We start from the raw sequence: 72,089 nt of genomic DNA, 5'->3' as shown, positions 1-72,089 counted from the left end.
GCCGATTCACCCAGAGGAAGAAATGTATGTATTGCGAATCAAGAAATAAATATTTATACTTTTGAAGTTAATCGGAAGTCTTGACTCTTTCCTTCGATTAATATTTATTTCTTGATTTCTAAAGTATTGTTCCATTCCATTTTTTTGACTAGTATTAAAAATAACAGTTGTAATAATTCATCTGGTTTGCTAATTAACCCCGTATTTCACCAGTTCTTTATCTGTTATTGCAGGAATTTCATTGAAGAGAAGATGGGCACACAGTATGTTGAAGGACGCCAAGTGGACTTTGCCAAATCTTATGAAGAATCTGGTCCTGGTACTCCAGTATTTTTTATCTTGTCTCCTGGAGTGGATCCCCTCAAAGATGTAGAGGCATTGGGCAAAAAATTAGGTTTCTCAAATGACAACAAGAACTTCCACAATATATCTCTGGGTCAAGGACAAGAAATCATAGCTGAAGAAGCTATGGACATATCAGCTCAAGAAGGACACTGGGTAATCCTACAAGTAAGTTAGGGTGTCTTACAGCCTTTTCAGTTAGCAAACCCACACAACATGAATATAGATATGTGTATGTTTGTGTGTATGTATGTGTGTATATATCTTTATATATAAAAGAGAAGTTGTGTGTCTGTCTCCTACGATTTAGATTCCTAACTACTCCCACATTTTGCGGTGCAGTATCTTATAGTCGTGATTCATATCGAGCCCTTCTGGGTATTAGCGCACGTCTACGATGAGTCTACGATTTAAAAAAAAATTTACCATCATTTTTTTCCATTTTAATGCATTTTTTCGCTATTATATAAGGGAAGTAACTCTCTAAAAATGTCTACGATGAGTCAAAGATTTAAAAAAAATTTACCATCATTTTTTTCCATTTTAATGCATTTTTTCGCTATTATATAAGGGAAGTAACTCTCTAAAAATGTCTACGATGAGTCAAAGATTTAAAAAAAATTTACCATCATTTGTTTTCCATTTTTAATGCATTTTTTTGTTATTTTTTTGGCTATAACTCTCTAAAAATGCTTATATAGTTATTTCCCTTACAAACCCGAGCAATGCTTGGTGATACTGCTAGTATATATATAAATTAGGAAAAACCCACCTTTTATCAATTCAATAATAAAAAATTAAATTATACCATTTAGAAAAATTACATATTATAGAAAGATTAAATATAAGATAAAACATATAACAATGATTAAGTAATGTGCAAAATAAATATATACGTTTTATTTATTATTTTGCACATTACTTAATCATTGTTATATGTTTTATCTTATATTTAATCTTTCTATAATATGTAATTTTTCTAAATGGTATAATTTAATTTTTTATTATTGAATTGATAAAAGGTGGGTTTTTTTCTAATTAATATATATATATATTATATTTTGTGAAATTTGATTTAGTATTTCTATATTGAATTTTTCCCTGTAAGTTTGTAATAATATTCCCTCATATTATTATTATTATTATTATTATATATATATATATATATATATACATACATATATACAGTAATCCCTCGCTATATCATAGTTCACCTATCATGCACTCAGTACATTATGGATTTTTCTGGCTAATATATGTAAATTTATATTGGGACTCCTCAGTATATTGCAGGTTTCTGCGGCCGATAGGTATTTATATTTTTTTAGATTTTAATTATTTCTGTGGGAGGTTATTTTAGAATATAACACCTGCGATAGTCGAGGGATTACTGTATGTATATATATATATGCATATATATATATATATACTAGCAGTATCGCCCGGCGTTGCTCAGGTTTGTAAGGGAAATAACTATAAAGCATATTTAGAGAGTTATAGCCAAAAAATAGCAAAAAAATGGAAAAAAAATTATGGTAAATTTTTTTTGACAGTTAAAAAAGGTGGAGTTGCGTCCCCTAGACGGTCTGTGGTTTGGGTTTCTGAAATTCGACCCCATGTCGAATTTATCGATCTTTTTCAGAACTGGGGGAACTTTTCAAAATTTTCGCTGCGTTAGTTTTGAATTATGACATTGGGCTATGTGTGTGTCAAGTTTCATCAGAATCGGTTGAAAGCCGTGGTCAGGGTGAGGGTACGAGAAAACAGACACACAGAAAACGCACAGACAAACTGCCGTTTATATAGAGAGAGATATATTCAAAATGTGACTGCGTGTGTACCATTGTCGATTTTTTTTCCTCTGTCTTCCCTTCTCTGGATCTTTCCTTCTCCTATGTTTCCAACGAAGAGCTCTGCTCGAAATGTTAAACCCTCCTTCTTCCCTTCCTTCTTGAGCATCCAATAATACTATACTTGTTCCACGTCCTCGCGTTGTTGTGTTTTCTCTTTTTTTTTCATGTTTGGATTAACTTTATATATATATACAAACGGTAGTGCATCAGCATGGCCGCAGCTCTGAGCTGAAACTAGAGAACAAAAAAAATGTATGTATGTATAAGTACATACAAAACTACACTTGTGCATCCATATACCCTCTTTTTTTCACAAACAAGAGAAAGAGTTCTCAATTTATATGGTAAAAGATATTTATCTGTACGAATTATGTGGTTCATTCAGTTACTACTTAGAGTTCTCTGCTTGGTTTACTCATGTCAGTTATTATTACCTGAGAACATTGTAAACCTGAGAAGAAACCAAAGTGAATCACCATCTTTGTACACACACATGCATACACACACACAACACCACACCACACCACACACACGCGCGCACACACACACACACACACACACACACACACATTCATTTGTTGAAAATTTCACTATGCCCCAGCTTCAGCATTTTTTATTATGGATTTTTTTCCTTATATTTCTTTACTACTATCTTAATTTGGTATGGAACTATAAATTTTTTTGATCATTGCATATTTTAACACCTCTTTGGTTTTATATTTTGGATGGAAGGATTTTAGTAGCTTTTGTTATTATCTCTTTAATGTAGGCAGGACTCACAATAACGATGTAAATGTTTCTACCAGGAATATGGCACAAATAACTGCAAGGCACAAGTATAGCTGTGTAGTTAAAAAGTTTGCTTCCTAACCAATTGGTTTTTGGATTCAGTCCTATTACGAGGAACCTTGGGCAAGTGTCTTCCATAGTCCTGAAACAAGCAAAAGCCTTGCAATAAAAGAATCCCATTGTGTATATATGTGGTGGTGGTGGTGGTGGTGGTGTGGGGGTCCTATCTTGACATCACATGTTAATTGTAAATGAGTGTTATTGTTATATAAGCAATGTCATTCTTTTTCAGTCTTTCATGAAAACCTGTCTGTTCACAGGGAAATATAACTTCATTTAGAATGAAGTCAATGATGGGGACAGGATGGGCATCCAGCCATAGAAAATAGGATTCAACAAATTCCATCTGACCCATGCAAGCATAGAAAAGTGGATGTTAAAACAATGAACCATAATGATGAATATGTCATTCGTGTAATTTGGAAATGCTCCAACATCACGCACAACCTGTTCCTATAATTTTGTACTTTGTATCCAGTGAGAAAAAGACAAACAATACAGTCTTTCATTCTTTTATGGTTTATTGGTTTCTATAATTTGACTTTTGCTGTGCTGAGACAATGCCTTCCAAAGTATAGTTAATTACATTGACCCAAGTACTTAGATTACCTGTTTCATATTTCAGAATTATGAAAGACAAAGAGCATCTAGCAGAATTTGAACTCAGAATATAAAGGGATAAACCCAATTACTGCAAGATATTTTGTCTGATTCTGCCATCTAGTGGTTTCTCATTTTATTTACTCTTTTCAGGCACAATATGTAAATTTGGTTTACATTTTATTGATCACTATTTATCAAATGGTCCTATTTACCAGAGTTACAACCTTTTAGAGAGTTGTCTCTCTTTTTCAGACTTAAATACCATAAGGTGTTTATATCAATTTCCACCAGTACACACATCTATTTCACAGTCTATCTATCCATCTATCAGTCTATCTGTCTATCTATCTATCTATCTATCTATCTATCTATCTATCTATCTATCTATCTATCTATCTATCATCTATCTATCTATCTATCTATATACACGATCCCTATTGATCGTTTTTTCTTTTTTTTTCCTTTCCCTTTTTTCTTTTTGTTTCTTTCCTTTTTTTCCCTTTTACGATCCCTTTTGATCGAAAACCTACCCCACTTTTTTTTCTCTCCCTAAAAAGAAAAGCTCTACTTTGTAATCTATCCCATCTATGTGCAGCCCTGTGTGGCTAATAAAGAAACATATCTATCTATCTATCTATCTATCTATCTATCTATCTATCTATCTATCTATCTATCTATCTATATATATATATATATATATATATATCTATCTATCTGTTTGTCTGTCTGTCTGTCTGTCTATCTATCTATCTATCCACCTATCTATCTATCTACACACACATATAATAATAAGAGTAAATAATTTCTTCGATGGTTTTTCAAAAAACCAAGAATTATTTACTGGTAGATTTCGGTATGTAAATATAACCATTAGCGGCAGGAACTTCTGTGAAGTTCAGTATATATTGTATATAAATAGAAGGGGCAGACAACAGGTTGCTTAGCCGCATACCGAAAAATTAGAAATAGAAATAAACAGTCCCCCACTTGTAGAAAATAGAAATAAACAGTCTCGGACTGCTATTTCTAATTTTTTCGGTATGCAGCTAAGCAACCTGTTGCCTGCCCCTTCTATTTATCTACACACACACATATCTATTTCACTATCTATCTGTCTCTCTCTCTCTCTCTCTCTCTCTCTCTTTCTCTCCATCCATCCATCCATCCATCTATCCATCCACTTATTATTTCACAATTTATCAGTCTCTCTGTCTGTCTATCTACAATCATACACACACACTTGAATGACTTCTACTCAATCCCTACCAATTTATTTCCACTCATAAAGCATTAGTTTACTCAAGGCTGAGATAGAAGACACTTTCTCATTGCAAATTGGAATCAAATACAGAACCATGTGGTTGCAATGTGAAGTTTTTAACCACAGACCTAAGCATGTCTCCATTATATGTCAACATATTTTAGTACAATAATTTTGTCTTCATGAATATATTTTTCTTAGAATGTGCATCTTGTTGCAAAATGGCTGGCCAACTTAGAGAAGAAGTTAGAAGAATATAGTGTAGAAAGCCATGAATCTTACAGAGTTTTCGTCAGTGCCGAACCTGCTGCTTCTGCTTCTTCCCACATCATACCTCAGGGTATTCTTGAGTCAGCCATCAAAATTACGAACGAACCTCCTACTGGTATGCAAGCTAATTTGCATAAAGCATTAGACAATTTTGATCAGGTAAAGTATTATTTTGAAATGAGATTTTGAAATGAATTATTGTTTTCAGTGATTTGAAAGTAATTACTAGTATTAAGTAAGAGATTTTTCTTATCTCTTGAGCTCTTGGACAAATAAGACCTATTTCTTTACTACCCACAAGGGGCTAAACACAGAGAGGACAAACAAGGACAGGCAAACGGATTAAGTTGATTATATCGACCCCAGTGCATAACTGGTACTTATTTAATCAACCCCAAAAGGATGAAAGGCAAAGTCGACCTCGGCGGAATTTGAACTCAGAATATAGCGGCAGACAAAATACTGCTAAGCATTTCGCCCGGCGTGCTAACGATTCTGCCAGCTCGCCGCCTAAATAAGACCAGTTACTCAGTGAGATCACAGGGTAAAAAGTAAGAGGGTAAAGATCCCCTTTGGTCATGAATGACCATGGGATTGCACCTAGAAAGTTCTCCTCAAAGGTACAAATTGAGGCATGGTTGTTTATGGAAGACCAGCAGTCGCCCATGCATACCAGCCTCCCCTCTTTGCACCACTGTTGTTACCCAAAGGAAAATCAAAGGCCAATACAGTTTAGCACCAGTGATATTACAACTCATTTCTACAGCTGAGTGAACTGGAGCAACGTGAAATAAAGTGCATTGGTCAAGAACACAACACACTACCTGGTCTGAGAATTGAACTCACTACCTCGTGATTGCGAGCCTGATATTCTAACCACTTAGTTATGTGCCTTCACTGAGATAACAGCGTTCCCCCTAAATGAGATACTGATCCAATACTGGGTTCGAGGCTAGCAATTTTGAAGGGAGGAGACAAGTCAGTTACATCAGTCCCAGTACTTGAATGGCACTTTATTTTATGAACCCTAAGGGGACACAGGGCAAAGTTGATCTTGGCAGTATTTGAAATCTGAACAGAAGGAGCTGGAAAAAATGCTGCTAAGAATTTTATCCTACATGCTAAAAATTCTGCCAGCTCAGCTCCTTCATATATAAGAGATGTTGACTATATATTCTTTCGATAAATTTAAGCTTGTGTGTGTGGTATATGCGGGAGATTTGAAATAAGGACACCTACCTTCTCTTCGTCAGCACAGACCTCTCCAGCGGTAATGCACCCTTCTACTTGGCCCAATCCAAATGTTAAGAATAGCAGCTGCTTTTCCCCTACCTTGACAAAGCACTCACACATCCAGCTCTGTCGGCTACCCCGATCGAAAAAGGCCCAATGCTCCCCTGCCTGCACGCGTGTCACTCCTCCCCTTCCTCTTCCGGTCAGCTCCCCAGCTGCTGATGTCATCCCACAGTGTGTGAAGCCAGAAAGCCGTGATAAGCTGAAAAAAATATCTACTACAAAATAAAAAGGAAGGAAGAAAAGGAAAAAGTGAAAAGACAAAGAACAGCTAAATGTTTCTGTTGTTAAATCTTCTTGTAACCCCTATTAATTGGAACATCTTATTTATGGTTGGTAGATTCTTCCCTTGGACTTAATAAAATCAATTATGTGGCATGTTTGGCAGATTTGGGGAAAGACTGGTACACTTCTGCATTATGTATACTTTGGTGTTTCTCTGTTGTCACCCATTTAGAGTAAAAACATTGCCATAGCACACTATTATAATTTTCATCACCTCCCTTAAGAAATCCTGCATTGGTGCACATTCTCTTGTCAATGGTGCCTGCCTTTCACAACTCTGATCACTCATTCTCCTCTACATCTGCTCTGACCTTCTCTTGAATGGTATGATACTTCTGTGAGATGACGTCAGCAGCCGGGGAGCTGACTGGAACTTGGTGCTGACCGGAAAAGGAAGGGGCAGGAATGACACGCGTGCAGGCAGGGGAGCATTGGGCCTTTTTAATCGGGGTAGCCGACAGAGCTGGATGTGTGAGCGCTTTGTCAAGGTAGGAGAAAAGCAGCTGCTATTTCTAGCGTTCGGGTCAGGCCACGTGGAAGGGTGCATTACCGCTGGAGAGGTCTTCATCAATGAAGAGAAGGTAGGTGTCCTTATTTCAAATCTCCTGCATACACCACAACTTCTCTTTTCCCTGGGCCTTGCCAACATGTGTATTTGGAAAAAAAAACAAAAGCAAGGACAAAAACCTTAGCCTGCTCTGCCAATTGTCAAGATGCTCACCAGCTTCTTTTGAATTAGGTGTGATTCATCCACTTGCTCTGCTTTCTCTGCCTTCCATTTCCTCTCTGTTCTCACATTGAAGCCAGCAGGAGTCCATATAAAGTAAGCCCTCTCTTACTCATGTTACTTAAAATTCTTCAGTGAGAAGATGTTACTGGTCCCATACTGGAGCTGCAAGATGTTACTGGTCCCATACAGTGCTACACCGTTTAGACTGCATGAAATCCCAACCACTTTTACAGAAAGCCACTGATCTTCCACTTAAGGGACTCTGTTTTTGGTAATGTAATCCAGTAGATCAGTAAATGTAATAGGACTCGGGGTACAATAGAATGCTGGTAAATTCAGTCCTTGAATCTGCCAAGCCATCATGATTTGTCAACCTTGAGGAACCAGATTTCAATTTGTATTATATTTATGTATCATGTGATATTTGTATGTTATATCTCTATGTGATATTTGTATGTTATATCTCTATGTGATATTTGTACATGATAGGCAATATTTGTGTTATATGTTATATTTATATTTTACATTTACATGTTATATTTGTATTTCTTATTTGTATGTGATATTTGATTATAACATGATTAGAATGTTGGAGGAAAGAATCACAGAACAAGCTCTTCAAGAAGAGACCAAGGGGTAGGCCAAGAATGAGATGATTGATAATATCCATAGTCTCAGTTGGTCATCATCATCATCATCATCATTTAGCATCCGCTTTCCATGCTAGCATGGTTTGGACAGTTCGACCAGGGTCTGGGAAGCCAGGAGGCTGCACCAGGCTCCGGTCTTATCTGGCAATGTTTCTACAGCTGGATGCCCTTCCTAACGCCAACAACTCCGTGAGTGTAGTGGGTACTTTTTACGTCCCACCGGCACAGGTGCCAGACGAGGCTGGCAAACGGCCACGATTGGATGGTACTTTTTATGTGCCACCGGCACGAGGCCAGTCGGGGCAGCGCTGGCAACGGCCACGTTTGGATGGTTCTCGTACGTACCACCGGCACTGGTATCACAGCTGCAATTTCCATTGATGTTGATTGATTTCGATTTTCACTTGCCTCAACAGGTCTTCACAAGTAGAGTTTTGTGTCCCAAGAAGGAAAGGTATGCATAAGTGGACCAGCTACATCCCAGGTAGAGGCCACGGGTTATGGTGTCACTTGTCCTGCCGGGTCTTCTCACACACAGCATACTTCCAAAGGTCTCGGTCTCTAGTCATTTCCTCAGTGAGACCTAAAGTTCGAAAATTGCTTGAAAATTCAACTGGAAGGTGTAATGATGGTTGCTTCTGATAGGATCCTATGGAGGACATGCTTGTGGACTTTATCCCTATCACCTTTCCAGGAATAGTGAGCAGAATAAAAAGGATGATGACTATTAGTGTGTTAATTTATACCTGTTATATTTCAGTATAGCATTTACCTGTTACTATTTGCCTATTATTTTCTTATGTATTTGTTTCTGATTTCTTTATTATCCATCTGTTTAAAGGACACTTTGGAAAAGTGTGCCCGAGAAGTAGAGTTTAAGAGCATCTTATTTGCTCTCTGCTATTTCCATGCCGTTGTTCAAGAACGGAGAAAGTTTGGACCTCAGGGCTGGAACCGAATTTACCCTTTTAATGTTGGTGATCTGACAATCAGTGTTAATGTGCTGTACAACTACTTGGAAGCCAACAGCAAAGTCCCCTGGGAGGATTTACGCTATCTTTTTGGAGAAATCATGTATGGAGGGCACATCACAGATGACTGGGACAGACGACTTTGTATAACTTATCTTGAAGTGTACATGCATCCAGACATGGTGAGTTGTTGCCTTTTACTACTACCACCATCACTATCTTCCTTGGCATTACTTCCCACTTTACTAACATCCTCTTTCCAAAAAATAATACTTCCTCTTCCTCCTCCTCCTCCTCATCATCATCATCACCACCACCACCACCACCACCACACCACCACAACCAGCAGCAGCTGTCCATTAGTGTCCATTTGTCCATGCTGACATGGGTTGGATGGTTTAACCAGGGCTGGTAAGTTGAGGGGCTCCACCAGACACCAGTCTGATCTGGCATGGTTTCTACAGCTGGATACCCTACCTAATGCCAACCACTCTGAGAGTGTGATGGGTGCTTTTACGTACCATTGGCACAGGTACCAGCTGCAATACACCAGTATCTGCCTCAATTATGATTTCACTTGCTTGATGGATCTTCCTTTTCAAGTGCAGTATATTGCCAAAGGTCTCGGTCATTTGTTATTATAATAAATAAATACTACACTCTCATCATCATCACTATTGCCATTATTAGCATTTCCAGTACTACTATTGGGTTGTCCAGAAAGTTCATGCCAATTTTTAAAGCAAAGAAAAAGGTCAATAAATACTTATCATTACATTTTTAATCAACCAAATAAGAACCATTTTGTTGCACAATGCGTCACCATCTTTCCTTTAACTTGAAAATACCCTCTTCCCAGAATTGAGGTGGTTTCATGGCAAAGAATTCATCAAGGTATCTTTTTACGTCATCCAAGGAATTGAAATTTTTACCATTAAGACTATTCTGCAGAGACCTGAATAAGTGGAAATCTGAAGGAGCCATATCTGGTGAATATGGATTGTTGGGTAAGACATCCCAGCCAAGCTGCAGCAATTTTTGCCTGGTTCCCAAAGCATCAAATGCCGAAAATGAACTTTCTTATCTTCCATTTTAAAGGGTTACAGAATTAACACAGGTTATAGGAACATAAACCTTCTTCCACGAAAAGATAGCTTAAACTGTGATCTAAATGGAGGTGTAGTCAAATCCTATTTTATGGACTCAACCATGTTCTAAAATAAGTCAAAAGGTAAGCTACTATAAATCGCCACAAACTTTCCGGACAACCCAATCATCATCATCATCATCATCATTGTTCGACCGTGGTCGAGACTTTCATAGTCTTTTCAAATGGCTAATAATGTGTGCGCGCGCCACTACTACACACATTGGAAAGCATTGTACAACCAAGTACTAAAGAAGATCTTTCCTCCTCCATGAAACAAAGCTGTTCCCGCTGGACGTCAACCCAGTATTTCTAAGCTACGGACCCAGTGATTTATTGTAAGGTTATCTCCCTAGATAGATTGCCTTCACTACCCCATAGTAACACAAAAAATAAAACAAAATGCAACACTTTAATTCAGTTCCCACATGAATACTACGCTTTGTTTATCATTTGCATCCACTAACTTTTTTATTCTATATTACATTACAGCTTGATACAGAGCTCTATTTGGCTCCTGGATTCCCAATTCCACCAAATATTGACTACAAGGGCTATCACACATATATTGATGAGATGATGCCGCTAGAAAGTCCCTATTTATATGGTTTACATCCGAATGCAGAAATTGAATTCCTCACAAGTACATCAGAGCATCTTTTCCGCACAGTATTTGAAATGCAGCCCCGGGATGCAGGGAGCGATTCAGAAGCTGGTGTTAGCCGAGAAGAAAAAGTAAGCATCCAATTCTTTTATATTTATGTTTTTGTGTGTGTGTGTGTGTGTGTGTGTGTGGTGTGTGTGTGTGTGTATGTGTGTGTGTGTGTGTATGTGTGTGTGTGTGCATGTGTGTGTGTGTGCGTGCGTGTGTGTGTGCGTGTGTGTGTATGTGTGTGTGTGTGTGCATGTGTGTGTGTGCGTGTGTGTGTGTATGTGTGTGTGCATGTGTGTGTGTGTGTGTGTGTGCATGTGTGTGTGCATGTGTGTGTGTGCGTGTGTGTGTATGTGTGTGTGTGCATGTGTGTGTGTGTGTTGTGTGTGTGTATGTGTGTGTGTGCATGTGTGTGTGTGTGTGCATGTGTGTGTGTGTGTGTGTGTGCGTGTGTGTGTGTGTGTGCATGTGTGTGACTGTGTGTGTGTGTGTGTGTGTGAGTGCATAAATGCTGCATGCACACATATATATATGTCTGTGTGTATGTCTGAATGTGTTTGTATGTGCCTGGATGCAAGCACATGTAAAATAAAACGATATGTATATCCATGAAAAGTGTCCTTCATGTGGCAGTAATTTGTTTAACTGAAAGGAAGTCCTAATCAAGTTGATTTAGGATTGGAGACATTCCAGCTATGACCTTCATCTTTGTTTTCATTCACAGTCTATCTTGGACTACATCGTATGTGTCCTCCCACTTTTAAAATAGTAGGGTGTAGTTTGAAAGAGATTTAGCTGTTATTTCTAGCAAGACAAGTGATCCCATAGAAGCTCCGTTATTGATTGATAGAAGAGAGAGAAAAATGGTTCTAAAATGGTTATGCCACCTCAGGCACCTATTTAGATGCACTTCAGAGTTTTAAAAATATAATTCAATGTTTTAAAAAATAAAATAAAGTACAGTCTTGAGTCCTAGGGTTCACTGAGCTGGTTACCCAGTTCCGATGGTGCATAAGTGACCAAGATTGCAACATTCCCCCTGAACAGGATGATAATCCATCACAGGGTTACTCATTTACAGCTGAGTGGATTAAAGTGACGTGGTTTGGGGAGCTAAAACCACAATCTTGCAATTGTATGTGCAACACCCCTTAACTGCTTGGCTATGCACCTTCATATGGTTTTAGAAACCTCAAATTATACTAGATGTATTAAGAATAGATATCTCTTTTACTCTTTTATTTGCTTCAGTCATTTTACTGCGGCCATACTGGAGCACCGCCTTTAGTCGAGCAAATCGACTCCACGACTTATTCTTTGTAAGCCTAGTACTTATTCTATCGGTCTCTTTTGCCGAACCGCTAAGTGACGGGGACATAAACACACCAGCATCGGTTGTCAAGCGATGTTGGGGGATAGACACACAAACACACACACACATATATATATATATATATATACATATATACGACAGGCTTCTTTCAGTTTCCGTCTACCAAATCCACTCACAAGGCATTGGTCGGCCCGGGGCTATAGCAGAAGACACTTGCCCAAGATGTCACGCAGTGGGACTGAACCCGGAACCATGTGGTTGGTTAGCAAGCTACTTACCACACAGCCACTCCTGTGCCTATATATATATAATTAATTATTTATTTCGATATTTACATGTGTAGATTGTGTTGTTCTAAGTATATTTAAATGTATAACTGCACACATGCACACACATGCATACATGCATGCATGCACACACACAAATACATACCAAAGTATAGACAACACTCTGTTGCCAGGTGATATTTTTTTAAAAAGATCTTAATATCTTCCTGTTTATCTTTATGTAGGTAAAGTCAATTTTGGATGAAATTATTGAAAAATTACCAGAAGAATTTATCATGGCAGAAATAATGGCTAAAGTTCCCTTAGAAGAAAGAACTCCCTATGTAGTCGTAGCATTCCAAGAATGCGAACGAATGAACTTGTTAACATCGGAAATTAGAAGGACCCTAAAAGAACTTGATTTAGGTTTAAAGGTAAAATCATTGTTAATATTTTTTAAAACACACCATGCATACAGTTAATCATCATCATCATCATCATCATCGTTTAACGTCTGGTTTCCAGATGGTTTTGACTGAGGGCTGGCAACCAGATGGCTGTACTAGGCACCAGTCTTGATCTGGCAGAGTTTCTACAGCTGGATGCCCTTCCTAACGCCAACCACTCCAAGAGTGTAGTGGGTGCTTTTTACGTGCCACCATCACTGGGGCCAGTCAGGCAGTACTGGCAATGACCTCGCTTGAATCTTTTTACACGTGCTACCAACACAGGTGCCAGTGAAGCGACATGGGTAACGATCACGCTCAAATGGTGCCCTTTTACGTGCCATGGGTACGGAAGCCAGTTGGCTGCTCTGGCAACGATCACAATGATCACGCTCGGATGGTGTTCTTGGCACCCTACTAGCACAGGCATAAGTGCCAGTAAGGCGACGCTGGTAACGATCATACTCGAATAGCCGCTCTGTCAACGATCACACTCGTATGGTGCTCTTTACACCCCGCTAGCACGGATGCCAGTCATCGAAATGATTTTGATTTTGCTCCTTATAAATTAATTACATAACTTAGGATAAAAATTTAATTTGTTCATTAATTTGTTCACCACTTACCTTGTTTCTTTTTCAGGGTGAATTGACAATCACCTCAGACATGGAAGAACTAAGCAACTCTCTTTTTATGGATCAAGTGCCAGGCAACTGGGCAAAAAGGGCATACCCTTCTCTGTACAACCTCACCACATGGTATGCAGATCTTTTGCAACGTGTGAAGGAACTAGAGAGTTGGGTAACAGACTTTCAGCTACCAGCAGCTGTTTGGCTGGCTGGCTTCTTTAACCCACAGTCCTTTCTTACAGCTATCATGCAGCAAATGGCACGTAAAAGTGAATGGCCACTAGACAAGATGTGTCTTCAGTGTGATGTGACCAAGAAAATGCGAGACGACATGGCAGGACCACCTCGAGAAGGAGCTTACATTCATGGGCTCTTTATGGAAGGTGCTCGGTGGGACATGCAGAGTGGGATGATTGCCGAGTCACGGCTAAAAGATCTCACTCCAGTAATGCCTGTGATATTCATTAAAGCCATCCCAGTTGACCGACAGGATACTAAAACTGTTTATCAGTGTCCTGTCTATAAGACCAAACAGCGAGGCCCGACATTTGTATGGACATTTAATTTGAAATCAAAAGAGAAATCGAGCAAGTGGGTTCTTGGTGGAGTAGCTCTGTTGCTGCAGGTTTAAATTAAATGAGCTTGTATTAATGCCCGCCTTGCCTCATAAAAACTAAAACAACTAATATTTTTTATTTGAAGTGTTATATCCCTGGAAATATAATGAAACATTGGAAACAAAAACATACATTATCTAGTATTGCTGTGTTGATTAATGATTACCAGAACCTTGCTACAAAAGTATTTACTTATTTCTCTTTCTTTAGTGGTATTCATTAGGAATCGTGTTGCTCTATATATTCAAAGAATATCCACGTTGCTAAATGTTCAACACTAAATGCATACCAGTTAAAAGACTGAACTTTCACTCTACAGTTAATATCACATTGTGTTTGTTAATCTTCTTTTTTATATTATGTATTAAAAGAAAAATGAAAAAAATTATCTTTTGTAGATTTTTTTCTTATTATGAACTAGCAGTATCGCCCGGCGTTGCTCGGGTTTGTAAGGGAAATAACTATATAAGCATTTTTAGAGAGTTACTTCCTTTATATAGTAGCAAAAAAATGCATTAAAAATGGGAAAAAAATGATGGTAAATTTTTTTTTAAATCATAGACGTGCGCTAATACCCAGAAGGGCTCGATATGAATCACGACTATAAGATAGCTGCTTTTGGTTACACTGCACCGCAAAATGTGGGAGTAGTTAGGAATCTAAATCGTAGGAGACAGACAGCACACAAGCTCACTTTTATATATAAAGATAAATCACAATAGCACATCTAGGAGAGGGATGAGGATGGCACAGTCTGCCCAGAGTGACACTTTTATGGGGGACATTTTGGGGGTTTACTATATAAGCCTGTATAGGCTTGAGGGCCTGGAGGGGGTGGGGGCAGGAAACTGAAGGGCTACTTTGGATGGCATACACTCGATCTATGCCATTGAGGAATCACTTCTATTTAATGTTCACTTCTAATATTCTTCCAATGAAATGACTTCAATTTTAGATTCTTTAAGGGGGTTAAAGTACTACATTTGAATTCTGACAAAATTCCTCATCCACAAGATAGGATAGGGCCAGTAGGCAGGAAACTTAAGAATGTTATATATCAGACAGTATCAAAGAGCGGAATTTGTGAAGATGTGGGGAGGGCGTCATATTAATGGGCAACATAGATTTGGCTGAAAATCACACTAGTGGTAACCGAGGAAAAAGCATCTTACAAATGTTGGAGGAGGTGGTTGTTTAACCCTTTCGTTACCGTATTTCTGTTGAGATGCTCTGTGTTTCTTTCAATTAATTTTAAATATAACAAAGAATTTAGTAAAATAACTTAGTCATCATTAAGCTAGTGTTAGGAACATAAATTGTGACTAAGGTTTGGTGGAAAATTTTAATTTAAAACTTATGAAAACAAGACATTTGCACTACAGAGCCAGAGTTGGTGAGTCTTCACATGGCTGCTGTTGTGTTGTTGCTAGAACTGGCTGTGTCTTGTGTGGTCAATGGTTAGACCTTAAGAGGTCTGGAACCGAAAGACATCGAGATGAGTTGATAAGAGAAGCTGAGTTTTTATAAGGAGTTGTAGGCTCAAAACTGGGTTGAGAACAGGTTGTCACACGTGACCTTATTCAGGGGCTTTGGTTGGTTATATGCTATGTATTGGTGCGATAGAGTAAGAGACAAATTACGCCAATACCAACCGAGCAGAGTAGTGGACACAACAGGGTCCAAAATGCAGCCAAAGGCTAGCTGTTCCGTGCGAAGCGAGGTGACGAGAATGGCTCCTTAGTACATCACACAGTCGATATATATATATAGAAAAAATTTGCCAATGTCCTGCGCCGTGAAGATGAAAGACTTGAGGTATTTTGTGTTGCAAGACAGTGTGTGAGAAAGAATCGTGACGTGGTAGGAGAGAAATGTGTTTGCAAGGATGACGGCTCACTTGCGCTAAATGAGGATGCAAAGAGAGAGGTTTGGAGACGCCACTATGAAAGGTTGCTGAATGAGGAAAATGAATGGGATAAAGAGAGTCTGCCGAATGTTGACCCAACAGAGGGACCAGCAATCCGAGTTGACAGTTCCTTAGTAGATAAGGCAATTACAAGCATGAAAACAGGGAAAGCCCCAGGCCCATCAGGAATTACTGCAGAGATGCTCAAAATATCTGGTAGTGCTGGCTATAGCCTAGTCACCCATATAGTTAACCAGGTGATACACGAAGGAGTCATTCCCAATAACTGGTGTAGCAGCATAATAGTCAACTGCTACAAAGGTAAAGGTGACGCCCTAGATACAAATAACTACAGGGGTATCAAGCTGCTAGATCAGGTAATGAAGGTTACGGAGAGGGTTATAGCCCAACAAATTAGAGAGAGAGTTAGCTTAGATGAGATGCAGTTTGGGTTCGTGCCAGGGAAAAGTACTACTGATGCTATTTTCCTGGTAAGACAGATGCAGGAGAGATACCTAGCCAAAGACAAGCCCCTATACCTGGCTTTTGTCGATATGGAGAAAGCCTTCGACAGGGTCCCCCGATCCCTTATCTGGTGGTCAATGAGGAAACTAGGGATAGATGAATGGTTAGTGAGAGCTGTACAAGCCATGTACAGAGACGCTGCTAGTAAGGTGAGGGTTGGCACCGAGTACAGTGATAAATTCAGGGTAGAGGTTGGGGTCCACCAAGGTTCAGTCCTCAGCCCCCTCCTATTTATCATAGTCCTCCAGGCAATAACGGAGGAATTCAAGACTGGATGCCCCTGGGAGCTCCTCTATGCTGATGACCTTGCTCTAATTACTGAGTCTCTATCAGAACTGGAGGAGAAGTTTCAGGTGTGGAAGCAAGGTTTAGAATCGAAGGGCCTTAGAATCAACCTAGCCAAAACCAAAGTCCTAATAAGTAGGAAGGTAGACCAATCACAAACGCCTTCAGGTAGATGACCTTGCTTGATCTGTAGAAAAGGCGTAGGTAGAAACTCTATAAGATGCACCAAATGTAAGCTATGGACACATAAGAGATGTAGTAATGTCAAAGGAAGACTAACTAGGAAAATAGTTTTTATCTGTGGCAGATGCTCAGGAGCAATAAACTCTGAAAATATGCAGAGACCAAGTTCTATCACGTTTCAGGGAGAAAAACTAGAAGTAGTTGATAGCTTCCGCTACCTAGGTGACCAAGTCAGTAGCGGGGGCGATTGTGCTGAAAGTGTAACTGCTAGAGTAAGAATAGCCTGGGCAAAGTTTAGAGAGCTCTTACCCCTGCTGGTGACAAAAGGCCTCTCGCTCAAAGTAAAAGGCAGACTGTATGATGCATGTGTATGTACAGCCATGCTACATGGTAGTGAAACTTGGGCTGTGACTGCTGAGGATTTACGTAAGCTCGCAAGAAATGAAGCTAGTATGCTCCGTTGGATGTGTAATGTCAGTGTTCATAGTCGACAGAGTGTAAGTACCTTGAGAGAAAAGTTGGACCTAAGAGGCATCAGATGTTGTGTGCAAGAGAGACGATTGCGCTGGTATGGTCATGTGGCGAGAATGGATGAAGATAGGTGTGTGAAAAAGTGCCACACCCTGGCAGTTGAGGGGACCTGTGGAAGAGGTAGACCCAGGAAAACCTGGGTCGAGGTGGTGAAGCACGGCCTTCGAACTCTAGGTCTCACCAAGGAAATGACCAGAGACTGAGACCTATGGAAGTATGCTGTGCATCAGAAGACCCGGCAAGACCAGTGAGAACAATCAAAATCAAATCATATATCAGAAAGCAGGGGTTAAGTGACCCATCCGTTCGTGTCCGCTGCCAGCCTCGTCTGGCACCCGTGTTGGTGATACGTAAAAGCACCATTCGCTCGTGGCCGTTTGCCAGCTCTGTCTGGCCCCCGTGTCGATGGCACGTAAAAGCACCATCCCTTCGTGTTCGTTGCCAGCCTCGCCTGGCCCCGTGCCGGTGACACGTAAAAGCACCGTCCGTTCGTGGCCGTTTGCCAGCTCTGTCTGGCACCTGTGCAGGTGGCACGTAAAAAACACCCACTACACTCGCGGAGTGGTTGGCGTTAGGAAGGGCATCCAGCCGTAGAAACACTGCCAGATCTGACTGGGCCTGACGAAGCCTTCCAGCTTCACAGACCCCAGTTGAACCGTCCAACCCATGCTAGCATGGAAAGCGGACGCTAAATGATGATGATGATGATGATATATAATAGAGAGGAGAGGAATTTCACTTGAGTGTATGCTACAGATATATACCAGATAAGATCAAAGGGTGAAATTTTTTAAGGTATAGAGAGGATGTCATACTAACAGGCGACAGATTTAGTTGAAAATCATACTAGTGATAACTGAGGAAAAAGTATCTTTAGAAATATTGAAAGAGGTGATTGTTCATTACTGTTTCCATGATCTTTTAAGATGTTGGAAATGAAGGCATTAGTTAGTAGGTTCAGAGAAGCTGTCTTTAGAAGTTTGGGCTTACTGTTTCTGTAGATTGGAATTCTGTAAGGTCAGAGAAGTTGCTCTGTAGAATTTTGGACATACTGATTTCTCAGTTTGAAGACAATATGCATGAACTCTGGTATGTATTACTTGAGGGTAACTGGGGTTACACAGGATCAGTTGCCTTATGGGTTGGTGCAATAGGTTGGTATATAACAATTTCTGAACTAGTATTTGTTCTGTTTCTTTTCTTTTAGGTATGCCAGAGTAAAAGGCATTGCTTCTGCTTTCACTCATCATCTTTAGAGCATATGGGTCTGTGTGTATATGCTTTATTTTTACGTATGTTACTTTGGAATGTTATATTTCTTCTTAACGTTCTGAAGGAAGTGTAATAAATAAAATAGCATGTGAAAGGCCCTGCCTAAATCACCATACCTCTAGGTGAGCTGATGTCATATGAGTTTGTTCTGATATCCCAGTTGTAGGCAGTCAGAATTTGCAGTCGGATCAGAATTATTTGTAGAAATGCCTGCTTTCCTAATAATGTCGTGTACAGATTTTCCTTGGTAATTATAACAGTCACTACTACTAAGTTTGTTAAAAAAAGGGCTCTGCATTTACACTAGAATATTTGTTCTCTATAGTTTTCTTGTTAGTGAATTTATTGAAATTAAATAATGAAGCCACTTTGTCTTCTAAAATACCTACTATTTTAAACCTTTATCTTATTTCATTCAATCAACCACTTTTTATACTATGAAATCGACTAAAAATCCTCCTCCTCGTCATCAACATCATCATCATCATCACCATCCTCCTCCTCCACCTCTTTTCATCATCATCATCATCATCATTATCATCATCACCAGCACCATGCTCATCGCAAAATCATTTGCTCCATAATTTCCAGCGAACCTTACAGTCGCAGCCACCACATCAATAATATGCCTTAGAAAATCTTTAGAGATTTTCTTCAATCTCTGCTTTCTTTCAAAATTTCCTACTTGGAAAAAAAAAAAAAAAAAATCTATTTTACTATTTTCAAAATAAGAAACAAGGTCAAAACTGCTCATAACCGACAATTAATAGGTACTAGTACCCAATTAATATTGATTGAGAGAGAGAGAGAGAAATAATAAAAAAGGAAAGAAAACAGAAATTGAAAGTAGAGTTGAAATAATTACGGAAGAAGTAAAAATCAGATAAAAATAAATAAAAGAAAAATAAGCGAAATAAACACAAAAATAAGAAACAAAAAGGTGAGAGAGAAAGAAAAGGAAAAGAGAGAAAGAAAGAATAATGAGATTCTTTGTTAAATTAATGTTCTTAGCAACAGGAGCATAGTCTAACGACAGTCGAAACAATTTACGGCACATTCCTGTGTTGACAACGTGGATAAACTTGTAGAGAAGTCAGCTTGCAACCACGTAGTATCCACTTGTAAGATTAATTAGACAGTCTACATAAAGTTCAGTGCTGGTTCCAGCCTTGTATGTTGTATGATATTTTTATAATTATAATATAAAGGACTTTCGTAACGTCTTGGACCAAAAATGATCAAAGCTGTCATTCTTATAGGAGGACCGATGAAAGGTAAGAAAGAATATCTCAAGTAATTTATCATCACTCATCAGGGACGGTTCGAATACTTATGTTTTCTAGGTGCAAAAGCTTATTTATTAGCTTATTTTATTAACTATCATGTACGAGATAGTGAAGATGCCGACGACCGCTCGGTTCAAAGTCTCTCTTGACCAGAAATGGCCTGAACTCATTGCATGAACACCACCACCCTGTACATAATTCCATGTCCCCCTACATGGCCTTGCTTTTTGCTTTTTGAGTCAAATAATTAACTTAACACACACACACACACACACACACACATATATATATATATATATATATATATATATATATATATATATATATATATATATATATATAAATGGCCTGAACTCTTTGCATGAATGAATACCACCCTGTACATAACTCCATGTCCCCCTACATGGCCTTGCTTTTTGAGTCAAATAATTAACTTAACATATATATATATATATAAAGGGAAAATAAGTTCAAGCCTAACAGAGTATATTACCTACCCCACAGAAACCCTTAAAAGAAATACAAAGAAAAGGATCGGTTCAAAGTCTCTCTTGACCAGAAATGGCCTGAACTCTTTGCATGAACACACCATCCTGTACATAACTCCATGTCCCCCCCTATATGTCCTTGTTTTTTTTTGCTTTTTGAGTCAATTAATTAACTTAACTATGTCATGGATATTTGTAAATGTTTATAGCCATCACCTTCCTTAGTCGTTCGTCGAAGACGTAAGATTAAGCTGAAAAGTAATTTCTAAAAATTAAAATGAATACATCGTGTAATTGATTGTATATCGTTTTTAATTTATTTAATTAATAATAGGAGAACATGTTGAATAAATAGAAATAGTGTTGAAGTATTGTAGTTAGTTATACGCCCTAAATACTAAACCTTCCTTTCTTGATATAATTTTTATGGAGTCACACCCACTCCTTGAAAAAATGTTCTTTCATTAATTGTCTAAAAGATTGGGTTGCTTTTCTTTTTTTGTATTTCATCTAAAATTTGGCTTCTTCGAGTTTATACTTTAGTATTATTATTCAGTCCCAAGTCACAGTCTATTGAGCAGACCTGTGATTAAAGGCTAAAGGCGTTCCACCCGTACCCATCCTTTACAAATGATTTATATGTTCTTTAAAAAAAATAGACGTTTTCTTGATTTATTATTCCAACGCTCTTCCATCAAAGTATTATAATCATATCCTAAGTGTAAATCATATTCAGCTAATTTGTAAATAAATGAAATTAGCTTCTGTTTCGTTGACATACGGAATGTATTAACATACCGGACAAAATGCATAGCACCATTTCTTCCGGCTTTACGTTGAGTTCACATTCCATCGATGTCCACTTCGCCTTTAATCCTTTCAGAATTTCAAACTTTTTGTTTATATTAAGAATTATTATTATTATTTTGCGATACTATAGTCGTGTTTTAACTTTAGTTGAAGGAAGAAAATTTCAAGAGAGAATTAATTGTTATTGTCGGGCACTGTTGTTCAAGCTAATTCAAACACCCAGTCTTCAGCAAAGCGACAGTACTAAATCACCATTTGCTGTTGTTAAACGTCTCAGAACCAATGTTATTGTATCTTCTCAAACTATCTATTAAAGAAGGCACAAACATATATCTGAAATGTCCCAGAACTCTTCTACACTATTTCTGTTCATCCCACATTTCCCCAAGTACAATAGGCGTAACTGTAGTTATGTTGTACATACATACATTGCCATATTTTTCTATCGAAATAGCATGTTTCATGTGAAATGTCAACACTGGATCACCTTTCCAGTTATTTACAAAGTAACGAAGTATTTATATATATAAAAAAAAAAAAATTGTTCTACTATTATGTTTCCTCCTTTAGCTCTATAATTTATTGAAGATATTCGTAACTTTACGGAGATGTACTTGCATAGCAAGTGATTTGATCTGAGATCGTGTGCTGAAACGAAAACAAAAGCCATTCGATTCACTTCAACATTTTAAAGTTTAATTTGTCAAAATATTTTCGTCGCTTTAAGACCGCGACCTGTTCACTGACAAAAATTAAACTTAAATGTTGAAGTAAATCGAATGGCTTTTGTGTGTTTCTTAAATGGCTTCCACGCTGCAATTGTATTCGTAACTTTGCATATCTCATTGTGCTTTAACGAGTTGTGTGCAGAAATTATTTTGGCCGCTTCACCCGACCCTGCCGGATTTTCGAGGTGGGGCGTGGTAGTTTTTTAGTGGGGTGTCAGACTTGGGAGGATAAGTAGCAAGTCAAAACTCTCAGTAAAGTTTTAAGATTTCTTTTGAATATCTTCCTACGTTTTCAGTTCAAATACCGCCGAATTCGACTGCTTTTTTATCCTTTCGGGGGTCGATAAAATAAGTACCCGTCGAGCACTGAGGTTGATGTAATTGGTACTTCCCCACTTCCTTCAAAATTATTTCGTTTTTGCGCATTATACTTCGCCACTTGTCACCGACGGTGACGTGTCTGTCTATCCAGGTGTTGCGTAGTAAATGATCTTTTTTAAAGACTGTAAACTTATGTTTTGCATTCTTCTTACACATCCACGTATAGATATGCACCGCCAGGCGATACATATATATATATACAATAATATGTTACATTACTCGATAGTCAAGATAAAACTATAGAGTAATGTAACATATTATTGTATAGATAAATTTCCTCTATTTACATAATATTGAGGTCTCTTTCTTTTGTTATCTTACCGTTTTACCAATATATATATATATATATATATTATATTATATTAGAGACAAAACCACTATTATGCAAATCAAAGAAAGAAAGACTTAAGCCAATACATAAAATAATTTATATAAATTAAAATTTAACAATTATAAATAACCACTACGATCGTTTGGTGTCAGCACATCTTTGAGATTATATAGATTATTTATATTTTAAAAATATTGATTATATTTTAGGTTTTGAAACCACCTGAAGAATGTCTCAAAGATGTGCTGACATGAAACGATCGTAGTGGTTATTTATAATTGTTAAATTTTAATTTATATAAATTATTTTATGTATTGGCTTAAGTCTTTCTTTGTTTGATTTGCATAATAGTGGTTTTGTCTCTAATATAATATAATATAATATTTTACTATAAATTGGATTCAATCCTAAATCTGATTTTTCCCTGTAAATTAGGATTTATTCCCTAATGTTTATTATTATATATATATATATATATATATATATATATATATATCTGTGTGAGTGTATATAGCGAAATGTTGAAACGGTGAAAGTAAGAGAAAGAATAAGAAAGAAAAAATGTACAATTGCACGTATCTTATCCTGACAAGTATATCTTACTGCATTTTCAATCCATCGTCAATTTTACTCCGCAGTACGCCACCAAGTTTCAAAATAGGTGCTTAAAAATCTCTCCCTCCCATCCCCTCTTGCACTGTTATATTTAATTGTGTTGTATATATTTATAATTAATCAATATAATTAATCAGTAAAATAATTAATCACTTAATATAGCAGGAGGCTATCTTTCGTTTCGAAACTTCGCCTAACAGGATAAGTTACGCTCCATATGTAAGTATTGTATAGACCAGTGGTTTTCAACCAGGGTTCCGCTAGTTCAGTCCAAGGGTTCCGCAAGAAGTTACAAAACTGCTAAAATCGGCAGTAATTTTTAAGTCTCCTGTGCAGATATGTGTGCATAAGACTATTAAATTATTGCACAGGGGTTCCTCGGGCCAGTGGAATGTTTCCTTGGGGTTCCGCTCCAGCAAAAAGTTTAAAAAGCACTGGTATAGACCAATGTCCAAGACAAAGTTTTTCAATTAAACTACTACTATTACTATTTCATTTGGGGCTTCACACTGCCAACAACACCGACAGAAGTTGGCACTGATAGTATGCACTACAGAAGTAATTTAATCAAGTTTAGAAGCTGATCAATATCCAATAACTTCTTCATAGAAACATTGTTGAAGGTTTAGCACAGAACAATTAAGAGCTGTTTCGTTTTTGAAATTTTTTTTTTTTCATCCTTAATTAATGCAAATGAGCCTGATTTACCCACTTATTGAGTTCTATTTCTCCTTTAGTTATTGATTCCAAGCTAGCAATATGGTTGTTCTGAATATTGAGGTTTAAATATTTTGCATTTCAGAGCCTCTCCATTTTACTGTTCTCGGATAATAAAGTTGTGTCATCAGGGATTAAGAATATTAGGTCCATTAGCAGATGCTAAATGACAACCCCCCCCCTTGCCTTGCCCTTTTGCACCATCTTCATGTCTTTAGGAAATCTTCTCTAGTGTTGTTAATATAAAATTAAGGCAAAAATAAAAAGGTAGTATTTATGGTCGCAAATTTGCTTCAGATAAGCGTTGTGGCCTTGATATATTCCTTTCCCTGAGTTTTTAGCAGCCTCTTCATACAGAAGCAGCTGATATATAGAATTGGGACCTCTAGTTGATAGCCAAAGCCCCCTTTTGCTCAGCAGCATGCTCCCACTTAAGAAAGCTTGTGTTCATGTATGCCTTTGCAAGTCCTGTTTTTGATTTGTTTGGAAAAAGTTTGCAGCAAAAACAATTCACTACTTTTTTTGATATGATGTATCAACCCATGGATTTATAAAACTTTGGTTTGAAACTCTTAATAACTTGAACCAATCTTATGAAATATCTTTTGGGTTGTTGAATTAGGCATGCTGGCTTCTGTACTGCTTAAAATCTTTCTTATCTGTGTGACAACATTGTATTGCAGAAAGATGAAAAGGGAGTTGGGAGACACTATAAAGAACTTAAAGGCAATGAGCTGGCAGAAATGTTAGAATGCCAAGCGAAATGCTTAGTGGTATTTCGTCTGCCGTTACATTCTGAGTTCAAATTCCACTAAGGTCGACTTTACCTTTCATCCTTTCGGGGGTCGATTAAATAAGTACCTATTTCTTTATTACCCACAAGGGGCTAAACACAGAGGGGACAAACAAGGACAGACATAGGTATTAAGTCGATTACATCGACCCCAGTGCGTAACTGGTACTTAATTTATCGACCCTGGAATTTGAACTCACAACGTAACGCAGACGAAATACCTCTAAGCATTTCGCCTGGTGTGCTAACGTTTCTGCCAGCTCGCCGCCTTAAATAAGTACCAGTTACACACTGGAGTTAATGTAATTGACTTAACACCTTTGTTTGTCCCCTCTATGTTTAGCCCCCTGTGGGCAATAAAGAAATAAACTTTTAAACTTTTTAATATCAGGAGGGTGTAGATCACAACCAAACTCAGCTATGACTAGATCTTTAAACTATAGCATACTGATAACTGTACTCTGGTCTTGGAGGGCTTGCAAAGGCCATGGACACTGCCATTATCTCCAGAACAGTAAGTAAAAAAATAAGTAAATATTCCACAAGTCCAATGAGCTGTCATCTTGGCAGCTGTTTCAGCTTATAAGAAAATGGGTCTCATAAATTAACATTCAAAACTGTAGTCATCTGCCAACTTTTTCTGTTCATAATTCAAATCTTGCTTGAATTAGCTTTTTAACTAGTGAAAGTCAATGAATTAAAAACCAGTCATTCACTGGTGTGTTTCAGTCAACTCTCTTCCTAATTAATTTAGAGATTTCACCTATATGAGAAATCCTTATTGTATTTAATAAACTATGTGATACATTTTAATTTAAATAGTTCTTGAAAAGATTATTCTTATTGTTTTTATCAGGTACTCGGTTCCGGCCATTATCCTTGGATCTTCCAAAGCCCCTGTTTCCTGTAGCAGGATTTCCAATGATATATCACCATATTGCTGCCTGTTCCAAAGTTAGTGAATTATCTTATATTATATATACTTTATATACACACACACAACGTATATAGATATATACTATACATGTACATACATCCTCTTCATTCAACATCCATTTTTCATGCTGGCATAAATGAAACAGTTTGACAGGAACTGCCAAGTCAGAAGACTGCACCAAACTCTGTTGTCAGCTTTGGTATGATTTCTACAGCTGGATATATATATATATATATATATATATTACGGAGATGTACTTGCATAGCAAGTGATTTGATCTGAGATCGTGTGCTGGAACGAAAACAATTGCAGCGTGGAAGGTGTTTGTAAGCCATTTAAGAAACACACAAAAGCCATTCGATTCACTTCAACATTTAAGTTTAATTTGTCGAAATATTTTCGTCACTATAAGACTGCGACCTGTTCACTGACAAAAATCCGTACTAATGTTGAAGTGAATTGAACGGCTTTTGTTTGTTTCTTAAATGGCTTACAACACCTTCCACACTGCAATTGTTTATATATATATATATATATATATATATATAATGGATGGACAAATTGTCAGAGACAAGGAGAGACTTGTGAATCAGCCGGGGAGTTTTTCAACGAGTAAGTAACTGAAGTCTTCAAAATATATTTAACCCTTTAGTGTTTGCATTATTCTGCCAAAATTAATGCTTTTTCATCCACATTGTTTTGAACTAATCATGCATAATCTTGTAGTTTTGAGATTTTGATGAGGTAGCTGTTATTTTTAAAACGATATTGTACGGTTGGTGTGAGAGACCAGATCTGGCCAGTTTGAACATAAAACAGGCAGAATACTTTTGGCCGGATATGGCCGGTTTAAATGCTAAAGGGTTAACTTCATTATTTACAGATATTATTTTTAACTGACACTTTTATGAATGGAATACATATTTTGTTTCATTAAAAGAAAAGTAACCCTAGGGATTCTCAATGCCTCAGAACTTATCATTCCTGGGAAACAAACAAACAAACAACCAAAAAAAAAAAAAGCAAAAAAGAATCCCTGCTTCCTAGGAACAGATTCCAATTTTCATTTTTCATTTTCTTTACTCTCTTATTGTTGAGCATTGTACTTTGCTTGAAGCATTATGGTACAGAAGTAAACTCTATACTATAATGGAGAAAGCTGCTTATTAGTTAGGTATACTCTTTACTCTTTTACTTGTTTCAGTCATTTGACTCCGGCCATGCTGGAGCACCGCCTTTAGTCGAGCAAATCAACCCCGGGACTTATTCTTTGTAACCCAGTACTTATTCTATCGGTCTCTTTTGCCGAACCGCTAAGTGACGGGGACGTAAACACACCAGCATCGGTTGTCATGCAATGCTAGGGGACAAATACAGGCACACACATACATATATATATATATAATATATATATATATATGCATACATATATACGACAGGCTTCTTTCAGTTTCCGTCTACCAATCCACTCACAAGGCATTGGTCGGCCCGGGGCTATAGCAGAAGACACTTGCCCAAGGTGCCACGCAGTGGGACTGAACCCGGAACCATGTGGTTGGTAAACAAGCTACTTACCACACAGCCACTCCTGCGCCTATATGTAACAATAAGGCGGCGAGCTGGCAGAAACGTTAGCACACTGGACAAAATGCTTAGAGGTATTTCGCCCGTCGCTACGTACTGAGTTCAAATTCCGCCGAGGTCGACTTTGCCTTTCATCCTTTGGGGGTCGATAAATTAAGTACCAGTTACGCACTGGGGTTGATGTATTCGACTTAATCCGTTTGTCTGTCCTTGTTTGACCTCTCTGTGTCTAGCCCCTTGTGGGTAGTAAAGAAATAGAAATATATATGTAACAATTACTAAAAGTAATAAAAGAAAGCAATGTGGTACCAGTGCCAGTGGCACACAAGAATCCATCCGAACGTGGCCGTAGTCAGTACCGCTTGTGGTACCAGTGCCGGTGGCACACAAGAATCCATCCGAACGTGGCCGTAGTCAGTACCGCTTGTGGTACCAGTGCCGGTGGCACACAAGAATCCATCTGAACGTGGCCGTAGTCAGTACCGCATCACTGGCCATCCGATCGTGGCCGTTCGCCAGCCTCATCTAGCACCTGTGTCGGTGGCACATAAAAACACCATCCGAAGACCCGGCAAGACTAGTCAGGCCATAACCCATGGCCCCTACCTGGGACGTAGTCAGTCCACCTGTGCATACCTTCCTTCTTGTGACACTTGTGAAGACCTGTTGAGGCAAGTGAAAATCAAATCAAAACAAATCAAAATAGATGAACATCAATGGAATCTGTATCTTTGTGGTACCAGTGCCGGTGGCACACATGAGAACCATCCGAACGTGGCCGTAGCCAGTTCCGCATCGACCGGCCTCCGTGCTGTGGGCACGTAACAAACACCATCCGATTATGGCCGTTCTCCAGCCTCATCTGGCACCTGTGTCGGGGCACATAAAAAACACCTTCCGAAGACCCGGCAAGACTAGTCAGTCCACCTGTGCATACCTTCCTCCTTCTTGTGACACTTGTGAAGACCGGTTGAGGCAAGTGAAAATCAAATCAAATCAAATCAAATCAAATCAAAAACAAATAGATGACATCAATGGAATTTGTATCTTGTGGTACCAGTGCCTGTGGCACACAAGAAATCCATCAGTGCCGTAGTCAGTGCGGTGGGCACATGACAAACACCATCCGATCGTGGCCGTTCGCCAGCCTCATCTAGCACCTGTGTCGGTGGCACATAAAAACACCATCCGAAGACCCGGCAAGACTAGTCAGGCCATAACCCATGGCCCCTACCTGGGACGTAGTCAGTCCACCTGTGCATACCTTCCTTCTTGTGACACTTGTGAAGACCTGTTGAGGCAAGTGAAAATCAAATCAAATCAAATCAAAACAAATCAAAATAGATGAACATCAATGGAATTTGTATCTTTGTGGTACCAGTGCCGGTGGCACGTGGCACATAAGAAAACCATCCGAACGTGGCCGTAGCCAGTACCGCATCGACTGGCCTCCGTGCTGTGGGCACGTAACAAGCACCATCCGATCGTGGCCGTTTGCCAGCCTCATCTGGCACCTGTGTCGGTGGCACATAAAAACACCATCCGAGCGTGGCCGTCTGCCAGCCTCGTCTGGCACCTGTGTCGGTGGCACATAAAAACACCATCCGAGTGTGGCCGTCTGCCAGCCTCGTCTGGCACCTGTGTCGGTGGCACATAAAAAACACCATCCGAGCGTGGCCGTCTGCCAGCCTCGTCTGGCACCTGTGTCGGTGGCACATAAAAAACACCATCCGAGCGTGGCCGTTTGTCAGCCTCGTCTGGCACCTGTGTCGGTGGCACATAAAATCACCCACTACACTCTCGGAGTGGTTGGCGTTAGGAAGGGCATCCAGCTGTAGAAACACTGCCAGATCTGACTGGACTGGTGCAGCTTTCGGGCTCCCCAGACCCCAGTTGAACCGTCCAACCCATGCTAGCATGGAAAGCGGACGTTAAATGATGATGATGATGATGATATATATATATATATCACTGAAGATGTACAGAAAACAGATTCCATCACATGCCAGAGGAAGAAACTAGAAGTTAATAGCTTCCACTACCTAGACAACCAAGTCTATAGTGGGGGTGGTTGCTCTGAGAATATAGCTGCTAGAATAAGAATAACCTGGGCAAAGTTCAGGGAGCTCCTACCTCTGTTGGCAACTAAGGGCCTTTCGCTCAGGATGAAAGGGAGACTGTATGATGCATGTGTGCTAACTGCCATGCTACATGGTAGTGAAACATGGGCCATGACTGCTGAGGACATGCACAGGCTTGAAAGAAATGAAGCTAGTATGATCCGCTGGATGTGTAATGTGGATACACAACAGTGTAAGTACCCTGAGAGAAAAGTTGGGCATAAGAAGCATCAAATGTGGTGTACAAGAGAGACGACTATGCTGGTATGGTCGTGTGTTATGTATGGTTGAGGACAGCTGTGTGAAGAAGTGCCACTCCCTAACTCTGGAAGGAACCTGTAGAAGAGGTAGACCCAGGAAGACATAGGATGAGGTGATGAAGCATGACCTTCGAACATTGGGTCTCACAGAGGCAATGACAGGAGATGGAGACCTTTGGAGATATGCTTTGATTGAGAAAACCCAACAACTAAAGTGAGATCGCAGCCATGCATGTCTGACCCTGTTAAGAGTACCCCTGATGCGTTGGGCAATATGATATGCTTGAGAAGACCTGTTGAGTCAAGTAAAACCAATATTGTAGTTGTGGCCAATGCCCCCTGACTGGCTCCCATACCGATGGCACATAAAAAGTACCATCCAAACGTGGCCAATGCCAGTACCCCCTAACTGGCTCTTGTGCTGTTGCATGTAAAAAGCACCCACTACACTCTGAGTGGTTGGCGTTAGGAAGGGCATCTTGCTGTAGAAACATTGCCAGATCAGGTTGGAGCCTGGTGCAGCCACTGGCTCTCCAGAGCTCAGTCAATCCATCCAACCCATGCCAGCATGGAAAACGGACGTTAAATGATGAGGATGATGATGATATATATACTAGACTACCCATGGGTTACTGGGAAAGTCTGAATTTCCTAGCAATGGAGTTTTGTTTCACAGGTTTTTCCATGGGTATTTTCCAGGTTATTTTGTATGCTGTCAACGAATATGACATTGAAGTTATGCATAAACAGCTCCTTTCCCCCAAAAGGAAAGATTTGGCTGCTGTTTCTTGCACACCCTGCAACTATGTAACTGGTATCTTGGGTCCTTTATTGCAAATAGCTGTTACATGGTAGCAGGGTGTGCTAGAAATAGCAGCCAAATCTTTGGAGGTGAGATACGTTTAATGCACTCAAAAAAAACCTATGGGGAAAAAATTATTATACACAGAACATTAAAATATTGTCTGTTTAAAGAGAGCTAAAATATAAAAACTTATTGTACAAACAGCTTAGATTTTTGAAATTACATACATTTAAAAATAGTTCTAAGTAATTAAAATATTGTTTAACAAAAGCGAAAATAGAAACATACTGAAAAACAACAAATTGAATTTTTTCGTTGTCAAGTCAGTGTGTTAGAGTTTCTTCTCTTTCAGGATGAAGTTATGCACCATTTTGGGTATTTATACCCCCAAACCCTGAATATCTCAGTAACTACTACTCTGATTTACGTGAAACCTGTTTCATTCCATCCATATTAACATTTCAGGGTAAACTTAATTAAATGTTTTCCCATTATGTGCCAGTTTGGCTGGGTAACATTGCAAGCAAGCAAGGTTCAAACTGAGTTTTAAGGTATTATAGATAGATGTGTATTCACACACACACACTTGCAGTAGTGAATGGTAGGAAATGTACTCAGCCATAACTCATTGGATCTTTGCATATAATGCATCTTCAAATGTTCATTACAATAAACACAAAACAAACAAAAATTAACAATTGTTAGTGTTTTTGTGCCATCATGTATTCAGGAATCTGCAGATTCATTTATATACACAAGTACAGTTAGGGTAAAGGCTTCAACCAGTTAAAGAATGCATGCATATATGTGTATGTCATCATCATTTAACATCTGCTTTCCATGCTGGCATGGGTTGGACGGTTTGACTGAGGACTTAGTGAGCCAGAGGCTGTATCAGGCTCAGTCTGATCTGGCAATGTTTCTACTGCTGGATGCCCTTCCTAACACCAAGCCACTCCAAATGTAGTGGGTGCTTTTTACGTGCCACTGGCATGGGAGCCAGTCTGATGGCACTGGCAATGACCATGCTCGGATGTCGAATGTTGTTCTTCATGTGCCGGTGAAGCGATGCTGGCAACAATCACGCTCAAATGGTGCCACCAATTACATGGGAGTGCATTTTCCTTGCGGAACCCTGGTTGAAAACCACTGGTCTATACAATACTTACATATGGAGCGTAATTGTTTGACTGAGGACTAGTGAGCCAGAGGCTGTATCAGGCTCAGTCTGATCTGGCAATGTTTCTACTGCTGGATACCCTTCCTAACGCCAACCAGTCTGAGTGTAGTGGGTGCTTTTTACGTGCCACTGGCATGGGAGCCAGTCTGATGGCATTGGCAATGACCATGCTCGGATGTCGAATGTTGTTCTTCATGTGCCGGTGAGGTGATGCTGGCAACGATCACGCTCAAATGGTGCTTTTCACATGTCACCAGCATGGGAGCCAATCATGCTCGGATATGCTTTTGATGTTCCATTGGCATGAGTGCCAATCAGGTGGTACTGTGATCAGCCACATCAGCCATTTTGATTTGTTTACACTTACCTCAATAAGTCTTCTCAAGCAAATTTCATTATTCATACACTCATATAAATATGGTCTCCTGATCTATTAGAAATAAACTTCCTTCATATATATATCACATCCTGTGATCTTAAACAGTATAGAAAAATTGGAAAATGTACTCCCATGTATGTCATGACTGGAACACTTTTGATCATAAGTCTGCTCAATTAGGACTGACATGGGAATAAACAGCAGCAACAAATGTCACAGTTGAAGTGGTTTGTCTGCAAGCTGACTTGTTGGAATGTCTCTGCTCTAATTTGCACAGAGCAATTGATGATATAGAAACAATTTTCATACAAAGCAGGTAACCTAAATTACAGGTGCAGGAGTGGCTGTGTGGTAAGTAGCTTGCTAACCAACCACATGGTTCCAGGTTCAGTCCCACTGCGTGGCATCTTGGGCAAGTGTCTTCTGCTATAGCCCCGGGCCGACCAATGCCTTGTGAGTGGATTTGGTTGACGGAAACTGAAAGAAGCCTGTCGTATATATGTATATATATATATATCATCATCATCATCATCGTTTAGCGTCCGCTTTCCATGCTAGCATGGGTTGGACGGTTCTACTGGGGTCTGTGAAGCCAGAAGGCTGCACCAGGCTCCAGTCAAATCTGGCAGTGTTTCTACGGCTGGATGCCCTTCCTAACGCCAACCACTCCGTGAGTGTAGTGGGTGCTTTTTACGTGCCACCCGCACAGGTGCCAGACAGAGCTGGCAAACGGCCATGAACGGATGGTGCTTTTTATGTGCCACCGGCACTATGTGTTTGTGTGTCTGTGTTTGTCCCCCTAGCATTGCTTGACAACCAATGCTGGTGTGTTTATGTCCCCGTCACTTAGCGGTTCGGCAAAAGAGACCGATAGAATAAGTACTGGGCTTACAAAGAATAAGTCCCGGGGTCGATTTGCTCGACTAAAGGTGGTGCTCCAGCATGGCCGCAGTCAAATGACTGAAACAAGTAAAAGGGTAAAGAGAGTACTTAATTTTCTTCAAAATAACCGCAATTTCAATTTGCACTATAAAATTTTAATTTTGCCCTAGGCTGTCCCTAATCATCATCATTGTCTCTCTCCAAAGGTTTAGTTGGGTAGCAGGGCTGAGGCAGTTTACTTGACAACATCATCATCATTGAAGCTGATTTTCTACAGCTTGACCTTTCTGTAGCCAAGCAAGGTGATGTTTTTCAATGACCAGACATGTTTTTGCAGAATATTGGAAATGATAGACACACATGCATGCATAAACTTCTTTCAGTTTCCATCTATCAAATCTACTCACCAGACGTTGATCAACCTGGGGTTATAGTAGAAGACACTAGCCCAAGATGTCACTGTAGGACTAGACCTGAAAATGTGGTTGGGAAGCAAAGTTCGTAACCACACAGCCTTGCCTGTATATTGGATAATGTAGTTAATTCATGATGTTCAAAAACTATTGACTGCCTTCAGTCATGGCTGACCTAAGATCAGACAACAACAACAACAATAATAATAGGCGCGGGCATGGCTGTGTGGTTAGGGAGCTTGCTTTCTAACTACATGGTTTCGGGTTCAGTCCCACTGTGTGGCACTTTGTGTAGGTGTCTTCTACTATAGCCCCGAGTCGACCGAAGCTTTGTGATGGAATTCGGTAGGTGGAAGTTACTGCCTGCCGTGTGTGTATGTGTGCGTATAGCTGCTCAGTGCCTCTCCGGAAGAGAGAGAGAGGGAAGTAATTTTCTTTTTGTGATAGACCTAAAGATTAAAGATCTTAGTCCAGTAGCTCAACAGTGTTGTGTTGGGCCCTGAATGCAAAAGGCATGTGAAGGTTAGTGAGGAATGAAGTTAGTGTGCTCTGCCTGATGGGCAGTGTCGGTGTACAGGTGTGACAGAGCCTTATGATGTGTTCACCTGCTTCAGACAGCGTGACATAGACGATGTATTGAAGGGAGCAAGAGCATGGTGGTAAAAAAAAAGGGTGATCATGGCGAAAGGGTTGGAAAAGGGGAGAGAGTTATGTATATATATATTATATATATATATATATATATATACGACGGGCTTCTTTCAGTTTCCATCTACCAAATCCACTCACACAGCTTTGGTCGGCCCAAGGCTATAGTAGAAGACACTTGCCCAAAGTGCCACGCAGTGGGACTGAACCCGGAACCATGTGGTTCGTAAGCAAGCTACTTACCACACAGCCACTCCTATGCCACTGTATAAGAAGATTAAAATTTTTGTTGTCTTTGGTCAGTAAGTATTATTTCCTATTTGCTTTTATCTAGAAATCAGAGGAAATAACTATTATTCCCTCCAAACTTTGCTTTTGTGACCTGGACATCAACATTTTTGAAACTGACCTATTTTCCATTACATTTCAGACAGATTCAGCACTGAGTTGCTGAAGCAGAAATATCATTATAGCAAACATTCTGCTCAATGCCACAGATTTGCTTCTCAGTTAGTTAACCACTTAACCACTTGAACATGTCCTTTAATGGCTGACAATACGTGCATTTCTGATCATGAGCAGGAGTAGTGGGGTAGCATCATAGCCATGAGTTGGGAGGGATTCTTTGGGGTTTGAATAAATGTAACAAACGCAAAGTTTGAAGGAAATATTTGCAGTGGCTGTGTGGTTAACAGTTAAGTTTCTTGAAGTACTTCAACCCATTTTTCACTCTAACTACACTGATTGATTAAGCTGTATCACTACTACATCTATCTCTTCTTCTGACTGCATATCCATCCCTTCAGCCTGATACACTCATCTCTCCTTCTCATTACTCCATCTGTGTTACATGCTACTTTCGAACACACACACACACAGATACACACAGAGCAATCATTTCCGTTGCTTTCCTTTTAAATTCCCCATCCATCAGCATTTTGCACCTTGATGTCAACCTGCAGATACTGTTGAAACTCAACATCAATCTGATAAGCTTCAGTGAACCTCTAAACATCATAGGCTCTCTTCCTCCTTCTCCTCCTCCTAATCTTTATATATAAAAGTGAAGTTGTGTGTCTGTCTCCTACGATTTAGATTCCTAACTACTCCCACATTTTGCGGTGCAGTTTAACCAAAAGCGGGTATCTTATAGTCGTGATTCATATCGAGCCCTTCTGGGTATTAGCGCGCATCTACGATGAGTCTACGATTTAAAAAATAATTTACCATAATTTTTTTCCATTTTAATGCATTTTTTTCGCTATTATATAAGGGAAGTAACTCTCTAAAAATGTCTACGATGAGTCAACGATTTAAAAAAAAATTTACCATAATTTTTTTTTCCATTTTTAATGCATTTTTTTGCTATTTTTTGGCTAATGGTTGTAATAATATAGATTAAGAAGTATATATAAGAATAATGAACTTATTGTATACAGTGTTCAGGTGCACCACAACTTGTAAAAAGTGCATATAAAGCATATGCAGTAATGTACAAATGTCTGGAAAGCAAACAGTGTATGAGTCAGATACATGCTTGTGTGTTTATGGAGGGGAGAAAATCAGGTGTAGTGTTGGCGAATCTCAGGAAGCATGAAAGTTTTGAAGGATGCAGTGCTCCGACAACTAACAACTGATGCTGGCAGTTTGTTCCATGCTTCAGCAACTCTCAGCGTGAAAAGATGTTTCCAAAAGTCATGGGAGCTGTGCTGTTTTCTGACTTTGTAAACATGTCCACGGGTGTTAGACAGATGTAGTTTGAAAAGGTGCTCTTAGGAAGTTTATATAAGAATAACATGGGCTGTGACTGCTGAGGACATGCGTAAGCTCGTGAGGAATGAAGCCAGTATGCTCCGATGGATGTGTAATGTCAGTGTACATACTCGACAGAGCGTTAGCACCTTGAGAGAAATGTTGTACCTAAGAAGCATCAGTTGTGGTGTGCAAGAGAGACGATTGCGCTGGTATGGTCATGTGGCGAGAATGGATGAAGATAGGTGTGTGAGAAAGTGCCAATCCCTAGCAGTTGAGGGAACCCGTGGAAGAGGTAGACCCAGGAAAACCTGGGACGAGGTGGTGAAGCACGACCTTCGAACTTTAGGCCTCACTGAGGAAATGACCAGAGACCGAGACCTTTGGAAATATTCTGTACGTGAGAAGACCAGGCAGGACAAGTGAGCCCAGCCCACTTATGAATGCCTTTCCTCCCTTGGACACAAAGACCGGTTGAGGCAAGCGAAGTCGATATAGAACCTCATCCGACGACAGACACCCATCCCAACCCCCCATGCTTGCGAAGACATGTTGGGGCAAGCGAAATCGAAATCGAAACCGAATTGAACCAGCCAGGATCCCTGGCCTGGTGGTACGTAAAAAGCACTATCCGACTCGGGGCCGTGGCACGTAAAATACTCCAATGCGACCGTACGACAGGCACCCATGCCAACCCCCTTTGCTTGTGAAGACATGTTGGGGCAAGCGAAATCGAAATCGAATTGAACCAGCCAGTATCCCTGGTCTGGTGGTACGTAAAAAGCACTATCCGACTTGTGGCCGTGGCACGTAAAATACTCCAATGCGACCGTACGACAGGCACCCTTGCCAACCCCCTTTGCTTGTGAAGACATGTTGGGGCAAGCGAAATCGAAATCGAATTGAACCAGCCAGGATCCCTGGTCTGGTGGTACGTAAAAAGCACTATCCGACTCGTGGCCGATGCCAGCACCGCCTCGACTGGCTTCCGTGCCGGTGGCACATAAAATACACCAATCTGACCGTGGCCGTTGCCAGCCCCGCCTGGCACCTGTGCAGGTGGCACGTAAAAAGCACCCACTACACTCACGGAGTGGTTGGCGTTAGGAAGGGCATCCAGCTGTAGAAACATTGCCAAATTAGACTGGAGCCTGGTGCAGCCTTCTGGCCTCCCAGAACCCCGGTCGAACCGTCCAACCCATGCTAGCATGGAGAACGGACGTTAAACGACGATGATGATGATGATGAAACAAATACGAAATAAGACGTGTTGGCAGAATTTTTAGTGTGTTGGACAAACATGTTTAACATTATTTCTTTCAGCTCTTTATGTTCTGAATTTAAATTCTATCAAGTTTGACTTTGTCTTTCATCCATTCTGAGTCGATAAAATATGTACTGGTTGAACATTGGATTTAATTTAATCAACTGACCCCCACCTCCTACTAAATTTGCTGGCCTTATCCTAAAAAGTTGAAACCATTATAGTTAATCAAGAAGTTCAGAATGTGGTGTTTTTTTTCTTTTTTCTGGTTTAACTTCACAACACTTGACAGTTATATTTGGTATAACATTTACAATATTTAATTAAATACTTTGGTTAACATTTTATTTTCCATATTTTGCATTATCTTTCTTTTCTTTCTCTTTACCTTTAGGTGCCAAACTTGCAAGAGATTCTTCTAATTGGGTTCTACCGACATTTAGAGCCTCTCAAAAAGTTTATTGCAGAATGTCAACAAGAATTTAAAGTACAAATTCGGTATATTTAAGTTTCTTTCTGAAGTTCTGTCTATCCTTGATTTTCTTTTTCCTCTTCACTTTCTCTTAAATATATTGATATCAGCCTGCCTAAAAATGTTGTTATTATCTTAATAATAATAATAAAATAATAATAATAAAACATTGTGTACAGTGCTCAGGTGCACTACAACTCATCTAAACTGTATGTATAATCAGGTGTAGTTTCGGCAGATTTCGGAAAGCATGAGGGCCTTAAAGGATACAGTGTCATGGCAGTCAACAACTGATGCAGGCAGTTTGTTCCATGTTTCAGCAACTCTGAGCATGAAAAAATGTTTCCGAAAGTCATGAGAGCTGTGTTGTTTTCTGACTTTGTAGGCATGTCCATGTGTGTTAGACACATGGAGATCAAAAAGGTGTTCAGTGTTGTTGTTGGTGAGGTGGTTGATAACTTTGTGGGTGTTTACCAAGTCCGTCGCCAGACGCCGGAGCTTCAGTGAATCCATGCCCAGGGAAACAAGGCGCTCAGAGTATGGTAGGTGTCTGATGGAGGGTATGCGTTTGGTTGCACGTCTCTGAACAGATTCCTGGAGGTCAATGTTCTGAGCAAGATAGGGATTCCAAACTAATGAAGCGAATTCCAAGTGTGGTCGTACCATAGCTGTATACAGTTTTAAATAGATGGCTGGAGAGCGGCTAACAAAAGTCTTGCTGAGTGATGCCAAGACACCCTCGGCCTTCTTGACAATTTTAGAGATATTCTTTTGTATTATGTTCCTAGTACCATATTCATAATGATGGTCAGATATTTTTTTTAAAAACCTCTTAAGTTTTTATTTAGACTTACTACACATCTAAATGGATTGGGGACCATATCTCACTCATACATTATATATTTTTCTTTCATTTTTCTCTCACCTTTAGGTATCTCCTAGAATATACTGCCCTAGGAACTGCTGGTGGCTTGTTTCTTTTTCGAGACCAAATTCTAATTGATAATCCAAAAGCTTTCTTTGTAATGAATGCTGACGTTTGTGGAGATTTCCCTCTGCTAGAAATGTTGAACTTTCATAAGGAAAATCCTGCAGGATCATATGGAACTATTCTAGGTACCGAAGTGAGTCACTGTTTGTTTTCTTTCTTTGTCACCACTGTCTCCACAACTATCTCTGCTAATAGATTTGCTTTGCCATATTTTCATGATTTTCTTATATTTCCTTTTTCAAAAGCTCTTTGTCACTAGAAACATTCACATTGGTTTTTACTACTTATGCAATTCTAATTTGAACTAAATCTGTATTTAGTAGAAAATGACCATAATAAATAAGGGTTAGTTAGGATTATAAATATGATATTAAACCAGATGTAAGAAATGTTTTATGCTGTAAGGCTGCATTGATGTTAACTGCCTTCCGACAATGCCATGTAATTAAAAAAAAAATTTACATAATATAATTATTCTTAAAAGCTAGCAAAATTTTTAAACGGCTTGGCTTTGAAATAAGTACCAACACCAAAACTTGTATTTTATTCTTTTGATGATGATGATGATATTTTTATTAATTTCTGTAGATGAAAAGTGATCCTCCTCATCATCATGATTAGGTGTTTTTAAAGTTTGCTATTAGTTGCAAAAATAGACTTTAAAATTAAATCAACAAAAATATATTTCTCTATAATGGGTTTTCCTTCAAACATTATATGTCTTTCAGAAAGCCATGCTAGACTATCACCGCAATGTTATTTTTAGTTAGCATTTTATCATGCTTCATGGCAGAACACTCGATTTTTTATTACATCAATTCCATCAGTTGTCATGAATTGACATCAGGTGGTCTGGCAATATTACTTTTTCCCTACTGGGAAGTTGTAGGTAGAGGAACGTGTTGCTAGTCAGGCTGAGACAAGCAGAATTACGTCCCTTGTTCTTGAATTTAGAACAACCAATGGCTTTGCGGTTTTGAAGTCTTCTCTGTTAGTGGTCAGTACTCTTCCAATTTAATCTCACAAGAATTGTGCGTATTTTGGCCAATGAAAATTTCTCTAATTTTAGAAGCAAAACATACAGATATGGATGAGATATTTTTTTGTTCTATTAGAATTTATTTCATCTCTTTTCAACTCAAGTTTTAATTAAAAAATGTGAAATCTAGGAATGGAGTTTTTGTTTTCTAATCATGTTACTACTCCCTGGAGCAAAGATGGGAGAGGTATGCAGTGATATATGTATGGAAGATCCTGGAGAGGTTGGCTCCAAACTTTGGCATCAAGAGCTATACTAACCCCTGAACTGGATGTCATCGCACTGTTTTCCAAAGGTCTCAGCTATCCCAACTAGAGTTAGGACCATGCACTGCAGTAGTTTGGAATTCAAAGGATCTTCATGGAGATGTTTTCAAGAAACAACTTGATTTCCTGCTGTCCAAGGTCCCAGATGAACCTATATCACAGCAAGAAACTCAAAAGAGGGCAGCAGTGTCAAACTCCTTTCTTCACTAAAAGCCAATCGCATAAGAATGGCCATTTAAAAGGAAGGGGTAAGTCGATTTCATGGACCTCACAGTACTCAACTGGTACTTATCGATCCCGAAAGGATGAAGAGCAAAGTCACCCTCAGCAGAATTTGAACTCAGAACGCAAAGGCAGCGAGCTGGCAGAAACGTTAGCATGCCGGGCGAAATGCTTAGCGGTATTTTGTCTGTCGCTACATTCCGAGTTCAAATTCCACTGAGGTCGACTTTGCCTTTCTTCTTTTCGGGGTCGATTAAATGAGTACCAGTTATGCACTGGGGGTCAATATAATCGACTTAATCCGTTTGTCTCTCCATGCTTGTCCCCTCTGTGTGTAGCCCCTTGTGGGCAATAAAGAAATAAGAACGTAAAGCTGGATAAAATACCACTAAGCATTTTGTCCAATGTGCTAATGATTCGGCCACCTTGCCACCTTAATTGAATTAATGAAAAAAATTTAAAGTTGGTCTCTCTTTATAGATTGTTAGACATTTTTAAAATGGAAAATAAAAGCAAAACTGTTTTTAAAACTGATGATAAATATATTGTTGTATGTCAGCATTTTATGAGACATATTTAATTATTGCCAGATTTTTAAAATTTAATTTTCTTGATTTCTTCCATCAATTTCCAAGTGTTTTTTGGTTGTTTTATTATTACTATTTACTTTTTATTTCATATTTTCAGGCTACACGACAACAATCTTTAAGGTTTGGCTGCATGGTAGAAGGAAAAGCAACACATGAGGTTGGTAGTCAGTATGAATGTGTATGTGTATTATTGTGTTTGTGAGAAGTTTCCATGGGCTGTACAGCCTCTTATATAATAAAAACATAATCAATTGTAATATTATGAATATTTCTATAAGTCTTGTATCATGATAATCTTTGTTTTCTTTTTTTTTTCAACTACTCCACTGAAAAAATATGTAAGTTCACAAAGCTTAACCTATAGTTTGATAAGGCAGCGAGCTGGCAGAATCGTTAGCACGTCGGGTGAAATGCTTAGCGGTATTTCGTCTGCCGCTACGTTCTGAGTTCAAATTCCGCCGAGGTCGACTTTGCCTTTCATCCTTTCAGGGTCGATAAATAAAGTACCGGTTTCGCACTGGGGTCGTTGTAATCGACTTAATCCCTTTGTCTGTCCTTGTTTGGCCCCTTGTGGGCAATAAAGAAATATATAGTTTGATTGGTGAATGATTCATATTTTGTGCTGGTCACTGCATTATTTGCAATTAGTTTTTGTTTTTTATTTAGCTTCATGTCAGCTTGATAGAGCAGACCTCTGATCATTCTGTCTTTCCTTCAGATATTGTGTATTATCATCTATAGTGTGTCCTTGTTTTAAAATGGTAGGATATGATTTGAAGGAGATTTAGTTAGTATTTTTCACAACTTAAGTAACCTTAAAAAGGTTCCATCATTTGCTTTTGGTTATTTTTAAGTTTGTGGTTTTGTGAGGTGATAGTGGAGTCAAAATTTTGGTTCAGGCTTAGACTGAGCATTCCTACAACATAATTCCACTTTGCCATTTTGTGCTAGATTTTTACTAATTTGATATTGTTGTATCTTCAGAGGGTCATGAGGTCAATAATAAACACACTCACACTGGTTCTGTTTCACTTCTTATACTATTATAGTCAACTAATTAGTCATCAAACTACTTAGTAAATCTAATGTTTGATTACTTTAGTGAATCAGTCAATCAACTAGGTTCATCAGTCCTTTTGTTGCCATTCATAACTTCATAAAATCACCTTCCCTCTCTTCTCCAGGTCTGGATTAGAATAATAAAAGAAATGAAATACAGCTGGTGCATGTGTTCATTATTGGCGTAATGACTGAGCTGAGAGACACCAAAATCTGTTTCAATACATGATTTCAAATTAATACTCTTGCAAACCAAATACAAAATCAAAATAATTTGATATACTAATTATATTACTATTAATTAGTGTGAGGAAAAAAGTACCCCTTATTCTTTGAATATGCTTTATGTTCACCTTAAACTTCTGGTTGGTGTGTTTGGTCGGTGGATTGGGGTGAAAGATGAAATGTAAGTTATGATGACGTTGTAAAAGATTGTAGTTCTGGAGATGAAGGCTTAGGAAAGCTGTTTAATATGGAGTCTGTTTGGGTAAAACTCAGATATGTCCTTTGTTTGCAGTGTTCTTTGAAAACATGTTTGGCCTTGGAGAAATATTAACTTGGAAACAGGTGAGGGTTAGTGATAAGAAAGGCATTTGGCCACTTAAGATCTGTCAACAACTTCCATCTGATCCACGTGAGCATGAAAAAGTGGACTTCTAAAAAAAACAAAAAAAACCCCAAATATTTAGAACTATCTAAAATAGTTCTAAATGTTTGAAAATAAAATAAAGATGCTATAGGCGCAGGAGTGGCTGTGTGGTAAGTAGCTTGCTAACCAACCACATGGTTCCGGGTTCAGTCCCACTGCGTGGCATCTTGGGCAAGTGTCTTCTGCTATAGCCTCGGGCCGACCAATGCCTTGTGAGTGGATTTGGTAGACGGAAACTGAAAGAAGCCTGTCGTATATATGTATATATATATATAGATGTTTGTGTGTCTGTGTTTGTCCCCCTAGCATTGCTTGACAACCGATGCTGGTGTGTTTACGTCCCCGTCACTTAGCGGTTCGGCAAAAGAGACCGATAGAATAAGTACTGGGCTTACAAAGAATAAGTCCCGGGGTCGATTTGCTCGACTAAAGGCGGTGCTCCAGCATGGCCACAGTCAAATGACAGAAACAAGTAAAAAGAGTAAGATCAGGCTATGAATTTGGAGAGAGTTGAAGTTGCTGAAGTATTTCTTTGGATAGATGAATTATACCTTCCATTACCGTAATCTAGAATAGATGGGATTTAGAAAAATAACTTTTGCTGTTTTTAGCTGATCTTTAGAACGTAACATAATCAGCCTGTTCTGATATAAAATATGGAAGATTTTAAATTAGATTTGAATACTTTAAAAACTTATAGCTTTGTATCGTAGAAAAAGATGCAATGAAAGAGAGGTTTGTATGAAAAATTTAAATTAAATACTTGGTTTTATTTACAATTGTTTTCTTCTTTTTCTTTACATTGTAGGTCTTACATTATGTTGAAAAGCCAGAGACATTTATTAGTAATATCATAAACTGTGGGATATACCTCTTTAATCCAGAAATTTTCCAAGCAATAGAAACTGCCTTCAAGAAGAATGCCAAGGATAGCTATAAGTATGTATTTTTTAAACAGTGCAGTCTAAAGTTTATTAACATTTTTTTGCACATCTTGTTTTATATTTATTTTATATCTTTAATTTTTCAATTTTAGCATGGGTTAAATAGATCTGTAAATTTTGAAGTTTGCATGAAGTGTTTGCTCTCATATTTATGTATGCGAGTAGTATGGTTGTTTTTTGTTTTTTTTTTGTTTTGTTCTTTTCTCAACCAGATTGATACTGAGACAAAAGTTTACAATTTTTTTATCAATATCTCACAAGGATGTTAATTTGGATTGCAATTCTTTTGTAAATTATATTTTTAGTTTTCATAAGCTAAAATGTTCTCATTAAAAGTACAATTGGAAAAATTCAGTTTGATAAAAAGAATGTTTTTCTTTATTTTTTCTCTGTTTCCACTTGCAAATTTCAAAACAGAAGAACATGAATCTACCATCTTTGGTATTTCAACATCTCATCATCACTCAGTCTCTGAAACAACAGACTGACACTCATTGCTACGTACACATTTACACACACTCATATAATCACACTTAAGTCCATCTATATACATGCACACATAGGCACAGGATGGCTGCGTGTGTTTGTTTCAGGTTGTATCCCACTCTCTTTACTCTTTTATTCTTTTACTTGTTTCAGTCATTTGACTGCGGCCATGCTGGAGCACCGCCTTTAGTCGAGCAACTCGACCCTGGGACTTCTTCTTTTTGTAAGCCCAGTACTTATTCTATCGGTCTCTTTTTGCCGAACCGCTAAGTGACGGAGATGTAAACACACTAGCGTTGGTTGTCAAGCAATGCTAGGGGAACAAACACAGACACGCAAACACACACACACACACATATATATATATATACATATATACGACAGGCTTCTTTCAGTTTCCGTCTACCAAATCCACTCACAAGGCATTGGTCGGCCCGGGGCTATAGCAGAAGACACTTGCCCAAGATGCCATGCAGTGGGACTGAACCCAGGACCATGTGGTTGGTTAGCAAGCTACTTACCACACAGCCACTCCTGCATGTCACCTTAAGATAGTGTCTTCTCCTATGACCTCAAACTGATCAAGGCCCTATGAGTGAAACTGGTAGAGGAAACTGTATAGAATTCCATCATGTGAATGTCAATTAGTATTCTATCTTTGCATGACACTATCTGAGCAAAACAGTTATGTGGTGTTTACATTCCCTATAAGCAATGTATTGTAGCTGTATGTTTTTAAAGGCCAGTGAAATAAAAAGTTTTTAGGATGTAGTTATGTAGGCAAGATCAGAGGTTGTGAGATGTAATTTTTGAGGCGTCTGTGAAGGTTTGTATTTACATATAGTTCATAGTTAAGATAGAGTGAAATACAAGACGCTTTCCTTGTTATGAACAGCGATTATATCTTACTGCTGTTTGAAGGACAGTAGATTGTCGTGTCTCCATTGGTAGGTCTTTGTTCATAGAAGCTTTATAATGATAATAATGAAATTATTGTATACAGTGCTCAGGTGCACCACAACAACTTTAGCATGAGATGTCTGAGTTGCTTAGTCAGTTAAAGAGGAGTGTAGAGTGGCAGCATTAGCATGGAAATGGGTGTGGCAGCAATAAGATCTCTGATGTATAGGAGGTATACTATGAGGGGCGTTCAATAAGTAATGCCCCTGACCCACTTCCCATAGCAGTAGAGCAACGAAACTTGGCACAGTTATTAGTTTTTTTCTACATAGGAACCACCCAGAGTTACGCATTTCTCCCATCGTTTGATGCAGCTCTGGAGACCGTTTTTGTAGAAGACCCCCAGCTTGGTCCTCCAACCACGACATGACTTCAGAAATCAAGGCTGCATCATCTGGGAAACGCTTTCCTTTCAAAAACAACTTCATGGCTGGGAAGAGGTGAAAATCAGAAGGTGCAAGGTCAGGAGAGTAGGGGGGATGGGGGGAGAGTTCATAACCACACGCCTGTGCTTCTGATCTGGTGACACGCAAGTTATGGACTGGAGCGTTGTCCTGCAGGAGGAGGATGCCTTTGCTGATCTTGCCCCGCCTCTTAATTTTGATAGCTTCTCTTAATTTCCTCAAAAGTGAAACATAATAGGCTCCTGTAATTGTGGTATCCTTTGTCAAGAAATCTGTCATCACTACTCCGTCCTGGTTCCAGAAGACTCTGAGCATGACCTTGCCAGTGGAGGGCTGCACCCTTGCCTTCTTTGGAGGAGGTGAGTCACGGTGCTTCCACTGCATTGACTGGGCTTTGGTCTCTGGATCATAGTGATGGACCCAGGTTTCATCCTGTGTAATCAGTCTTTTCAAAAATTTTGACTCATCTTTTTGGTGCATCTCCAAATTCATCCTGTAAGAGTACAGTATTTCTCCTTGTACTTGCTATAGTGAAGTCAACTATCTATGCATGACCACACACATCAATATATGACTAAATCAATGTGCATTAATGATATACACTACCACAAAAATGAGTGCCTTTCTGTGTTGCTATGTGAGCCAAATGATGGGGGAAAAAAACTTCTTAAACCACACAGCCACACATATATACACGTACATCATACATATAAAAATATTTGTGTGTGTGTATATATGTATGTATATATTTATTTATAGCTTTCTCTTTTTTTTTTATATTGTTTCCTTTATTTTGTGAATTAGTCGTATACCGTTGGACATGGAATTTGGGTACGAATATCTTTGAATTTGTATTAACCTGTTTGAAGTAACCTATGCACCCAGATTCACATACACATTAATTAAAATAAAGAAAATCCACTCACCTACCATAAACCACCTGAGTTGAAGTTCATCATAATATATTATAATAGTCTGTTCAATAATTATTTTTAATGGCTTTATTATGATTATTATTAAGTAAGGTGGCGCCAAGGATGAAGCATTAGCATATTGGGCCAAATGCTTAGTGACATTTTGTCTGGCTCTGTATTCTGAGTTCAAATTCTGTCAAGGTCAACTTTGCCTTTCATATTTTCAGGATTGGTAAAATAAATATCAGTTGAGCACTTGGGTTGATGTAATCGATTTACACCCTCCCCTAAAATTGTTGGCCTTGTGCCAAAATTTGAAATATCAGGAAAAATGCCTTGTAGTATTTCTTCCCTCTCTTTTTTATTTCTGAGTTCAACTTTGCCTTTCATTCGAGTGCTGGGGATTATGGTATCAACAAGCCAACTCTCCCAAATTTCAAGCTTTTTGCCTATGCTAGAAATAATTAAAGTTATTAGGTGATACCAAGTTGTAGAGAGCTGAACTAATTTGTCTTGTAGTATTAGGTACAACCACTATTAACTTTTGAGTTCACATAGTTCATCTCTTTTTTTACACTTCCTCAAATTGTAAATGTAAGAAATTATTATCTCTTATATAAAATCCGTTCTGTCTGTGTGTGTGTGGCTTCTAGGATCTTGGAAACCCTTCATCCGATTGCAGTATTAGGGCGTGTATAAGTCTTGAAAAAATTACAAAAATCGATTCCAGGTGAGAATGTGATCGATAAAGCCATGGGAAATCATTTTTCTTTGGAATAGAAAAAGTCTATCTTTATTTCTTCTTTTGCTGGTGTCTCAAATTTAGGTTAAATCAGTGTTTCTCAACGGGAAGGCCTATGGGACGATCAGTTGTTTTAAGAAAATTTGGTTTAAATGTTTGACAACTCAGCACCGTCCATTGGAGGTGGGGCGTTTTGCTCGTAAGTAATATTATTATTAAAGCTAAGGTGACAAGCTGGCAGAATCATTAGGCATTCCAGGCAAAATGCTCAGTCACATTTCATCCATCTACATGTCCTGAGTTCAAATTCTGCTGAGGTTGACTTTGCTTTTCAGCCTTTTGGGGGTTAATAAAATAAGTACAAGTTGAGGACTAGGGTCGATGTAGTCGACTTATCTCTTTCCCTAAACTTGCTGGCCTTGTGCCAAAATTTGAAACCAATATTATTATTAGAGGTGAAATATAAAAAAACAAGTGATTTATGATTTTTTTTTTAAAGGTATTTTATGTTTCATGTTCACATTCCGCCAAAATTGACACAATCTTCCATCCCTCTGCAGGGGTGATAGTGTAAATATTAAGTACCACCTTAGAGTCAATTCAATTTTCATTTCTTTTTTTCCTTTTCAACAATTCTCTTCTGTATAGCATATCAGTCACTCCACACCCAAGTGTCTACGGTTCCTTTGGATCATATTTTTGTAGTTTGTTGCATAAAAGATGGTTACTAGCCTCTGGGACAACTTTCTCCCATCTTTTGGAGGAAGAGGGCACTGAGTGGGTCACCCTACAATTCATTTACAGCACAATATAGCTGATACTGAGGGAGAGAGTGAAGTGGGAATAAGAGTTTACAATAGTGTTTGGTTTGTGCTTTATGAAGCCCAGAAGGATGAAAGCAAAGTCAGCCTTGGCGGGATTTGACCTGTTAAAGTCAGTGATGACCTCAGCTGGATTTAAACTCAAAATGTAAAATATAGTTGAATAGTCTCTCCTGGCACACGTGCCGGTGGCACGTAAAAAGCACCATCCGATCGTGGCTGTTGCCAGCCTCGCCTGGCCCCCGTGCCGGTGGCATGTAAAAAGCACCATCCGTCCGTGGCCATTTTGCCAGCTCCGTCTGGCACCTGTGCAGGTGGCACGTAAAAAGCACCCACTACACTCACGGAGTGGTTGGCGTTAGGAAGGGCATCCAGCCGTAGAAACACTGCCAGATCAGACTGGGCCTGATGCAGCCTTCTGGCTTCACAGACCCCAGTTGAACCGTCCAACCCATGCTAGCATGGAAAGCAGACGCTAAACGATGATGATGATGATAGAACCATCAGAATCTTGGTCAAAATACTTCGTAATATTTGGTTATTTCTCTTTACCATCTAAGTTTAAGTAACTCTGGGGTGCTCCATTCCAAACATACACTTCACACCACAGGGCACTGGGTAGCCCTGAATAGTTATGGTTTAATACCTGAAACTTGTAAATGGGGAAAGTTTTCAAGTCAGTTGTAAACATAAAATATATGTAGATTAATTGTTCATAATAACTGTTAATATATATTTGTTATTATTAAAACATTTTTTTTCTTTTCCTTTAAGTAACATCCTGTTTATAATTAATAACAGTGCCAAAATTAAGAACTTCAGCACTCAAAACACGTAAAAAATGCTTTTGTTTAACCTAGTACTAGATTTTATCGATTTGGTAATTCTTGTATGCAACTTCTCTGTTGTCTCTTGTTATTATTTTGCATGCTTTTTCAGTTAAACCAATTCTTTCCTGTTACCTAATCACATATACTGAAGCCAGCAGTGAAAAATAGCTGTTTTGATTCTCAGTGACAAAAATATTTCCCATTAGTTTGTCTGTAACATATTGGTAATTCTGAGAGAAGGAACTTTTAAGAGATATCTTGTGTACTTATTTGTAAAGATAAATCATAAATACATTATTTTATAGGACGTGTGGGGGTGGGGTACAAGCTGAGGTTAATAGTCTATGAATTAGTTGTTAATTTATTTTCTATTTTAGTTAAGAACTTTTGAGTTATTTAGGTAAGTAGATAAGATATTATACAGAGCATGTTTTCAAATGCTTCGTAACAAGCATTTTGATGTGTTCTTGTAGACTTAATTTGTTGCCCAGTTTAACACCACCACCTCACTTGTTAAAGCTTTTAGTGGTATCCATTCTGTTGCAGGCATTCAAACATAGTCTTTGGTCTGGGGTTACCAAGATCTTCCTTTCTTGTATGCCATTAGTACTGTTCTTCCTCTTCTGATTAAATTATTGAGAAAAACAAGTATTTAGTCCTAAATCAACCTTGGTCAGTCTGACCTTTGATCAAAGACATTTAAGCCACAATCATCTTCTCTTTTATTTTTTAAAAGTAGTATACTCAAGACTACATAATCCATGATGTTAAGACATGAGTTGAGGGAGATTTGACTGCTAGTTCTAACAGGCCAAGCAACCATCTAGAAACCTCAAATTAATGAGTCTGTTATATACTTCACTTGACCTAGCTTTTCAAAATACGTACTTGAAGTTCTTCAGGAGATGCTTTTGATAGACTAGTACCCCATCTTGGAAGGATTTGTCTATAGCACTATAACTGGAATTAATGAGAATTTCAGAAATTCATGACTAGATTTTTGAAGTCTTTGCTTGGTAATTAATATTTTGATAATTAAATTTTCATCTACTATAAATTCCTAGATAGCATGCAGCTGTCTGATTTTTATTTTTTTTGTTGTTCATAACTTAGAGTATTTAAACAAGTATAAGTGAATACCAGAATTAGTATTGGGCTTGCAGCTTCTAAATCCTAAAGTACCTCTGATTTTATGGTGTCATGTGAATTAGAAATAAACAACTCTTTCATTTGACTTGCACACCAGTCGAGTACTGATATGGTATAATTGCCAAGTGATCTGCAGAATGAGTGTATTGCCTAAATCATATTATGAAATCCCTATAGTAGAATTGCATTCAAGATCTATAAACAATTAGTCAAAAGCTAAATCCACTTCATGGTCTATAAGAGACTTCTGTTATATTGTGTTAGTATCAGTTTTTCTTATTCGTAAATTTTTTAGTAGGGTGGAAGGTGAATGGAATTGAGTAATTGGTTCTAGATGTATAATTATAATTGTTTTAATCCTAGTGGGTTACACAGTTATTGTGGTTTCACTGCTGGCATTAGTAACTTGTACCATTAGCAATATAGACTGTAAAATAGTGTACTCTGTTGTAACATAGCTGTTGTGCACTGCTTTGTTATTCACTGTTGTCTTATTTTTCTGTGTTTATTGTGTTTATTTTTCGAAATTATATTTGAAGATATATTGTTTCTGTAAGAAAAATAAACTCTTTATGTGTGTTGTATATCAGGTGTGCAGAATTAAATTTTTGGACCCATAATATCATACAGCTGACAGTATGGCTGGCTTCTTTGCCAGTGGATTGAACAGAATCATTGATCAGAATCTACTCACTTCTAACATTAGAGTGTATAGCAAAAGATGGTGACATTTGCTTTCTCAGTAAACAAATGCTCTGCTCTGTAGTGCAGCATACTTGTGACAACCAGAGGAATGCTGATCCTCAATAAGATGTGATGTAAGAGCAAATTGGCAATAAGCAATATGGGAAGGCCATCCAATCCAAGCCAACTTGGAAAAACATGCTAAAACAATGATGATGTATTTATGTCTTATAAGTATGTTTTACATGCATATGTGATACACACACATAGATGAATGATATATATGCCTGTGTATTCACTTATTCAAAGCCAAAGCTTCTGACTACAAAGTCAGAAAACAGCACAGCTCCCATGACTTTCGAAAACATTTTTTCACGCTCAGGGTTGCTGAAGCATGGAATAAACTGCCTGCGTCAGTTGTTGACTGCCATGACACTGCATCCTTTAAGGCCCTCATGCTTTCCGAAATCCGCCGAAACTACACCTGATTATATATACACTTTAGATGAGTTGTAGTGCACCTGAGCACTGTACACAATTATTATTATTATTTTAATCCATTGTTACTCCAGATGTTATGTTCTATCATCTTGGTTGCTGAATAGTATTTTGAAGTTTGTACCTTTGCCTACTTTGATGCCATTGATCTGTTGGTGGTTGACCTGAAAAAAGAACTGCTGTAATTATGTGTTCTAGCAATAGCCACTTTTAGTCAAGAATGGGATTTTATTCCACTTGTATTTATAAGTGGTTCTTTAGCAGTTGTATATTTATATCTTCATTTTGATATTGGTTACATCTGCTAGAAATAAGAACCAAATCTTCCACAAATTACACCCTTAGTTTCTTAGAAAAGTAGTATTATAATGTTTCAGGAGTTCACTGTGCCTCAAAAAAAATTTGGATGGTCACAGCTGAAATGACTTTGATTGACAGCAAATATACTTTATCAGGGCTGACCTGAGACTAGACTAAAATCATATATAGACAATCACTGTATTTGTGTGAAATATACATAAGAGTTGATAATTCTGGAAAATACTTTTTGCCGAGTAGTTACATATCAGAACAGGAGATTGGAAAACAATTTTGTATTATCTATTCACCATTACACATTTTATTTGCTAATAGGAATTACAAAATTATATGATTCTAATTTCTAATTGGCAGTGTCTTTACTCTTTTACTTGTTTCAGTCATTTGACTGCGGCCATGCTGGAGCACCGCCTTTAATCGAGCAACTCGACCCCGTGACTTATTCTTTTGTAAGCCCAGTACTTATTCTATCGGTCTCTTTTGCCGAACCGCTAACTAACGGGGACATAAACACACCAGCATCAGTTGTCATGCAATGCTAGGGGGACAAACACATACACGTATATATATATATGACGGGATTCTTTCAGTTTCCATCTACCAAATCCACTCACAAGGCTTTGGTCAGCCCGAGGCTATAGTAGAAGACACTTGCCCAAGGTGCCACGCAGTGGGACTGAACCCGGAACCATGTGGTTGGTAAACAAGCTACTTACCACATAGCCACTCCTGCGCATATTTCTCCTACATGTAGAATTTTGCAACTACCATTAGCAAATGAAACCTGTGTAATGATGAATAAATAATACCAAAAAACTTATCCATTCTTTTATTTTGATGTGTGTGTGTGGTGTGTGTGCTGTAAAATTCAAGTTGATTGGGACTTCAAGTTTCTTTTATTTGCTTGTTCATTGAGATTGAATTGGCCAACAGGTGCCAGTCAAATTTCACTTTACTCTGTGTTGAATCACCCTAGTAGTAAATGTTCAGTTATTATTCTTAAAATAACTTTATCTAATATTTACATGTACACAATACAATTTGTACTATGGTTGTGTTAATAGTCTAAACCTGTAACATTTTTGTTGAGATTTTAAAGTTTGTTTTATTATCAATATCACATTTTCTGACATCCAGAGACAATATATAGTGTAAACATTCAAATATCACTTCTTTCCCAAATTCTGCTGCATTTCACATGGAAGGTCCTCCAAAGTTGTCATGATATATACATTAATCTACCATTTTTTTTTTTTTTTTTAATTTTAGTCTGAAAATTTCAATTTATATGCCAGAAAATACAGTATATTTTCTTGTTCTTTAAGTAACTCATTTCTAACTTTGCTATGAATTCTAGACTTGATGATCCTGTCCAGTCTCGAGAAATGATACGTTTAGAACAAGATATCTTCGTACCATTAGCAGGAAGTGGAAAATTGTTTATTTGCCACACCAACAAATTCTGGAGTCAAATAAAATCAGCTGGGTATGTCGTTTTTCTATATGTTCCTTTCATTTCACAGATAATATTATTTATTAACTATTTTCTTATTCAAAAAAAAAAAAAACAATTTGATTCCTCAGTTGAACTGAAGAGAATATAGTCACTAAAACTACCAAGTCAGTGTTGGTATTAATTGGATAGGATATAACTGATACACTGTTATTTATATCTAATTCTGAACTAAGAAAATGACAAGATATCAGAGGTTTTTAGAGGATATGACGTGAATTAGTGATACCAAACTAGATGAAAAATCACCATGAGTGAGTAATGGATAGAAATTGATTACAAAGGTGGCGAGCTGGCAGAAATGTTAGCATGCCAGGCGAAATGCTTCGTCTGAGTTCAAATTCTGCCAAGGTCAACTTTGCCTTTCATCCTTTCGGGGTTGATTAAATAAGTACCAGTTACACACTGGGGGTCGATATAATCGACTTAATCCCTTTGTCTGTCCTTGTTTGTCCCCTCTGTGTTTAGACCCTTGTGGGCAATAAAGAAATAAGAAATTGGTTACAAAATCAGTCCAGACAGACCTTAAAGCTTCAGAGGTTCAATTGAAATTACATGAGAGTAAATCTTGTAAGCAGATACTGTTTTATTTTAAATCCGACCAATATTTATACCATCATGGAAAAATAGATGTGGAAACCAATGATGCTGAGGAGGGTATTTTAATTACTGGTTATGGTAAATAAGAAACTCCAGAATTTATGGTTCTGTAATTCAAAAAAGGTAGGAAATTATTTGAAGGAAAAGCTGTTGGATTATCCGTTTAATTTGTTCCTACATTATTTTTTCTTGTGCCAGTGCCACGTAAAAGTGTCCGTGCGGGTGCCATGTAAAAATGCCCCTGCCAGTGTCATGTAAAAGCCCTTTTGTCAGTGCCATGTAAAAGCACCCAGTACACTCTGTAAAGTGGTTGGCATCAGGAAGGGCATCCAGCCATAGAAACTATGTCAAAAGAAGCAAATGAAGCCTGGGCAGCTCTCTACCATACCAGTTCCTGTCAAAACTGTCCAACCCATACCAGCATTGAGAATGGATGTTAAAAGATGATGATGGTTTCCTTTCTACTTTTTGTCAATACTTAATCTGAACATCCTACTTGCTCAGCCTCAAATGTAACTGAATGTGTAACTGATGTAAGAATGTGATTGCTTTGTGGCAGCTGCTGACCATGTCTATGTAGTAAGAACCAGGAGATTAGGGAGTTCTGTTTTACCTAATAATTATTACACTGATATATCTCAGAGAGGAATGGCATATCTCTCTTCTCAGTTATTTCTGTTACTTCTCTAATGAAAGAGTCCTCCTATATTGTGTTTGGAATTGAATGGGATAGATGGATACCTTTTCCATTGTTTACTAGTTGAAATGGAAATATATAAAGCAAAGTAAATACAAATAACAAAAACCAATGGAAGTCCAAGGGATGTTCACAGTTAATATTATTTGATTGACATTCAAAGAAAGAAAATAAAGTTGTAGAATTAAAGTATAACATTTTCAACATAGTCTTTCATCAGATACTAGAGGAAAGTCCAGAAGAGGGGAAAGGAGCTAGAAAAAGAGATCTCACTTCCTATCTCTCCTGGACTTTCCTCTAGTATCCATCAAAGGATTATGTCTGAAATGTTAAACTTTTACTCTATAACTATTTTCCTTCTTTGAGCACCAGCCTAACAATACTATTAAGAACTGTGAATATCCTTTGGAATTTTGTTGGTCTTTGTTGTTTGTATTTACTTTGCGTTATATATATAGAATGAATAAAAGTTTATATAAACACAGTATAAGAAGAATTTTTAGTGTTGTCAAGGAAATAACTTCTGTAGTGGTGATGCCATGATAAAGTGCACTCAATATACCTGTGAATTATTTAATGTTTGGAAAGGAAATCAGCCTGCCGAGAGCAGAAACTCCAAATAAGGAATAAGACCACAGCAACCTGCCCGACCCAATGCATATCAGAATGGAATGCAAATGTAAAATGATGAGGACATGATGAGAATGGTTAGTATGTCAGAGTGAAAATTTCATGTTCCCAGATTAGGTAGTTATTTCCCAAAGTTAGACCAAACGAAGTATATGGAATTGAAGAGTTCAGTGCCAAAAACAATTAAAATCCTTACAGTAGATGAGAAATTTTTCATTTTTGGATTTGGTTTGCAAGATTCTTTATATGAGTTCGTGTGTTGAAGCATATTCTGTTGTGTCTGGGGAGAGTCATTCTCTTTTAATGCCTTATTATTTAACACACTCACCGGTGAAATTTCCACTTATTTTTTTATTTTCCTAAAATCCACTTATTTCTTATTTTTATTTTCTAAAATTTTCGTTGCGTCTTGCAACCTTTTCAATAGTCTTGACCCTTACCGGTGAGTGTGTTAAATAATAAGGCACTAAAAGAGAATGACTCTCTCCAGACAACAGATTAGAAATTCTTTCCTAAGTTGAGAGATTTAGCCACACAACAGTTTGGTTTTCATTAAACATTTCACGGTACCCTATATGTTGATGCTACAATTGTTTGCCTTGTTTGTTGTTAACATGTTCTTCTGTCTCGTTTTTTTCTAGAGCTGCTATATATGCAAATCGCCATTATCTTGCCATTTACAACAAAACCCACCCAGACAGGTTGGCTGTGAATTCAGAAGATTCTCCAAAAATCATTGGTGATGTCTATATCCACCCTACTGCTCAAGTAGACCCTACATGTGTTGTAAGTTATTGAGGTTTGCTTCCATTTCTCAGTGCTGTTGCTGCTACTTTTGTTATTATTTTTTTGTTTTTCCTTAATTAATTATTTTGTTGTTTTAGTGATTAGTTCCATATTCTTTTTATTAAACATCTCATGCTAGACAAAGTTAAAAGAGTTCGTTCACCAAACTTTCTTCCTTATGATTTTGAATTAACCATTAATCTCCTGATGTGTGTCATTGAATAAAATTAAGCTTTCAGTTAACCAGCACTGCAGTCTAGTTTCAGATTTCAGTTGAACGCCTGGCCTCCGTGCTGGTGGCACATAAAAAGCACCACCCGATCATGGCCATTTGCCAGCCTCGTCTGGCACCTGTGCCGGTGGCATGTAAAAAGTATCTACTACACTCATGGAGTGGTTGGCGTTAGGAAAGGCATCCAGCCGTAGAAACATTGCCAGATCAGACTGGGCCTGGTGCAGCCTTCTGGCTTCCCAGACCCCAGTTGCACCGTCCAACCCATGCCAGCATGGAAAGCGGACGCTAAACGGTGATGATGAGACCTTACCTTTTCATCACTAACATCCTTCCCTCCATCTATAATGATAGATACTCCATAATGTTCCTAAGAATAGGTCTTATGTTACTTACATTGACTTACAGATTTGAAACAATTGATACGTAATCTTGTTCCAACTATTATTAAATTGGAAAAAATGAAAAATTAGGCAGCATAAGAAATATAACAGGAAAACTCTTAACATTGTTTGCATTTGCCCATGGTTTAAAGATGAAATTACTGCTAGAGTTAGTATGGCTTCTATTGTACTATTAACGTTGAGGTTTTTGTTGGTTCTACATTTCAGTCAGTTCTTTTTGCTCATTATTTAGATGTATTTCTCAAAAACAAGTTTAAATAAAATTTCAATGATTCACAAGGTTCATAAGATACAGGTGGGAGAGGAACATAGTATGACACCAGGTTTAACATCTATTTAGTTTAATGCCTTGATCAAAGTCTATTCTGTTGCAAACGTTCTGAGATTCAGACTTGGCATTGGTCACATCAATCTCATTTGTCTGGCAGTGCTTTAAATATCTTATTCATAGGGAGATTGACAGTGCCTAACGTAATTTTTTTTTTTTAAATGTCATGTCATGATTTGTTATATACCTTTTTATCAATTGAATTTGGAAACTGAGGAATCTGTTAAGGCAGTGTCTTATATTTACACTACTCATCTTCCAATTTATATCTTTCTCTCTTCGCTAGGTTGGACCAAATGTGACAATTGGTAAAAATGTGAAAGTGAAAGCTGGTGTCCGATTACGTGAATCAATTATTTTGGAAGATGCAGTTCTCCAGGTAAGTACTTTTAGTTTGTGTCTGTGTGAAGGCATGGCCATGTGGTTAGGTAAGGAGCTCAACTGGGGACTATGTGATTTTGACTCCAGTCTCACTGCATGGCACTTTAAGTGTACTCTGCCATAGCTCTAGTAAGTACCTTGTAAGTGAATTCACTTATTGTGTAGAAGCCTGTTGTGTGTGTGTGTGTTTTCCCCCCGACTTCCATTTGACATCCAGTGTTAGAGTGTTTGCATAAATGTTAGCTGTTCAGCAAAACAGACCAATGCAATATGTACCAAACTTAAAAATTAGTACTGGGGGTTGATTCATTTGACTAAACTCTTCAAGGAAGTGTCCCAGCAGGCTGCAGTTCAATGACTGAAACAATAGAAAAGACATATAAATGTACACACATGTGAGCAGGCATATATATACATCAACATCAAAATAAATATCAAATGGAAATTGCAGTTGTGATACCTGTGCTGGTGGCACGTAAAAAGCACCCACTACACTCATGGAGTGGTTGGTGTTAGGAAGGGCATCCAGCTGTAGAAACACTGCCAGATCAGTCTGGAGCCTGGTGCAGCCTCCTGGCTTCCCAGACCCCAGTCGAACCGTCCAACCCATGCTAGCATGGAAAACGGACGTTAAGCAATGATGATGATGATATATATGTATATATATATATATATATATATACACACACACACATATATAAACATAACTAACTTGGTGCAGAATAAATATTGCAGGAGACCTCGTTCAAAGAGCACCAGTTTTTGCATTTTCTCACTTGTGTTTACACACATACAAATGACAAAGTTCTACATTGTTTCTGTCTGCTGATTTCCACTCGCAAGGTATTGCTTAACTCAATGGTAAAAGACATTTGCCCATGGTGCCATGCACTGTGATCGAGCCAAGAACTATGTAGTTGCAAAGTGAACTTCCTAACCATTGCAGTTCTTCAAGTGTTCCTTACTATTTTAAATGTTTAGTTCTGCTGTGAAGGAAATTAAATGAATATTTTCAAATCTGTGTTTGCTTAACCCTTTAGCATTCAGATTTCTTTGTCAAATGTAATGTTTATTTATTCACATTGTTTTCAATTAATCATTCATTATCTCATAGCTTCAAGATTTCAGCGACGTGGTAGTTTATTTTTATTATAACATTGTAAAGTAGGTGCAAGATGTTGTTGGATCAGGCCAGTTTAAACATTAAAATGTCAGAATAGTTTGGCCAGATATGGCTGGTTTAAATGCTAAATGTTTAAATTTCTAAATACAATCTACTTGAGGTTGTCCATGTTGATATGCTCATATTTAACTTAAAATCACATTATTACATGCCTTAAATCTCAGCAATCAGGACATCTAGAAAAATCTAGATATGTTTTATTATATCATCATCATCACGTGACCGACCAGTCCATCAGATGTAGTTACACATCACTGGTCACAATGCGTTCGCATTGTTTTAGCCTTCAAATGACGCCACCCCGCTGGCTAAGCAAGCAGGCCAACAGGAGAAAGAGTGGTGAAAGAGTACAGCAGGGATCACCACCTCTTGCCGGAGCCTCATGGAGCTTTTAGGTGTTTTCACTCAATAAACATTCACAACGCTCGGTCTGGGAATCGAAACCGCGATCCTACGACCGCGAGTACGCTGCCCTAACCACTAGGCCATTGCGCCTTCACATGTTTTATTATATATTAGCAGTAATTTCTTGTGTTCATTAACTTTCTGTGCTATGATCTTTTTAAATGTAAGATCATGAAATTAAAGACCCAATTTGAAATGTAATATTTAAAAAATTTTTATATAGATTTCTATATAAGTTCATACATTACTTAGCTCTCTGTTATCTCAACAGGACCACAGTTGTATTCTGTACAGTATTGTCGGTTGGAACAGTATCGTAGGAGCTTGGAGCCGAGTTGAAGGCACTCCTAATGACCCGAATCCAAACAAACCCTTTGCAAAGCTTGATATCCCAGCCTTATTTACAGATGATGGTAGACTGAATCCTTCCATAACAGTCATAGGTAAATATCTTTTATAATAATCAATCTTGGCTTTTTGTTCTTTACTTCATTTAAATTTACTATTTTAAGGAAATTTAGTTTTATTGAGAAAGAAATTAAACTATATGCATAAAAAAATCATTTTATGTCCAATTTTCTATACTTGCATGGGTCAGGTGGAATTTGTTGAGGCAGATTTTCTATGGCCAGACACCTTTCCTGTTGCTAACCCTCACCTCTTTCCAAGCCAAGTAATATTTTCACTCAAACTGGAAACATCACTTATACGACAGTGATGCTTGCTTACAATCATCACATGATGTTGAGACAAGAGCATGCAACACACATGCAGAACAGGCTTCCCTCAGTTTCTGTTTCCCAAATCCACTCAGTTAGGAAGCAAGCTTCTTAACCATACAGTCACACCTGTGCCTTATGTGAAACCTCATGGAGGAGATGACGAAAGACTAAGATGACTGGTGATAACTGGTTATCAAGAAGACTTGCCCACCTCAGTGAAACAGATTCTGGAAGCCTAATGTGCACAACTGCCACCCATTTTCCCCTTCTAGTCATTCCTACCATTTATCATCTAAATATTCTGCTGCTGTAATTAAATATCATTAGAACTGCACACTTCACTAACTTTTCTCTGATAAACTTATCCTTCTTACTAATCCATACCATTTCACTTGTTGTCCATCTTTCATTCTTAATATCAACAATATACAAAAAATTTGAGTCGCCAAATTTTCTCTCCTTTACCATCATACACCTCTCCCTATCTCTTACAACCTATCAGATGTCTCTCCCTTTTTCTCCCTTCTTCTCCCTGCTATTCTGCTGCCCTTAATTTTTTTAATCCCACCATTTTTTTCTGCTGCCAGTAATCTTCTCACTCCACCTCTCAGCTCTTGTATCATTAGTCACCCCTCCAACTTATCATCCCTCAACATTTGTTCTTCATTATATTCACCCTAAAATGGCAAGCTGGCAGAATTGTTAGCACGCCGGGCAAAATGCTTAGCGGTATTTTGTCCACCTTTACATTCTGAGTTCAAATTCCACCGAGGTCGACTTTGCCTTTCTTCCTTTCAGAGTCGATAAATTAAGTACCAGTGAAACACTGGGGTCGATGTAATCGACTAGTCCCTTTCCCCAAAATTTTCAGGGCCTTGTGCCTAGAGTAGAAATAATTATATACACCCTGTCAGCCATTCTTTAACTATCTCTCATTCTCCCTTACACTCTTACCACTACCCATCCACACACTTCTGCTCTCCTTGTATCTTTATGGTCCACCCTGACACCTCGTCACCACTATTATTTTCTTTCCTGCTTGACCCACCTTCTCTTTCATAATGTGAGAAGCTGTGTAGTTCTTCTACAGTAAGAAACCTGTTCTTTTCTAGCCCCTTCTGTCACACTATCACCCCTTATTCTATAGTATAAAGTCACCTCCCTCACTACTGTAACCCCACTCAGTTGAAAGCCTTCTTAGTTTTGCAGGGTATGTGGTAACCTCACTAGTGCTAGTGCCACTTTACATGCTGTAAAGTGGTTGGCATTGGGAAGGGCATCAAGCTATAGAAAATTTGCCCCAATAAACTCAAATACATGGAAAAGCAGATGTTAAATCAGTGGTGATATATACATTGCATAGTTTATACTTTGAGGTGAATTTTGAAAAAGCACTTTGATTTTGCCATCTTTGCTATATTGTCTGTTTGAAACCTAATATTCAGCCTCATACAGCTAAAAGCTAAAGGTGCATGGCTTAGTGGTTATGGTATTCGGCTCACGATTGTAAGTTCATGAATTCGATACCTGGTGACGTGTTGTGTCCTTGAGCAAGTCACTTTATTACACATTGCTCCAGTCCGCTCAACTGGCAAAAATGAGTAGTACTTGATTTTTCAAAGGCCAATTTTGTCATACTGAATTTCCCTGAGAACTACATTAAGGGTCTGTGTGTCTGTGGAGTGCTCAGCCATATGCACGTTAATTTCATGAGCAGGCTGTTCTGTTGATCGGATCAACCAGAACCCTCGTTCTGGGTGCCAGTAATCGGTTACAGCTGAAAGAAATATAAAAATACAGATATTCAATAGCTGTAGGAACAAAACGAATGATAAATGTAGTATTGGATCATTAACATTTCATGTGTTCCACTACACTTAATTCTGTGTCTCAATTCACCCAGCACATTAGAAGTACTTATTAGGAATAAACGATAAACGTCACCCTTTTCAAGCCTAGCCAGGCTCATGAGCCCGGTTTCTGTGGCATATGTGTTCCCCCCAGCTGGATGGGACACCAATCCATCGCAGCATTACTCAAGAAACAGAAAGAGGGAGTGAGAGAAAGATGTGGCAAAAGAGTACAACAGGGGTCGCCTTACCCCCTACCGGAGCCTCGTGGAGCTTTTAGGTGTTTTTGCTAAATAAACACACACAATGCCTGGTCTGGGAATCAAAACTGCGATCCTCCGACCGCGAGTCCGCTGCCCTAACCACTGGGCCATTGCACCTCCATCTTATTAGGAATAGCCTATTAGAATCATCTGGTGGATGGACATTTATCTGTCATTTGCATAACACTGTGCTGATCACATGCTTAGTTATTTAACTCTTTAGTGTTCAGGTTATTCTGTCGAATTATTCACATTGTTACTTATTCACATTGTTTTGAATTATTCATGCCATATTTTGTTACTTTGAGATTTTGATGAATTAACTGTTAATTTTGAGAATTATATTGTGAGGTTGGTGCGAGAGGCCAAATTTGGTCATTTTGAACATAAAACAGGTAGAATATCGTGGCTGGTTTAAATGCTAAAAGGTTAAAACTATATAGCTCAAATATTGTGACAGTTTTATCATCATTATTTTAATGTCCATGCTGGCATGGATCAGAGGAAACTTACTGGAGCAGTACACAATTTCAAGACAAGGAGAAATCATGAATACATACACAATCATCCACAGACTCACACATAACAGGCTTGTGTTTCCATCTATGATCTTCACTCACAAAATATTATCTAGCCCAAAACCAGACAATTGCTTAAAATGTTATGCAGCAGATAACCCTAACGGTTTGCATCCAGGTTGAAGGCATCTCTAATATGCTAATTCAAACAAACCTTCTGTTGTCTGTTTTGTTGAAAATTTATCTTGCAAAAGGTGCCTCTGCTAGTCTGATTTTGTTTTTTAATCTTTTACAGGTTCTAAGGTTCATATCCCTCCAGAAGTGATCATTTTGAATTCTATAGTTCTTCCTGACAAAGATTTAAATTCAAGTTACAAGAATCAAATTATTTTGTAAAAGTTGGAAAAATAAGCTCTGCTCTATTGATTTTTTTTTCTTCCTATTCTTTTATTCTTGTACTTGTTTCAGTCATTTGACTGTGGCCATGCTGGAGTACCGCCTTAAAGGGTTTTGGTTGATGAAATCAACTCCTGGATTTGTTCTTTGTAAGCCTAGTATGTATTGCATTGGTCTTTTGCCAAATCACTAAGTTATGGGGACATAAACACATCATCAATTGTCAAGTGATGGTGGGGGACAAACATACACACACACACAAATATATACACATATATGACAGGCTTCTTTTAGTTTCTATCTACCAAATCCATTACAAGGCTATGGTAGAAGATACTAGCCCAAGGTGCCATGCAGTGGGACTGAACCCAGAACAATGTGGTTGGGAAGCAAACTTCTTACCACACAGCCACGCATTTTTAATTAATAATTGTTAACTAAATCAAAGAAAATTTGTAAAATAACTTCAAAATTGAAGAAAATTTTGTAAACTTTTGAAGGGTAAAATGATAAATGATGATGAAACCACATTCCACATAATGATAATTAAAGAGAGTTGGTTGGGAGTAGGATATGTAAATATGAATTAGTGCAAAGACCTAGCATTTCAGTGTTTTGGAAAGTTACACAATAAATTACCTGGATTTGAACTCCAAATTTATTTAAATTAGTGTCTGATACTGGAACTATTTACTTGTTTTTAGCTCTACAACTAAGTAATTTTTAAACAAATTATAGTAACACTATAATTTGTTTAAAAATTACTTAGTTGTAGAGCTAAAGTTAAGGTTTGATTTAATAAGTAAAATAATTCTTGTTGGGAAAATTCAAGAAAATAGAAATATTAAATATGAATTTGAAATTTTGTGTGACAAAAATAAAAGTATTTTCAAACTATTCTTTACTTTGTTATTATTCATGCTTTTGATACCACCCAGTCTAAGACTGCTTCTGCTTCTATGATACAAACTTCATGTTTAAAGAGATCTAAATTAAAACCTTTCTAAATTTCATGTTGATCTATGATACAAACACCAGGTTAATAATAGCAAAGTTACTTTCCTAAATTCTTTATCATTTTCAAAATTAACTGAAACAAAAGCAATGTATTTCAACAGAAATATAGTAACAAAAGTGTTAAGAGTAGAGAGGATTGGCCGAATTATTAGAGGGTTGGAAAAAATACCTTGTGGAATTTCCTCTGAGTTCCAATCCTGTCATGCTCAACTTTGCTTTTCATCCTTTTTTGGAGTCAATAAAATAAATTCTAGTCAAGTACAGAGATCAATGTAATCAACTTTCTTCCTCCATTTTTGATTAAGGGCAGGAAATAATTGGCAGAATCTTCTGAGTGTTGGAAAAATTTCTTGGTGGCATTTCTTTTGCTTCTTTATGGTCTGGGCTTAAAACCTGGTGGGGTCAACAAAATGAGTATCATTCATGTACTGGGGTTGATGGTATCGACTTACCTCTCTCTTCAAAACTGCTGGCCTTGTCTTCTAAATCAGAACCAATTATCATTAAGGGTGGCAGACTGGCAGAATCATTAGAGAATCAGGTAAAATGCATTGTGGTATTTGTTCCAGTTCTGAATTCAAATCCTACCATAGTCAACTTCCATTAAAATAAAGTATCAGCTGAGATGGAGATGATTTCACGGTTGGTATGTTTAGCTGGCAGAAACGTTAGCACACCGGGCGAAATGCGTAGCCATATTTCGTCTGCTGTTACATTCTGAGTTCAAATTCCGCCGAGGTCGACTTTGCCTTTCATCCTTTCGGGGTCGATTAAATAAGTACCAGTTACGCATTGGGGTCGATATAACCAACTTAATCCGTCTGTCTGTCCTTGTTTGTTTCTTCTGTGTTTAGCCCCTTGTGGGTAGTAAAGAAATAGGTATGTTTACACAATGGCAAAGCGTGGTGTTGGAAATAAAGCAAGCTTCAAAAATGAAAGCTGGCTCAACAGAAGTAGTTCTTACTGTACTGTCTTGGTTGAAGTGTGGAGAGCTCGGCAATGGACCTGAAAAAAACAATTTGGAAGATGTAGGAGTTAATTATGTTTCATTTCCATTCAGTTCTGGGAGAAGGAAACCACTATTCATGAGTTACCACTAACCACTGGGAAATCATTCCATCCATACCTCCGTACCCTTAAACAAACAGAAAGAATCAGTACTTCAAACAATTGTGATAACTCCCATGGCTGAAAGCTTGCTTAGAGTGTTTACATTAGAATGAACTTTGATGATGGCACTGTAGGGTGAGGAGGTGAGGTTATACAAGGCAGCATGTTGAGCCTGTCACCCCACCAAAAAACAGATTTGTATATTTTATTATCTCACCAGCACGAGAGGTTTTCTTACTGGACTTGAAGAGTTCTCTCTGCCCTCTTTTTTGGCAATTAGCAGCTTCAAATAATGAGTTTTCTCTATATGTTACCTTTACTGCAGTTGTGAACTATCATAAAATTTAACAGATATTTAAATAATAAATGAAAGAAGTTGTGATTTAAAGAATTGGTAGAGCAACAGATAAAATTCCTTGCAGCCTTTATTTACAGCCCTTTATGTTTTCAGTTCATATCTCCCCAACAAGGTTGCTTTTGCCTTTCATCCTTCCAGATTCAATGAAATAGAAGTACTGGGAGGAAGGAGAAATTAGCAACTATACCCATCCCCACAAAAAAAAAAAATCACTCTTGGTCTTGTTAAAACCAATAATTATGAAGCAACAGTAACAAAGGAGAAAAAGCCGAACAGCTCCTGAGTATTATTTAGTTGGCTACCAAACTGAGTTAAAATCCTGAAAGAGTGAGGGTTTGCTTTTTAATGGGGACAAAATAAGTACTAAGATAATTTCAGTAGGTTGTGCTTCTGCCTTAAAAATTATAGGAAGAAGCCAAAATTTTCCAAGCCAATAAGGAAACCTCTAAAATGGTGACTCACCTGCTAGAAATAGCATCAAATCTCCTGCATATCACATTCTATCATCATAAAAAAGAAAATGAACAAAATGGTTATGGTTGAAATTGTCACTTTTGTTTAATGGGTACTGATATGTTAGTATGATGTTAGGTTGTGTGCCATCCTATAAATAAACCGAAACCAACATCATTTAAATGCTTATTTTTACAAAAGCATATTACAATATTTACAGGTTTTCAAAGTTGCTTGCCAGTAGTGTATAGTGATGTGCTAGAACAAATGTAGTTCATAGCTACATTAAAAACAGACAAGAGTAGTTTCACACGAGAGGCAGGAATAATGCTCTGCTCATCATAGTTAAAATTCCTTTCACCCAGGGCTGAGCTACAACTAAGGAAACTTGTCTGTTTAAAGGGCTTGTTGTCTGTGCATCTGAAGTGTACTTCTGGTTTGGTCTTGACTAACAATTGGCTGGCTACTTATTTGTATGGTGACAGGTGAGGATATTGTGTTCATGGTACATGCTTGAAAAGGTGCAATGATGACAAAGTAAAAGGCGGTGAGCTGGCCGAAACGTTAGCACGCTGGCCGAAATGCGTAGCCGTATTTCGTCTGCCATTACGTTCTGAGTTCAAATTCCGCCGAGGTCGACTTTGCCTTTCATCCTTTCGGGGTTGATAAATTAAGTACCAGTTACACACTGGGATCGATCTAATCAACTTAATCCGTTTGTCTGTCCTTGTTTGTCCCCTCTGTGTTTAGCCCCTTGTGAGTAGTAAAGAAATAGATGAGAAAGTAATTCTTTTAAACAGGGGTCGTGCACGGATCAAGAATCCTGTGTTCATCTATATTCTCTGAACCTTCTTGAACCTCTACACTGATTCAGGTTCTCTTTCATTTTTATAGCTCCCTTTTCACACAAGAACAACTAAAACGTGATAGAACATTCAGCAATAGGAGTGATATTCCAGCATGCTGATTGGTTAGTATTCAGGGCGAGTTACTTGATCTAAGTTTGGTCTGAACCTAGTTACTAAAGCAGTAAGGTTTTGATTTCAGGTTTAAGGAAAAGTTATTAAGAGTTACTCTGCTGTTTCACCCATTTTCAGATGCATCCTTAACATTGATGGTTGATGCATTCGATGTAGGGGTTGGTGGAGTTTTGCAACAGTTTGTTTTTAATGCATGGCAACCACTTACCTTTTTTTCTGAACACCTCAAACCAGCAGAGTCAAGCTGTAGTATCTTTAGTAGAGAATTTCTGGCTGCTTATTTAGCTGGTAAACATTTCTGCCATTTTCTTGAGGGTCAACATTTTACAATTTTCACTGACCAAATACTGTTGACCTTTGCTCTACGGTTGGAAACAAATAAATATTCTTTCAAAGATTTACTACATTTGGATTTCATTTCACAATATACTGTGGATCTTCAATATATCAAGAGTGCAGAGAATTCTACAGCTGATGCTTTATCTCTCGTACATATTAATGCTTTACATACTACTGATTCCTTTGACTTACAACAAATTGCACTGAATCAGGAACAATGAGCATGAATTTTCACATCTTCAGTTGTTGGACCCACCTTCTTTGGGCCTCTGTCTACTGCCACTACACTCTATAGATTTTTATAATTGGTGTGATGTTTCTACTGGATTTTCTAGACCTTTCATTCCTAAGAGTTATAGATGAACATTTTTTCGGTTCTTCATAATTTATCTCATCCTGGTATTGTGGTAACAGCTAAATTAATTTCAAGTCATTTTGTTTGGCTCAGTATGCAAAAAGATGTTTGAAATTGGGCCCACACTTGCATAGGGGAAGCTTGGGAGAGTTGAGCCACAACAACTTTCCCTAAATCCATAAATTATAAAAAGTAATTACTGCCACCTATTGGAAGACCTAGAAACGTTTCTGCTGACCTAATACATTTAACAGGTGTAAGCAGTTTATACAGATATTTTTTGAAAAAATTCAATTTTTACACCAAAAAGTAAAAGTTAGGCTTGAAGGTAAGCATGTTCATATTCCTGTAGTAGTATGTAGCATTCTGATTGAATGCATTTTGTCATATACCTATATCATTTCTCTATCACTGTGATCAATAAAAAAAACCGTGTGACTAACGTTACAGTTACAATGATGCATGAAGTTAAGATGGAAAGAAATGGGAAGAGTTGGGACAGCCATGTATGGGAGAGTTGAGCAGTGTCCCAACTCTCCCTTTATTAATGTGTGGTGAAAAAACAATTTTAACCTGTTAATTTTATTACTTCCTGTGGTCATCATCATCATTTAACGTCCACTTTCCATGCTGGCATGGGTTGGACGGTTCAACTGGGGTCTGGGAAGCCAGAAGGCTGCACCAGGCCAGTCAGATCTGGCAGTGTTTCTACAGCTGGATGCCCTTCCTAACGCCAACCACTCCGTGAGTGTAGTGGGTGCTTTTTACGTGCCACCGGCACGGGGACCAGACGAAGCTGGCAACGGCCTAAATAGCAAAAACTCTGGTAACTGTTAATGAGTTGTGTTTGCTTTCAAGATTAAGTGCCTTGAAGCTAAACTGCATAGGGCTTCAATTCAACATAAAGGATTAAATTTTGATCTACTTGCTTTTGTACTGGCCAAAATTTGCACATGTATTGGCTTTTTCAGATTCCTTGGAAATATGTCCAGATGAACAATCGTGAGGCTACAGAAGATGATGTAAGTAGGGCCAGAGATCGCATCAGGGAAGGATGCAGTATCCGTGCTGCAGCTAAAGATTTCAGTATAGCAAGAATGACACTAAAAATATATATAGACAAATGCAATCAACAAAATGACGAGCAAAACAAAGTGCTTGGGTTCAAAAATTGCAGGATAAAAAATAAGACATTTTCATCAGAGATGGAAGCTGAGTTATTGACTCACATAAATACATTAGCCAAGCAGTTCCACAGACTCACATGAAATAAATTCTGTAAGTTGATAGTGGAATATCCATTAAGAAACAATGTTATGGTCTTTGATTCTTGGCAACAAAACAGAATGACTGGCAAGCATCTTTGGATATCCTTTAGAAAAAGAAACCATCTAGTAATTCAAACACCAGAGGCTACATTCCTTGCTAGAGCAAGTGCGTTCAATTGCTATAACGTTGGAAAGTTTTATGATGACTTAAAGAGTGTTATGGACTTGCACAAATTTGGATGCCATGACATTTATAACGTAGATGAAACTGGGTGCGCAACTATGCAGCAACCTGAAAATATCATTGCTGCACAGAGAATGAAACAAGTAGGACCTTTAACTTCCAGCAAGAGAGGACAACTTGTAACAGTTGTGTATGCAGTTAATGCAGCAGGAAGTGTTGTTCCACCACTGCTGACCTTCCCATGGGAAAACTATAGGGATTATTTTATCAAAAGTGGTCCTGCAGGCTGTGTCGAAGGAGCCAATTCCAGTGGATGGATTAATGAAGATCTGTTTGTGACTTATTTAAAACACTTTACAGCTTACACCAGGTACAGCAATGAGAAGAAAGTGTTGTTAATTTTGGACAATCACAAAACTATTGACTTGGCCAAGAAAAATGGAGTGATATTATTCACAATCCCACCTCGCACAAGCCACAAGCTCTGACTGTTGAATGGGAGCTGCTATAAGCCATTCAAGACAGCATATAGTTGAGCAGTTGATAATTGGGTGCATTCCCACCCTGGTAAGTCGACTACAATATATGACATTCCTGAGCTTGTTTCACATGCTCAGATACATGGCCTTGCTGCTCAAAACATTATCTCTGGGTTTCAACGAACAGGAAATTATCCCTTTAACCAAGATGTGTTCTGCGAGACAGAGTTTGCACCTGCGGTAGTAACAAATCAAGATCTTCCAGCATCATCTCATGAAAACCAAGCAGATGTTCTCAAATCAAGTTTTAAAGAAACACTAGATTCTTATTCTATGACAGAGTCACTCAACATTTCACAGGGACCATCAACTTCCACCAAAACTACTTCTCAGAATGCTGAATGAAGTAAAGTTCTCAATGCTTCAAAATAAAGTACAAATCATTTATAAGTAGTTATGTAAATGCTTCATCTTAGTGTACAATCAATTAAAATAACACTTATCCCAAGTCCCCCTATGTCTCAACTCAACCCTATACATGTCCCAAATCTCACCACCCGTTGGGAAGGATGGGTCAAATCATTACCCATTAAAAAGTGTGCTCTCTGTTTCAGTTTACACCCATTTGAAACTATATCCTTGGCATATATACGTTACAAGTCTATGAATGTTACAAGTTGGTAAAGAATTCTTTCTTATGCATGGAGAGTCTGCATCATATTGAAATGTAAAAAATGACTCAATCTCTCCCAAGCTTCCCCTATCATGCCAGAAAACTAAAGTTCAACACCTTTGGGCACTTTTGCTACTCCAGATGCATGTTTTAAACACATTCACATCGATATCATTGGTCCTTTGCCACCAGCTCAAGATAATATATATTTATTGATCTGCAGAGATCGTTTTTCTAGATGGCCTGAAGCTGTACCTATCAAGGACATTTCATCTCTTTCTATTGCAAAGGCTAGGTGGATTTCGTGTTTTGGTGCTCTCCTCTCAATAACTACTGATAGAGGTTGACAATTTGAATGCACTTTCAAACTTGCTGGGTTGGCAGCAAATCTGTACCGCTGCATACCACCCCATGTCTAATGAGATGATAAAGCATTTTCACCATCAATAGAAAGCAGCTCTATACATCTATCCCAAGTCAGATGGTAAGAAGTAGTACCAATTGTTTTATTGGGTCTTTGATCAGTTGTCAAGGAAAACTTAGGTTTTTCACCAGCAGAATTACTTTATGGTGTACCCCTTTATTTTACCTGGACAGATGGTCACAAATACAACAGCACTTAACCGAAATTTTGATCCAGTGATTATGTTCATCATTTGCAAAAATATATGATTGAATTACCTCTGTTGGTAACCGGATCACAATCAATCAAATCTTTTGTTCCACCGGACATTCATAAATGGACTCAATGACATAGTAAAGCAACCACTACTGCAGTCTTATACTGGCCTGTATTAGGTTCATGGTTTTAGACACAAACCCAAGTTCATGGTTTTAGACATTCATGGCAAACACCAGACTATTAACATAGATTGGGTGATGCAGGCTTTTATTAATTCATCTTTCAAGCAACAGCTCCTACTCCTCACCCATGATACCCATACCTATATCTACACATCCTTCGCACAGCACTGACACGTCATCTTCTGATGATGCATCAGTTGTTTTATCTCCTCCAGCTTGTGTTACCAAGGGCAGTAGAAAATTTCATTGGTCAGCCAAATATGTGCATACATACTATTTTTGGCTGTTTTCTAAAGACTTCCATGCTGAACTGTCTAGCATGACATTTTATCTTTCCAGTTTTATGAACTTGTCTTTCGCTGTTTCCCACATCAGTGAGTTTTAGAAATTGTCTTTTTTTTCCAAATTCGATGACTGGCATCCGTGCTAGCGGGGTGCAAAGAGACCATACGAGTGCGATCGTTGACAGAGCAGCTAACCGGCTTCTGTGCCAGTGGCACATAAAAGGGCACCATTCAAGTGTGATCATTACCAGCGTCGCCTTACTGGCACTTGTGCCTGTGCTAGTAGGGTGCCAAGAGCACCATCCGAGCATGATCATTGCCAGAGCAGCCAACTGGCTTCCGTGCTGGTGACATGTAAAAGGGCACCATTTGAGCGTGATCGTTACCAACGTTGCCTTACTGGCACCTGTGCCAGTGGCATGTGTAAAAATATTCAAGCAAGGTCATTACCAGTACCGCCTGACCGTCCCCGTGCTGGTGGCACATAAAAAGCACCCACTACACACTCAGAGTGGTTGGCATTAGGAAGGGCTTCCAGCTGTAGAAACTCTGCCAGATCAGATTGGGGCCTGGTGCAGCCATCTGGTTCACCAGCTCTCAGTCAAAATCGTCCAACCCATGCTAGCTGACGACGAACAGTTGTACGGTTTGAACGAAGCTTTATTGCCAATTCTTCAATTGATAATACATGACAGCAATTTCACTTGCCTCAAAAGGTCTTTGCAAGCATAGGTCTGAGTCACTTGTCAAGGAGCTTATGATCAAACTCAACTGGACGTCCTGTTCGATCATCATCTTCAAGGCTGAAATCTCCACTTCTGAATTTTGCAAACCATCTTCTGCAAGTTCTTTCATTCAAGCATTCTTTCCCATAAACTGAGTGCATGTTTCGAGTCGTTTCAGCTGCTGAGTTTCCTTTTTTGTACTCATAAAGCATTATGTGCCCCAAATGCTCTTTGGATACTTCTATGTTAGAAAGGGTTTTAATCAAAGAAATTTTAATTCTATTATTCTGTAAAATAATATTTAATTAGTTTAAATGTACACAAATGCATAAAAATAATTTTTAATTCCATTAGACATTCTAAAATAGTATTAAATTTCATTCAACTTTAAAAAAGGTAAAATCGAACAGATGACCTGATAACTACTGTTGTAATTAAATGAGAGCAAAACTGCATATTTCCTTATGTTGTTCTGTAACTACTTCACCCATCTTTAATTCTTAACGTTGTCCCTCTCCACCTACATTTTACTCTGATTACCCATCTATGTTACAAATTAATAAACTGTTACCTAGGCATTAGATCATTAATTTTTCTTGAAGGATATATTTAATTAGTATCAACCCCAGTACTCCATTGATTACTTTATCTACTCTGCGAGGATGAAAGGAAAAGTTGGCCTCCATTGGATTTTGAATTCAGGAATGAAGGAGAGTAACTACATATAACAAGACATTTTATCCATCCCTCTGCTGATGGTTTCCTGACTTAGGCATAAGGTCAGCAATCTTTGAGGGGAGGGTTTTAGCTAATATGATCAAACTCATTAATTGATTATATTA

At 38.3% G+C, this 72,089-nt stretch overlaps 3 protein-coding genes across 5 annotated transcripts in view; all 3 read left to right on the top strand.

Annotated features, from left to right (window-relative positions):
- The window catches only part of LOC115212689 (dynein beta chain, ciliary-like), a 168,850-nt gene extending 154,277 nt beyond the window's left edge, over positions 1 to 14,573 (top strand). Inside the window, exons 53-58 of the mRNA XM_029781368.2 lie at positions 234 to 510; positions 5,110 to 5,337; positions 8,978 to 9,289; positions 10,747 to 10,989; positions 12,751 to 12,939; positions 13,594 to 14,573. Coding sequence (XP_029637228.1) covers positions 234 to 510; positions 5,110 to 5,337; positions 8,978 to 9,289; positions 10,747 to 10,989; positions 12,751 to 12,939; positions 13,594 to 14,211 — 1,867 coding nt within the window. The 3' untranslated portion in view covers positions 14,212 to 14,573. The remainder of the gene's footprint in view (positions 1 to 233; positions 511 to 5,109; positions 5,338 to 8,977; positions 9,290 to 10,746; positions 10,990 to 12,750; positions 12,940 to 13,593) is intronic.
- A 5,344-nt stretch (positions 14,574 to 19,917) lies between these two features.
- Positions 19,918 to 62,224, top strand: LOC115218463 (mannose-1-phosphate guanyltransferase alpha-A). 3 transcript variants are annotated; one of them, XM_036498759.1, is made up of 12 exons: positions 19,918 to 20,173; positions 25,905 to 26,002; positions 37,667 to 37,770; positions 38,676 to 38,868; positions 40,950 to 41,009; positions 43,369 to 43,499; positions 48,606 to 48,665; positions 52,668 to 52,796; positions 55,392 to 55,536; positions 56,787 to 56,879; positions 58,741 to 58,912; positions 62,118 to 62,224. In XM_036498759.1, the coding sequence occupies exons 1-12, from the start codon at positions 20,134 to 20,136 to the stop codon at positions 62,216 to 62,218; spliced, it is 1,326 nt and encodes a 441-aa protein (XP_036354652.1). In that variant the 5' UTR covers positions 19,918 to 20,133; the 3' UTR covers positions 62,219 to 62,224. The 3 variants fall into 3 exon arrangements, with proteins under 3 accessions (XP_036354652.1, XP_036354667.1, XP_029644158.1); XM_036498774.1 differs by lacking the exon at positions 48,606 to 48,665 and adding an exon at positions 46,159 to 46,185 and having other exon boundaries at positions 19,919 to 20,173; XM_029788298.2 differs by lacking the exon at positions 48,606 to 48,665 and having other exon boundaries at positions 19,925 to 20,173.
- A 6,156-nt stretch (positions 62,225 to 68,380) lies between these two features.
- Positions 68,381 to 68,770, top strand: LOC115228071. Its single transcript, XM_029798997.1, has one exon. It carries the CDS (start codon positions 68,381 to 68,383, stop codon positions 68,768 to 68,770), a length of 390 nt encoding a protein of 129 aa, XP_029654857.1.
- Positions 68,771 to 72,089: the final 3,319 nt, after the last annotated feature.

Source organism: Octopus sinensis, linkage group LG1 (assembly GCF_006345805.1).
Source record: "Octopus sinensis linkage group LG1, ASM634580v1, whole genome shotgun sequence".
NCBI classification, from domain to species: Eukaryota; Metazoa; Mollusca; class Cephalopoda; order Octopoda; family Octopodidae; genus Octopus; species Octopus sinensis.
Note: the sequence above shows the minus strand (reverse complement) of the source record. Positions and strands in the feature narration are given on the sequence as shown.

Coding starts and splice junctions, on each gene's coding strand:
- LOC115228071 (XM_029798997.1), top strand. CDS start 68,381: ATGCAGCAACCTGAAAATATCATTGCTGCACAGAGAATGAAACAAGTA.
- LOC115218463 (XM_036498759.1), top strand. CDS start 20,134: ATGATCAAAGCTGTCATTCTTATAGGAGGACCGATGAAAG. Junction 48,666..52,667: donor AACTTCAGCACTCAAAACAC/GTAAAAAATGCT, acceptor TATGAATTCTAG/ACTTGATGATCCTGTCCAGT. Junction 52,797..55,391: donor AGTCAAATAAAATCAGCTGG/GTATGTCGTTTT, acceptor GTTTTTTTCTAG/AGCTGCTATATATGCAAATC.